A 72,089-nucleotide genomic window follows, 5' to 3' on the forward strand; every position below is an offset into this window, starting at 1 on the left:
TAAATAAATAAAGGACAGTATGTCGGAAAGTAATGAGCGCCGTGGAAATAACGGAAAGCAGAGGAAAGGGGAGCAAGTGAAGGAGGTGGGCGTGGGTGCGTGCAGTTTGATATAGGACTGCCTTGACCACTCTATTGTGAATGATCTCTAAGTTACAGTGTTAAGTGAAAAGAAGGAAGGTGTAGAAGAATGTGACTAGCAGGCTTCCACTTATATTTTTGTTGCTGTTGTTGTTTTTGAGACAGGGTCTTGCTCTGTCACCCAGGCTTGAGTGCAGTGGCACGAATATGGCTCACTGCAGCCTCGACCTCCCAGACTCAAGTGATCCTCCCACCTCATCCTCCTGAGTAACTGGGACTACAGGCTTGTGCCATCACACCTGGCTAGTTTTTGTGTTTTTTGTAGAGACAGGGTCTCACCATGTTGCTCAGGCTTGTCTCGAACTCCTGGGCTAAAGCGATTTGCTCACCTTGGCCTCCCAGAGTGCTAGGATTACAGACATAAGCCACTATGCCTGGCCACCATTTGTAATTTTTAAGAACAAATATATATGCTTTTATATGCATAGTCTGTCTATGAAAGGAGCCCAATAAATCATCAACATGGTTGTCTCCAGACAAGGGAGCTCAATGTCTGCAGAAAACAGCTTTTCAACATACCCCTTTTATATCTTGAATTTTGCATTAATTCTTTAAATATTTTAGTTAATTATTTAAATTACAGTGTTATATAATGTAAAACAATCTACAGTAACTAAATCAATTGTTTAGCAAACACTCTGTGAACATAAATCATCTGTATTTGGTACTACAGAATCATCTATAGTTAATACTACCAGCACAAAAATAATATATGTAACTATCTTTAAAGAAACCCCAAGAAAGAAAATAACATTTAGCAAGTAATTGATCTTTACAGTTAGAAAATGAAAAAAAAATAGCCTCATATTTTCAGTATTCTTGTCCTTTGCTTTTCCTCCTGTGACTGATTTTATACTATTTTCCCTGCTAATTCTATTTGAAAGTGAACAGGACTACATTCACTCCAATATTTTTAAATTTCTTTTTCTCCTCTTTAGCATGTGAAAAATCTAACTAACCTTCCTTTACTGGCACTAGGCACAAATTGCCTGGACTGGAATTGCCGTTGCCAATAATACTTCCAGTACTAACAGTAGCTACCAGCCAACTATTGATTCATAGCTCTGCTAGCAGCTTGATATATCATAGCGTGTACCAGAAGGCTGGGGTGAAAGGAGATGACACATCTTCAGCTTTTGAATTACAGAAAGAACATCTCTATTAATGCCAGCTGCATTTATCAAAAAATTAACTCAAATATTTCTCTGTCTCTTCAAACTATTTTGCACATCTTGTTCTTTGGTAACATCGTACTTAAGTGACCTCTTCTGAGGTCAGCAGGTGTGATCTTGGGCCGCCTCCAGATTCCTATTAGTGATAGTCAGTCCATAGCCCTGCCAGTGCCCTAGAGGCTTCCAAAATTAACACAGACCTTGTGACCCAGGGAATCAGAGACCCAGATAAAGAGGAAAGGGTTTCCTTGCCTGTTTTCAATTCCCAAAAGTAGCTGCAACTGTCTGTCACTTCTAGGCTTTGTCAGTGATGTTTTAAAATATTATTATTCACTTATCCCACATACTCAACTCTTCCTCTTCAAACTTCTCTTGAACCTAAAGTCAAGTTCTTTAGGTCTTATTTTTAAGTTCTTTATTGTCATTCCTGACATTATCTCTAGTCCAGACTCCAATACTGTCAGTGTCTGACGTATTTTCCCATCAGTACTTTTTTTGGGTGCCGGTGGGCAGCAAAATGTTGTTTGGTTTTGCTTCCTGGTCTGTGTTGGCAGGAGTCCTAGAAATTGGTTAAAACAAGGTCAATGGCCTGACTTCTTCACTATACCCTTTGCAGTTTCAGGAAAAAGGAGGAGAAGGATTCTATCTGTCCACCCCCACTAGAATAGGAAAGAAGTAGAAAAAAAGTTTTCTGAGACAGGAAAATAAATTTCTGAATATACCAGGAAGTAGCTGAAAAACTTCAGCCACAGAAATGGATTATTTATCCAAGTCCCAAAGCTACTACAAGAAAACTCAGAAAGGCTTTTGTTTTGCTTTGTTTTTTTAACAACAAATGCCTTCCTCATTCTGACCACATGTTGTGATGAAGCCACCTCAGTAGGCATTACAATCACAGAAGTCTCACTGAGCAGGTGCCTTTCTCATCCTGCCCAATCCCATTTCATACAAATAACAGACATTCAATTATTGACTCATGTCACTAAAAAGCCCAGAGTATACAGCTTTCTTCAGATACGGCACTCTAACAATTGCAGAAATCTGTCTCTTCTCATCTCTTTGCTCTCTTTTCCCCTGAGGTGGCCTCTTTCTCAGGCGGACTTTCTCCTCACAGTGATCCAGGCTTGCTTTTTAGCAGTTCGACAACCCTCTGTAAAGAGTGTGCTGCTTTCAGGTTGTTCCAGGAAAGATTCCTATTGGCCCAACTCAGGTCACATGCCTTCACTGAACCAATCACTGTGGACAAGGCCTTGCGCTTTGAATGGCCAGGCCTAAGTCAGGTGCCTGATCCTGGAACCCCAGTGCCGTGGGTTCAACTTGAACCACGTGGATCAAGATTGTCCAAGGGCGTTTATCAAACGAAAATGAAGATATAATTAGCAAAGAGAAATGGATGCTGCAGGACCAGGACTAGAGCAGGCAAGGAAGTCACCAAAGGAAAAACATTTAAGAAGTCATTTATTTTCAGGTTCTTGCAGACTGGGTTTTGAGAGTGAGCACCTCCACAAATTTGGTGCCCTAGCCTCCTCATTCACCTCACTTAGTCCTGGTCCTGGATGCAAGCAAAAGACAAAATATTCCTTACACCAATATTCAAATATATCCCCCAGAGCGCCTGAAATCCCTGCCATAGAGATTCATTTCTGGGGGTTAGACAGAGACATCTCTAGGAGTCCTTCAAAAAAAAAAATTTTTTTTTCAAAAACAGCTAGAGGGCAAATCTTTAAGTCAATAAGAGATTCGCATACACATGCTAATTATAGACTATCAAGTCAGTCACCTCCTGGTCCAGCACCTGTTGAAAGCTCCACTCCACCCCATAAGAAGGTGTGGAACACTGTAAGGAGAGGACTTGGGGAAGAGGGATAAATGCCCAAGACACAAGATAGCGCAGAGGGGAGCCCCAGAAAAGGAGAAAAATGACATTGAAAGGGAGATACAAAATGTTAAAGGTAATTTTTATTCAATCACTTAATAACATTTATTGAACACTGGCTCTAGGCCTACTTCATCAGTGTGCCTAAATTCTGCCGTTTGGGGCCTTTGACATAGTAGGATGAGGAGAGAGGAAGTAGCAGGAAAGACTCAGGGGCCCAGTAAATGTGGAAATCCCTAAATAAGAATGCTTTGGTGGTGCACAACCTCTGGGAAGGTTTATCTGGAGCTCTGAGTATAAAACTGCAGGAAGAAAGATGAATCCTGCCCACAGGAAGTCCTTGGGTACTCAGGTTGCTGACATCTTTGGGAAGCTTAATTTTCCCCTATGGCAAGGGTTTACAGAAAGACTGGGAGAGTTATGAATTGTGTGTCCCTCCTAGGCCCAAGGGGAAAATCAATCTTTAAACCACAAGATAAATATGTCAAGTGCCTCTTAAGTTTTGCAGTAATAAAGGCATTTTTTTCCATCCTTCATATCCCAGTAATTTAATCTTCCTTTTCTAGGACTCCAGTTGCCTTTGGCAAAGAAAATAACTTACATAACTGAAATATATCTGCTTCTCATAAAAATCACATTTCAAAATTTTTTATCCACCTAATAATAATGTTTATAAAGCAATGATTCTGTTATTACTCAGAGGATGCATCTGAGAATATGGTTGTCCATTATGTCAACTCATAATGGATCCAAACACCACCTAGAAACCAGAGTGACCTGGTCCACAGACCCCAGCTTCTGCTTCTAAATGGCATGCATCGATGTAGCTACTCTCTTAACCAGATGTCAGTAAACCTTGGAATTTTATAACTCACTCCTCTGTTTATCCAGCAGCCTTCTGCATATAAAATAGCTTCCACAGGATATGTCTACATGGAGAGAATGTGATGGCCATAATGTCTGGTGCCCTTAGCAACTGTATTTTTACAGTAACTATTTGCTTTATATTCCATTAACAACTAACAAGTCACCATTTTGGTTGTTTCAGGCTCAGTGTCCTTATCAAGTTTCTGTGCCCATCAAGGCTTAAAACCGAATGGTAGACAAAGGGCAAGTCTCCAAAACTGTGTTGACCATCTATGAAGACTCTTAGGGACACACAGTGGACCTTCTTCCATGGGTGCACACCCCTCTTTTGCCTATTAGTCTGCAAACTGGGAAAATCAGATGCTATAAAATCAATGAATATTTTAAGTTCTTCCCTGGCTAAAGAATACTATCAGATGAATTTTTTGCAAAATATAATAATTAGCAGTAGATTTATTAATTAATTAGTGCAATAAATATTAAGTACCAATTACACTCACGCACCACCTAACAATGTTTCAGTCAATGATGCACTGCATATATAATAACGGTCTCATAAAATTATAATGGAGCTGAAAAATTCCTCTTGCCTAGGGACACTGTAGCTGTTGTAACATCACAGAGCAATACATTACTCGCATTTGTGGTGATGCTGGTGTAAAGAAAACTACTACACTGACGGTCTTATAGAAGTATAGCACATACAATTGTGTACAGTATGTAATACTTGATAATGATAATAAATAGCTACATTACTGGCTTATGTATTTATTATATGTACTTTTATAAAATTATTTTTGAGTGTACTCCTTCTACTTGTTTTTTTTAAAAAAGTTAACTGTAAAACAGCCTCAGGAAGGTCTTTCAGCAGATATTCCAGAAAACGCATTGCTGTCACAGAAGACAGCTCCATGCATGTTACTGCCCCTGAGGAATTTTCGGTAACAAAAGACATACAGGTAGAAGACAGTGATATCACATATCTTGATTCTGTTTAGGTCTATGCTAATAGGTGTGTTTGTGTCTTCGTTTTTAGCAAAAAAATTAAAACTTTTAAAAATGGGACAAAAGCTTATAGAATAAGGATATAAAGACAAAAACTATTTTGTACACACTGTACAATATGTGTTTTAAGCTGTGTTATTACAAAACAGTCAAAAAGTTTTTTAAAACTTAAAAGTTTAAAAAGTAAAAATGTTACAGTAAGCTAAGGGTAATTTACCATTGAAGAAAGAAAAATATTTCTTATAATAGCATAGCCTAAATGTAGTGTTTATAAAGTCTACAGTAGTGTATAGTAATATCCTAGGCCTTCACACTCTCTCACTTAGTCACCCAGAGCAACTTCCAGTCCTGCAAGCTCCATTCATGGTAAGTGTTCCATATAGGTATACCATTTTTTATCTTTTATGCCACATTTTTACTATACCTTTTCTATGCTTAGATACACAAATACCATTGTGTTACAACTGACTACAGTATTCAGTACAGTAGCGTACTGAACAGGTTTGTAGACTAGGAGCAATCGGCTATATACCCTCTAGCCCAGGCCTGTAGTAGATGATACCATCTAGGTTTGTGTAAGAGCACTCTATGATGCTCACACAGTGACGAAATTGCTTGATGAGACATTCCTCAGAATATATTTTATAAATTGCTTAATGAGGCATTCCTCAGAATAAATCCCCATTGTTAAGTAATGCACTTTGCTAGGTGTTGTGGAAAATTCCAGACTGAAAAGACTAGGGTGTCATCTCTCGAAGACTGCAGTCCAGGACAAGACACACACACCTGATAATAACTCTTTTGAAAGGCAAATTGTCTTAATTGCTGTGCTGAAATTATAAACTACTGTATAGAGAAAGAAAATATTAATTGCAACTAATGGCTAAGAAAAGACCTCTTGAAAGACATGGGGTCTGACCAACCCCACGAGAAGCTATGAGGAGAGTTGCAATCCAGACAAAGGGAAGGTTGACTCAACAACCCCTTTCTATGGGAGGAACAGGCCTCCCATGTGACTGGGCCTCTGGAGCTCGGCAAGCGTATGCTGTGGAATTTAAGACCCATGGCTGGGTGGAGATCATTGGGAAGACCCTGGGATTTAGATTGCAGAGTTTGGGAGTGTATGGATGCTTTGCCCCATAGTTTATCAGGATTATTTCAATCTTAAACAACCATGGCTGTGGTTTTTGACCTTCTATGTAGAAAGATGCACCAATCCATTTGCATATATACTATAAGGTATCCCTATCTCTCTTTCATTTATTTCTTTAATCTACCTAAATTAAGACCTGAAAACTCAAGATCTTCGAAGTTATGAGCCCCATAATAACCCATGGCTTCCAGGCAGAGGGGAAAGATACCACCTTTTCTATAAACTGAGACAAGATGGCAAAAGAATTGCCTAGAAGCCTAGTCCAGGTGCTGTTTTCTCAGCTACTCAAAGAGATCCTTCTTGCTCCTTTAGGAAAGGGAGATTCCTAGACCTCTTCAAACCTCAATCACCCTGGGATGCACAGATGCCAAGGGCTCGGGTGAAACCCTTAAAATCCCTGCTTCCCAGGGGTCAGCGGCACCATCAGCAGCACCGCAGTATAGAAGTTCCGGTCCTTCCAGCTGCTGGGATTCTCAGCTTGAACTCTTCCAGGAAACAAGTTTTTCGCTTCTCTTGCGAAATTTAGCGGACTGTCCCGCCCTTCTCTGGCTTCTTATAGCAGCGAGAGCCACAAGCCGCAGCACTGAGCTGCAGGCGCGGCGAAACTTCGCTCTACCCGCCCGGCCCGCGGCGCGCACCGGCTGCGCTGGACGCTTCCTCCTTGGAAGCGCCTCTCCCACAGGTGGGTCACTTTTCGCCACAAGGCTCCCGTCCCTTATCTGCCTCAGCTCATCTCCAGTCCCTGCTGCTAGGACCCCACTCCCCAGCCCACTCGCACTGAGGAACAGGTGCTTGCAAACTCCCCGCCGCGCTCCGGCATCCCTCTAGAGGAAAGTCACCTGAGGCTGCTCCGCGATTCAGCAAGCTTCTAACTTCCTGGAGTTTAAGGCTCATCCCTACCCCAGGGTGCAGAGAAGCCCAAAGGGGGAGAATTAGGAGGTTAGATTCTTCTCTGCATCTTACTTCTGGATTGGCGCACTCTTGGGGCGCCCATCAAAAAGTAGGCTGGAAGAATGTGGCTTTAGCGATCTCCAAGGTCTCAGATCCGAGACTGCTTCTTGACCAGGAACTAAAAATTTGTCCTAATACCTGCAACCACTTCCATTTTTTATCTTGACTTAAATTTCCTCTTGCAATTTAAAGGTTATTTTTCTGGAGGAAGATTGTTCAGAATATAATTTATTGTGAAGAGTAAATTAAGCCTCAGTTCCGTTTGTTTGTCCAGAGACAGAATTTTATTATTCTTTTTCCCACCTCTAAATGGTAATTTAGGAACTTTCTTTAAAAGATTGGTGTGCTGAGGCTGGGTACGGTGGCTCAAGCCTGTAATCCCAACACTTTGGGAGGCCAAGGCCGGTGGATCACTTGAGGTCAGGAGTTCGAGACCAGCCTGGCCAACATAGTGCAACCCAATCTCTACTAAAAATACAAAAATTAGCCAGGTGTGGTGGCAGGTGCCTGTAATCCCACCTACACAGGAAGCTGAGACAGGAAAATCACTTGAACCTGGGAGGTGGAGGTTGCAGTGAGCTGAGAAAGTGAATTGGATAGAGAATGGAGGAGGGGAGGAAGAATACTATTCCTAGTTCTATAATAACTAGAAGCTCAATATCTCAGCCTCAGTTTCCACAGATGTAAAATAAAAGGCTGGCTATTGGGCCAGATGATCCAGAAAGTTCAACTCTAACAAGGTGAAAAGCCATGACTAAAGATGCCTGCAAGTTTGAAATATATAGAAAATCTCCTTAATGCTACAACTATAATTCAGTGGTTACTTTTTTCATAATAATGCACGTTCCATTTTTATAAGGAAACTCTCCAGTTGTGGGGGGAGAGTCTCTTCCCACAGGAGCATCTTAAAGTTCTACCACATTTATCATTCAGAGAATACTCTCAGCTTTCAAAACCATTCTTCAGCCTTGCTATGTGAGAATGTCCTATTCCCTACAAATGGCAGTCATATAAATGTCACTTACATGAGAGAACATTTTCTTTTCTGATACAGTAGGTATAATTTTATAAAATGGCACATTTATTTGAAGCAGTAACTTTTCTGAGATATGGCCTTTTGCAAGGTCCCAAGTTTTTCAGAATGCCGTGATTTAGCACAATATGAGATGTGACCTGCATGTATTCTACCTGCACGGCAAACACTGCCAACCCAGAAAACAGGATGAGACACTTCCTATTTATCAGGCTCCAAGGTTGTAAAGTAAATGGTACATGTGTACAGAGAAATTGGGTCATAGCAGTTTTTCTATTTGGTAGCATTTACGGTTCCACTAAGGTTCACGTTGTTCACATTGTTGAAGTTCACGTTGTTCAGAAACCAGGTGTACAAGGCCTGGCCCCTAGCTGAAGAACAATTTCCAGATTTCTGCCTTACTAAAGCTTGCTAACTGTTGTTTAGAAGGAACTAAATAGACTTTTTAAGCTTGTTAATAAATTAAAAACCCTAGGCCTTGCACTATGTGTGAACAATTTTAAGAAAAATAAGTTCATTTATTATGGAATTTTATATTCAAAGAAACTCAGAGTGGTCACTCTGCATTACTTTGTCTCTTGAAGGATTTCCCCTGAATCACCCTACTATTATTAATACTGTTATTAAAAGGATATAAATTCTCCTTTTAAAGGCTGGGTAGCTGATTCTGTTGTCACTCTCAGGAACACATTCCACTGTTTTAGGATCCTTACCATCTAGTTCTCTTCATAATTAATTTAGACGTGTTTATCAAATGCTACTTAAAAATCTTTTTTTTTTGGAAAATCTTAGGGAAACTGATAAGTTGCTAGCGAACACACACACACACACAAACAGCAGCAACACAGTAGTCCTTCAAAACCTGAAGATTGGGCACTTTGCTAGGGCACTTTGTAGCTAGTTTTCTCTGGGTTGTCCTCTGAGAAGGTCATTTGCTAGTGCCTGCAGCTACATCTACCAAAAATTCTTACTATAACAATGCAGAATAGGATGGGGATAGTGAAGTTTTCTGGGTGGGTTTTTGTTTATTTGTTTGTTGTAAGTTTATGCCAGATAATAATAATGTAAGGTTTACAGAGATAAGACCTCTGAAGTTACCTATTTGTCTCTGTTCTTTACAGATTTAAAGAGAATGGTTTATTGGTTCATTATGAAAACTTCCTGAACAGTTCTATATACTGTGTTAACTCCACTCAAGATATTTCTGATGACTTTTAGGTCATTTCCAAAGTGATTTAAATTAGTATTTGTCCTTCTGTTAAGAAGAAATCAGTTCTGGAAGGAATCAAACTAAATAAATAAATAAAGAATAATTAATGCATAAAACAAAGCATGCTAAGAAAACATACTTGGCCTACATACATTAACAATTTGTTCTTCCCAAGTCATTAAGGAATAGAAAACAATGAATCCTTGTGCTGTTTAAAGATCCTCTTTCAGAAACATATCATTGCAAAAGAACACACTATTCTACTAAAGGAAGTATGTACACTCTAATTAACTAGGCAGGACGTTGACATCCCAATCTAAATTCTTCTCCACAATGTTCTGTAAGAGTTTATTCAGCCATGTGTGGAGAGGTCTTACTGTACTGTAATTTGGCAGTCACATATTTCTGAAAAGCTATTTTGGGAGGACTTTTTTTTTTTTTTTTGAGACTGAGTCTTGCTCTGTCACCCAGGCTGGAGTACCTCACTGCAACCTCCGCTCCTTGGGTTCAAGCAATTCTCCTGCCTCAGCCTCCTGAGTAACTGGGATTATAGGTGTCCATCACCATGCCCAGCTAATTTTTGTATGTTTAGTAGAGACGGGGTTTCGCCGTATTGGCCAGGCTGGTCTTGAACTCCAAACCTCAGGTGATCCATCCGCCTTGGTCTACCAAAGTGCTAGGATTACAGGCATGAGCCACCGCGCCCAGCCGGACTCTTTTTTCTTTTCAATGCAGATTATATGATCGATCCTAACATCAGGATAAAGTTCCCTTTTCATCTTAAAAGGAAGGAAAATGTGTGCAAAAAGTAATTTTGAAAAGTTAGAAACTATAATTCTAAATAAAAAGAAGGCTAAAAGATAATAAAACTATATAGCACAGCTCTTGAAAGGTTATTAGTAGAATACAAGCTAGTCACTTTGGCCTCAGCACCCAATTTTTTTTTTCTTTTTTTTGAGACAGTCTCACTCCTTCACTCAGGCTGGAGTACAGTAGCGCAATGTCAGCTCACTGCAACCTCCATCACCTGGGCTCAAGCAATTCTCCTGCCTCAGCCTCCTGAGTAGGTAGAATTACAGGCATGCACCACCAAGCCCACCTAATTTTTGCGTTTTTAGTAGAGATGGGGTTTCGCCATTTTTGCCAGGCTGGTCTTGAACTCCTGACCTCAAGTGATCTGCCTGTCTTGGCCTCCCGAAGTGCTGGGATTACAGGCGTGAGTGACCACGCCTGGCCAGCACCCAATATTAAAGAAAAAAAAAATGCATTAAGGACAGAGCCAGGGCTCAGAGAGCTGATGGCACCAGCACTGTGGAGCATAGAAATAGGAAGGGATAATTAATGGTCATCGCTGATTGTTCATCTTTCATCTATACCTGCTCTTTTTACAGGGTGTGAAAACAGTTTTGAGCTCAAGTTAAATTGTGGCTGCAAAACTTTTGCACAGACTTTGGAAAACTTACCTGTTCTGCTTCCTGGCAGATTCAAGTCCCTCCTCCCCTGTAGGCTCCCATCCTCTCTACACATTCGTCTGCTCTGGCCCTTACACTATGCATTGCCACAATTTGATTATATGCTTCATCTTTCCCAAGACCAAAGCTCCTTGAGGACAGGGTCCATCTCATTTCTCACTTTATCCCTCTTAGTGTGGCTATTCAATAAATTTCTGTTGAAAACAAGGCATTGCTAATAACATTGATTTTTATTTTTGGAAGATGCTTACCTTATGGACATAGTACATAATGAGTATGGATGCTGCCTGCACAATATTAGTTAACAGGGTCAAAGTGCAGTCACAAAGTCCACATTTTAACTTCCTACCATTCCGGGAGAGGCATGAGGTTGCTTTGAACTGTATAGCACATATAAAGTGAATAGTTGAAATTATTATAACATTTTATTTAAAGTAGAAGAAACTGCAGGAACTTTGGTATTTTCTGATTTAGTGTCCCTATTATGTTGCTATACTGTATTGTAGTTACAAATTTATTTGTAATATTTTGTATTCTAATTCGTTTTAAAGAGTGATATTGGGCCAAACACGGTGGCTCACGCTTGTAATCCCAGCACTGTGGGAGGCTGAGGCGGGTGGATCGCCTGAGCTCAGGAGTTCAAGACCAGCCTGGCCAACATGGTGAAACCCCATCTCTACCAAAAATACAAAAATTAGCTGGGCGTGGTGGTGCATGCCTGTAGTCCCTGCTACCTGGGAGGCTGAGGTGGGAGAATAGTTTGAACCCAGGAGGCAGAGGATGACACCACTGCACTCCAGCTGTCTGGAAAAAAAAAAAAAGTGATATGGGGCCAGGTGCAGTGGCTCACGCCTATAATCCCAGCAGTTTAGGAGGCTGAGGTAGGAGAATCACTTGAAACCAGGAGTTCAAGATGAGCCTGGACAATGGTAAGACCCCATCTCTACAAAAAATAAAAATTAAAACGTTAGCTAGTTGTCGTAGTACATACATGTAGTCTCAGCTACTTGGGAGGTGGAAGTGGGAAGATCTCTTGAGCCTGGGAGGTCAAGGCTGCATGAGCCATGATCATGCCACTACACTCCTGCCTGGGTGACAGAGCAAGACCCTGTCTAAGAATGATATGCTTTTCTCCAGTACCAAAGTACTAACGTGATTTCTTCATCCTATTCAATTCCCTGACATAAGTGGTACAAGAAATGGGAGGAGATTGAGGAGAAAGCAATTATCAGGTTGGTAAATGGTTCATTGCAGTTAATAATGAAAGTGTGCCAGTTGCCTCTGGTTTTCATAGTTGAGATCCTAAACTGCACTTACCCTAGTTCTGAGATGTGTCTGAATAACTTTAAAATATGTGCTGGGGATGGTGGTACACAGATGGGTCCCTGTATCTATCTCCCTTAGGGAACCAAGAGTCTAAAGGTATCAGGTTTATAGCTAAAATTGTGTTGATGCCATGTGTGAGGTAGAGAGGGTCTGGAACCTTTGTTGGGGTAGGGAAACCACATGGATTCTGTTTTCCTAAAGAACTTAGGAGCCTTGTAAGAAGGGGAGGCCCTAAGAAAATAGATTTATGCTCAGATTCAGCCAGGACTGGGAAAATGGTATTATCCCATCAGCCCAATTATTTTCCCATTTTTGTGGTCACATTCCAGAGTCTTGGGGAAAAGGGTAAAAGAGGCAGGGGAAGAGCCAGTGGTATGTTGGTAAATGGCTCTCTAAGGAAAAAAAAAGTCCTGATTTGTAGCACTTGGTGATTGTCATAAGGTAAAAACTCCTACCATGACTGATTTCAAGCTCTCAGCTGGCAAGCTGGCCACAGCCACACCACTGAAAGGCTGAGATTAAAAACCTGAAAACTAGGCCAGGCACAGTGGCTCATACCTGTAATTCTAGCACTTTGGGAGGCTGAAGGTGGGCAAGGTGGCATAGGGGATGTGGAGGGAGGGGCTGATCACTTGAGGCCAGGAGTTTGAAACCAGCCTGGCCAGCATGGTGAAACCCCGTCTCTACTAAAAATACAAAAAAAAAACGAGCTGGACATGGTGGCATGCACCTGTGATCCCAGCTACTCAGGAAGCTGAGGCATGAGAATCGCTTGAACCCGGGAGGCAGAGGTTGCAGTGAGCTAAGATCACACCACTGCACTCCAGCCTCGGCGACAGAGCAAGAGTATGTCTCAAAAACTAAAATAAAATAAAAACCTTGAAACTAAAAAGAAAGAGCTGTTTATTTTAAAATATTTATCAACTAGCAATGCTCTCAAGCTTGTATATCAGAATATTACAAAAGGTTAGAGGAGGGAATTTCAAGAGCACTTTCTCCCCTGAGGTCAGAAATGGAGCAGCTGCAAGGCCAGATTATACCCAGCAGCTCCATCTGATGGGTCTCAGCAAACATCAGAGGCATTGGGGCCATGGGGAGTTCTTGCTTCTGAGAGCCATATTAGAAGTTACCCAAAAGAAGATGAAGTAGGCTATATTCATAAGCATTGCGGACTGCCCCCGGAGATTTCTAAAAATGGTTGGGAGATACCTTAAAGCAGAATGGAGTTCCTCCAACAGCAAGGATTGGGGGTGGGGTCAAGATCCACAACAAAACTGCTCTCTCCAAACTAACTGGCAGTTATTGGTATTTAGATAATTCCTATTGGCCTTAATCTAAAGATAAATGCCCATTCTTAAGAAATTTTATTTGAACAAAGTTAATTCAAAATTGAAATTACAAATTACTTCCCAAATATCTCTGACCACAATAGACCTAGGAAAGCAAAACCCACTAATGAACACTAAATATTAGGGGAGTTGATGCAGATCATCAGACTAAGCAAATGCTTATGTAGTATGTACAAGCCAAATGCCACCAAAGCCATGAGATAGAGCTGTTTTTCTGATAGTGGCAATCCACTGGTCCCGGTCATGACCGGATGCCTAATCTTTTGTGACCCACAGATTTGTAAGAAGTTGTTCAGGATTTAAAATGTAAATGGAAGTTAAGGTAAATTAACCCAGAGACACGACTGAATCCCTGACCTTGTTGTCATGAGTCCTGGGCTTTAATCAGATAAACTAACCAGCTTGGACAGCAGATAATGAAACTACCTGATGAAATTCTTGGCCAGAGAATTATAAAACAATCTTAATTTATCTTGACAGATACTGCTGAGGTCGAAATGTGGCAACATGTATTAATGAGATTTTTAATTGAACTAGAATTTCAACAAAGAACCTAAATTTAAGATAAATAAGTTTATCCTAAAATACAATTAAAATAGTTAACATAGATCTCTATTACCTCACTTTCCTCATAATTTACAGAGTGTTAGTAAAATATTACTAACAATCACTTTAGTTGCCACGTATGACATAGTTAGTTTATAGCTAGTTGTTAGCAATTCATGTAGGATATATCTCCACAGAACATTAATGTAAAGATTGCCTTTAGTTATGCTCTTGTGACTTGATGAAACTGTGCAAGTTAAGATTACTGTGTTTTTGTGTGCCATTCTATTGTCTAGCATAAAAACTAATCAGCAAATTCAGTTGCTATGGGATACAAAACATTTTCTCACAAAACAATTGAAATAATCAGTTTTTTAGCAACCAACCCGAAGTAGTTTCTTTATGTAGAAAAAGAGCTTTAAATGATATATTTATATTAATCTATAGCAATTAGTAACTTAAGTAGTTACTAGAACTTATTTTGGAAATCACAAGTTGATGATTTATCATGCTACAGTATTGCTCTAATTTTTACTTAAACTGATAGTAAGAGAATGGGCAGGAATATGAACTTATGAGAATTGCACATGTCTAAGAAATTAGATGTAGGTTCTGAAAATTAGTTTGGACAAGCTTTTACTCTCTTTAACTCAAGTTCCTCTCCCCCTGGAGTAAAACGTGTGTGTGTGTGTGTGTGTGTGTGTGTGTGTGTGTGTATGTGTGTGTGTTTACAAGAACCAGTTTGATGTAATTAGAATTTAAATTTCCAATCAAATTATATTTTAATATCAGAAGAGTTTATCTTAGTTCTGGTTGATATTCAATTAAAAAGGGATACTAATACACAAGCTTGAAGTTTCTTTCCAGTGGACCCTGTTCCTCTGACCACATTCTCCAATTCTCACTCAGTTAAAAAGAGCTGCAAATATATAAAAGCATTTCATAATCTTTCATTTCATATGACCCAGCTATTAAATTATTTTTAAATGTCAGTAATAGCTTCTTTACTAATCTAATTGCAAATTAGGCTATTTTAAATTGAGTACAGATTGTCCCCAACTTATGTAAGTTAATGGTTCAACTTAAGATGTTTTTACTTGACAATGGCACGATAGCAGTATGCACTCAGGAGAAACCATACTTTGAGTACCCAAGCAACCATTCTGTTTTTCACTTTCAATACAGTATTCAATAAATTACATGAGATAATCAACACTTTCTTATAAAATAGGCTTCATGTTAGATGATTTTGCCCAACTGTAAGCTAATTAAGTATTCTGAACATATTTAAGGTAGGCTTGGCCAAGCTAAAATGTGGGCAGTTTAGGTGTATAAATTGCATTTCTGTCACTATGTTTTCAACTTATTATGAGCTTATTGGGATGTAACCCCATCAAAAATTGAGGAGCATCTATATTTTCGTAAGGGTTGCCCTTTGCTACCACAGTTAGTTTATACATGTGCACTCACTTTCCCCCTTCCCTGGAAAACTCACCTGCGAACTGCTTCTTGTCTGTCAGGTCTCAGCTTGATTTAAGGTTGGCAGATAAAATACATGATGCCCACTCAAACTTGAATTTCATATTAAAACACATTTGTGTTTTTAGTACAAATTTGTCCCAAATATTGCAGGGGATATACTTACACTAGAAAAGTATTCATTGTTTATCTGACATTTGAGTTTAATTGGCATTATGTATTTTTATTTGCTAAATCTGGCAACCCTCACTTGACTGGCACCTCCTTGGAGAGATTTATGCTAAACAGTTCTCAAAACTAGTCTCCCTCTCTGTCTCCTCCCAACATTTTCTATTCCATCACTCTGCTCTGAATTCTTGTGAACACTTACTACCAACTGAAATCATCTTATTTTTATGTGTGTGTTGTCCAACTTTCTTATAATAATATACACACACACTGTTTTTGAAGCACACAAATTCAGAGATCAGGCTTAGCACTTTGTAAGGAGATAACATTTCCAAACTCTATATGAGATCTGTATTCTTCATCTCTTTACCCTCAACCTATAGACTAGCATGTGGTACACAATAGGTGATCAATAATTATCTGATGAAGGAATGTGTTAATGTGTATATTAAAAGAAAGAATTTGAAAATTATACATGAATATCACCAGGAAGAAATTGCCCTGGCAAACAGCACTACTTCTAACTAAAAAACTAAATTTTAAAATATACATTTATATTTTCAAATGACTTATATATGGCTTGAAGATTGAACTGTCCAAAAAATGTTAGAAAAAGCCATTTATTATGGGCATATTTTTTAATAAACTGTTATCAGTGATCTTTTTAAACCAAGGTCTACTGATTTTGCTACAGTAATACATACCTGCCAATAAAAGAATATGTAGTTGAATGTGAATGTTTGTTATCCCTAGAGAGCCTTGATCTCACTAAATACAGAAATAGCTCAGTGAATAAATTGGATACGTTTGTGTTTTCATGGAAGGTTTTTATTTTTTTAAATATTTTTTGCTTTCTAATTGTCCCTGGGATATATTAAAACAAATGCTGTGAATCACAAGAAGACTGATATAGTTGTAGAACCCCCTCCTGCCCTTTTGCCTTGTGATGAAAGGAAACATTTGATTGATGGGTTTTGGCTCATTACAAATATGTTATCAAGTCATCAAGGGCTTTTGGGTTGAAATTCAGAAAGAATAATAAAACAGAAGGAAGGACTTTAAAAAAAGCCCTCCTATTTACAGCTGTTAAATTAAAATAAAAAATCCTGTCACATCTTATACTGTTTGAAGGTGTTATTTGCATTCCAACCCTCTGGAAGGTGCCAAGCCAGATCTCTGATTTGTGTGCTACAGTAGTGGTTGTATGTGTCCAGAGGGGATAATGTCTGAGGAATTCAGATGTTTGGATGAATGATTATTTCAGAATTCAAAACTGAATTCTCAAAAAGAGAAAGAGGCAGAATGATTTTATTAATGGCTTCACCCAACTGATTAGTGACACGTTATCACATTATGCTGTACTATGTGATAGTTGCTATTAGGGGTACAGAGTAGATGTATAAGTAGATCTGATCAAATTATAATTTCATGGCTCTTGGGAGACAACTCTTTAAGGTTTCCTTGAGAGAGTTATGGAACAAACCTTACCTACAGTTTGACAAGTCTTGAATCTGGCACACCTTGAACTCTCTCTTTTCTGAGGCCTGCACACTCAAACATACTCATTTTGCCTCCGGTTCTCAAAAAGAGAGGAATTCTATCTTCTCAGCCAAAGAAGACTTAGAGGAAAAAGTTGTAAGGAAGGTGAAGTTTCTGCAGCTCCTTACAACCTCAACATCCTGTTCTTCCTCTTATCTTTCCTCTACCTACCACACCTCTCCAAAATAAAAAGGAAAAGAAAAAGATAACTTTACCTTTTTCCACCTCCAGTGGTTCTCCAAAACTGGTGCTCTTTAGAATCGCTTAAGTATGTTTTAGTTTGGTTTTTAAAACACAGATGCCTAGGCTCTACCTCAGATCAATTGATTCAGAATCTCAGGAGGTGGTTGCCTAGCATTCTAACGGCTCCCCAGCTGATTCTAATGTGTTACCAGGAAGAAGAACCACTGTAGCAGGCCATTAAGTGAAAGCTAACATAAAAGCTGATAAAAGCTTTAAGGCAATGGTTCTCAAGCTTGGCTGTACATTTGAATCACCTGGGGGAGCTTTAAAAAAAATGCCCAGGCTCTACCCTAGACCAGTTGATTCAGACTCTCCAATAGTCTGGGCCTTCAGGCTCTCTACCTGATTCTCATGTGCCCCAGGGTTGAGAACCACTGGTTTCTAGTGTAACCCTTTGCAGAGGTATTTGCATTTTCATAAGCCTTAGTGTAGCCCTCTGCCGAGGTATTTGTATTTTCATAAGCAACTAAGAAGTTGCTTCAATGATTAAAGACAGGAAAGGGTGCTAGGAAAACATCTGTATGTCTGTACCACCACCATGTCCTCTCTCTTTCTGAACCCTTCCAAACCAAACTTTGTAGACAGGTTCTTCTATGCCTACTTATCTAATAACAGATCCCAGCATACTATTTTCTGTTACTAAAAATTATGTTGTGATGATTGAAACTGATGAAAGACTGTTGTCTTTACAGTTGTTTTTATAATGATTACCTCCAAAATTTTCATATAAAACTTTTTTACATTTTAAATTTGTATATTTTTGTAAAATTAGGTGAGCTAAGAAACAAGTTAGACTCCTAATGGTGTGCATAAACAATGGTTGAGTCTTTACATAAAGAAATCTACCTTCATTTGTATACTTTGTGTGTCTTTTAAAAATAAAAGAAATCAGAGGGATTCATGGAGGCTAATTTTCCCTTTCAGGCCTATCTGTACCAAAGAAAGGGGAAGATTTTCTTGCCTTTTCTTTTTCTACAAATGGCATTATATGCATAGGTATTTATATATTTTTATCTTTATGAAATTTCAGGGGGAAACAATTGGTCCATTTTCCAAGTGTAAGAAAAGAAAGTACCACCATTTAGAAGAGATATGGTTAGGTTGCTGATCTTTGTTCTTATTACTAAAAGAAATGAGAAACAGGATCTATTCCAGGGAATGGGAGGGACAAAGGGACCATTTGGCCCCAGGCTGCTTACACACAAAGACCTTCAAAATTGATTTTTACTTATTATTTAAATAAGATCTATGCGTATAGTCCATCATATGACTTTAAACTTGTGCTCATTTATTAGATACGGGTTGAGTATCCCACAACCGAAATGCTTGGGACCAGAAATGTTTTGGATTTCAGATTTATTTATTTATTTTTTCTGCATTTTAAGATACTTGCATATACGTAATGAGATATCTTGAGAATGAGACCCAAGTCTAAACACAAAATTTATGTTTCATATACACCTCATACACATAACCTAAAGGTAATTTTATACAAACTGTTTAATAAGTTTGTGCATAAAACAAGTTTTGACTGCTTTTGACTGCTTTTTCCTGCAACCAGTCACATAAAGTCAGGTGTGGAATTTTCCAATGGTGGTATCATGTCTGAAAGTTTTGGATTTTGGAGCATTTCTGATTTTATATTTTTGGGTTAGGGATGCTTAACCTGTATCTACACACTCCTAGTATGCTTTTGTATGAATTAATTTTTTAGCACAGTCATCTATATTTTTCTCCTAAAACATGAACTGCTTTGCATTGAAGTTTTGGAATATTTTTAAACATTTTTTTAATTTAAGCATTTAAAGTACATTTTTTAAAATTTATGACAAGATTATTCTAAAATTTATAGGACTGAAAAGGAACTAGAGTAGCTATAATAGTTTTCAAAAAAAACATAGTGGGAAGAATCACTGTACCCAATTTTAAGACTTATTACAAAGCTACAGCCATCAACATTGTTGGTATTGGCAGAGGGATAGACACATAGATCAACGGAACAGAATGGAGAACGCAGAAATAGACCCCCACCTCTATGTATAACTGATATTTGACAAAAATGTGAAAGCAATTCAGCAAAAAATAAGGATAGTCTTTCCAACAAATGGTAGGAGAGTAGTTATGTATTCATAGGTCAAAAAATAAACCTTGTCCTAAACCTTACACTTTGTATGAAAATTACTTAAAATGGATCATAGACTTACAGGTAAAACTTTTAGAAGAAAATATTCAGGACCTAGGGTTTTGTGAAGAGTTTTTGGGTAAGATACTGAAAGCGCAATCCACAAAAGAAAAAAAATTAAATAAATTGGACAACATCAAATTAAAAAATGTTTGTTTTATGACTTCGGATGTGTTAAGACATGAAAAGAAACAAGCTATAGGCTGGCAGAAAATGCTTGCAAATCACATATCTGACAAAAGACTCATATGTAGAATATATAAAGATTGTCAAACTCAACAGTAAATAAACCCGAACAGTCCAATTAGAAAATAAGCAAAATACATGAAGAGACTCCTCTCCAAAGAGGACACGCAGAGAGCAAATAAACACATTAAAAGATACGCAACATCATTAACCATTAGACAAATGCAAATTTAAACCACAGTGAAATATCAGAATGGCTAAAATAAAAAATCACGAATCATAAATACCTGGTAAGAGGTAAATTAGTACACATTTGAAGTCAGTATAGCCAAGTCTTATAATGCTAAACAAACACCATATGACCCAGAATTTGTATCCCGGGGTCTTTATCGCAGAGAAATGAAAACTTATTTTCACACAAAAACCTGTAGGTGAATACTCATAGAAGCTTTATTTGTAATAGCCAAAACTGGAAACAACCAAAATATCCTACTTTAGATGAAGAGTTAAACTTTAGTGTATCTATACTGTGGAATACCACTCAGCAATAAAATGGAAAAATTATTGATGGATCTTAAGGATGTTATGCTGAATGAAAAATGCCAGTCTCAAAAGGCTTATATTACTGTGTGATTTTATTCATTCTCAAGATGACCAAATTGTAGTGATAAAGAACAGATTAATGACCTCCAGGGGTTAGGGTTGGTAGTGAGGAGGGCAGCATGAGGGATGGTCTAGTCTGTAACCTGATTGAAGTGATGGGTACATGAGCATACACATGAGATAAAATGACATGGAAATATACATACATATGGCTCCAATGTCAATGTCCTGGTTTGGAGATTGTACTCTAGTGGCATAAAACTGGAGGAAACTGGGTGAAAGATGCACAGGGACCTCCTGTACTATCTTTACAACTTCCTTGGAATCTATAATTATTTCAAACAAAAGTTTGATTGATTCATTTTTTTAGTAAGCATTGACTTGTTAAGTATAAGAACTTAAAATAGATTATTTTCGTAATTCTCTTTGGACCTTTTTATGTTTCTACTATGCTGGAATCCTCAAAAGCTGGAAGACGCCTGAGCCTCTCAGACCTCTTACCTCTGAGAGGTGAGAAAAGTAAAATTCACCAGCCAGGCTGGCTCTAACATCCTCATGGGAAGCCTAGTTGGAAACATCCCAGAAGAATACTGGCTCGGGTTTCCAAGGCCTGTGGGGTGGGATCTGCAAAGAGAGGGATGATAAGCAGGACTCCTCCTGACCCACACCTGGTCCCTCATATGACACACACACACACACACACACGGTTTCTCAGTCAGCTGCTACCATGGCGTTGGTCGTCATCTTTGCCACCTTTGTATCTGCGTCACTGATTGCTAATTCCTAATCTATGTAAACACCCTTGTGAGATCACTTTACCCATCTTGGCTGTCATCTCTGGGAAATGATTCCATAAGAGGCAAAACCAGTCCTGCGGATTTTCCAAACCCAGAAATATTTCTGTTGTATTTCCTGTTACATAACTGAAGTTTGTGGAGAGCCCATGAGACTGAAGGAAGGAGAGGAAACCCCTATGTTATGTTGTAACTATTTTAACCCACGTTTCCCTTAATAACTCTTCTTCCTGTTTACTACCTTTTTTATTATTTTCTTTATTATTTCTATCCTGGATATAAGAGTAAAGTAGGACTAGAAAACTTTTTTAAGTCTTTGAACAAGGAACCTCCATGGTTGCATATTTACACACAGCTATTTTGAGTTTCAAGATGCCTGAAATGGATGTAGCAGCATTCTTTATATAGTACTTAATGCAAAATGCACCCTCAACTTGATCTCCCTTGTGGTTGAGAGTATGCATATATCATTTCTTTTCTTTTCTTTTTTTTTTTCTTTTTTCTTCTTGAGATGGAGTCTCACTCTGTTGCCCAGGCTGGAGTGCAGCAGTGAGATCTTGGCTCACTACAGCCTCCACCTCCCACGTTCAAGCGATCTTTCCCCTTCAGCCTCTCCAATAGCTGGAATTACAAGCGTGTTCCACCACGCCTGGCTAATTTTTTTTTTGTATTTTTAGTAGAGGCGGGGTGTCACCATGTTGGCCAGGCTGGTCTCGAACTCCTGACCTCAAGTGATCCTCAAAAGCCATTTTATATAGAGTTTTATTTATAAGAAATAAGTGGGACAAGTAGGCGATTCTTAAGAATCGTTGCACTCTAGTTAAGATTTTTTTACATCATATAAGCATAATTAACCCTTAATTTGTAAAGTTTATATAAAGACTACATTAATTAGATACTTGATTCAATAACTAATAGATTACCAATCTATTTAAAATAGCCATTTTCTTAAGCACTTATTAGGTCTCAAGAACTGTTTTGAGATACAGGAATTCATCTAATTTTCACTGCCAGGCGAGGTGTGAGAGCCCCAGCATCTGAAAGTGGTCGACTTGCGGGTTGGTAAGAAGAATTTAATAACAACAGAATAGGTTTGAAAAAGGAAAGTGTTAGTAGAAAGAACGAACACTGCAGAAGAGTGCGGCAGGGTGCCTTAGCAAGATAGAACGGAGCAGGTCATGGTGGATTCTCCTTAGGAGCATTTATGGACCTTAAGACAGAAGCTCGAGGGTAATTTGGACCGTATTAGCCAGACAGGTCATGATAAATGATGACATTTATAGTCATTTTGGTGCCTTTGTGTCAGCAAGGGTTGCACAATGAGTTTCAGCATAGAGTTCTGGAGATGTATAGAAATTTTAGTCCCTTAGAAATTTTTTTGAAAGAGGCCTGGAACCAGATGCCTATTTAGATACTAGAGAACTTTAATTACTTCTAAATTCCCTCAATATGGAGTTTTGCCTCTGATGGCCTATTTGATGGTCACCAGGTGGTCTTTGCTTCCTTCATGATACTTCTAAATTAGTCAGATACAGAGTTTTTCGTCTCCAGTACCTGTTCGTGGTCATTAGCTGATTTTTGCTGTCCTCACTCACAGTATCTCTCAAGTAGGTACTAGCAATCCCTCATTTTACAGATGATGAAACTGAGACACAAAGAGTTTGAGTAACTTGCTCAAGGTGACATTGCTGGTAAGAGGCGAAGCAAAAAATAGGATCATGTAGTTAATATCTTAATTAAAAAAATTTATGAAAGATTAGAATAAATGAATGTAGTGACCAAATAGTCAAAATAGTCTGGAATCACTCTCTCTTTGCAATGATTAAGATAATCCAAATGAGAATATTTCAGTTAACAAAATCCATCTCATTACAGGATACTGGCAACTGCATCAAATCTACATTTTGCTTGCAAATGTTCATCCAGTATGAAAGAGAATAAAAATGTTAGGATAAAGTGATTTTTTTAAGTGAGGAGATAGGCAGTCAGACATTCTTTTGTGACACAAACCAGTTCTACAGTAGAGTAATGAAGGCATTGTTCAGCAGCTTGAAGGTTTGTTTTATAAAACTAGGTGTTAACTGATTGGCAATCAACCAATAGAAGGTAAACTGCTAAACTTTTCTGCATGTGCAGATGCTAGCAAGAAATTTTCAAAGGCACAGCTGCACTTTTATACAAAGGTCCCTGATCATCTACAGGTACTTTCTCACATGTGGTCATGACCTTTGATGACACCCATTCAGGATATCAGTCACCAGTTTGTTTATAAAATGATTCAGATGTTGTACTTAATTAGATTATTCAGAGTTTCTGTGGGAGTGCAGGAGTGTCCTGTATTTCTTGTCCCTTTCTCCCATAACTTCTACCTCCCTACAAAGACCTAAATGCTCTGCTTGTGATAGAGGCATGCAACTTCAGATAAGCTCAGGTAAGAATATAGGTGTTTTTGATAGGCTAAAATGGAAAGCACAAATTTCTGAAACCCCAGGAAAAAGGTGCAAACTCTACATACACTGTGCAATCTGCATGAAATCCACTATAGGAGAATTGAGTAGTGATTATGTCTGGTTTGAAAATTCTGCATCAAATTCACAGAGTTTTACTTTCAACCCATTCAGGTGAAAGAAATAATGTCCTTACGACATCTCTTCCATTTCTTTCCTTCTTTCTTACTCTTCTCCATTAGTTACTCTTTAATCATTGAGCATTTTCCTTTTTATTTATCTCACACTGTGCCTGGGACACAGAATAAACTTTTCTACTTCCAGCCCCTTCATCCCACCCTTTTAATATCGTTCAACGAATATTTATAAATTTTCTAGACTGTGGTAGTTAGTGCTTTTCTGAGCACCGAAGGTACATCGTTGAACAACAAACACACACACACACGCACGCATACACACATGCATGTGCCAAAAAAAAATAAAAGATTAACTGAAAGCTTAAACTAAATATTGGGAAAGAAACATTTTTGAGAAAAATTCAATACTGAAAGAAAAGATATTCTTCAAAAGTATAGAAAGCAACCTAGATTATTGCAGGAGATCATACAAACTGGTTTGTTTTTTATTTAAATTTTACAGTCACATGGTTCATAACAGTATTTCAGTTTAGTTTTAACTTGCATTTTTTTTTTTTTAGTTTTGGGTAATATTAAGAATCTTTTACTGTGTTTTTAAGTCTTTTATATATTTCCTTAGGATAAACTATCAGCTCATATTCTTTGCCCAATTTTCTAATGGGCAATTGTTTTTTTCTCATTGATTTATATGAGTTGAAAAATAATTTTCCAGTTCGTTGATTAGCTTCATTATGACATTGCTTAGTGGTTTTGCATTGCAGAAGTTATTTATTTTTATGCAATCACATTTGTCCAACTATTTGTTAATGGTTTAATGATGTAGGAAAAGGACCTTCCCCTCTAAGATTATAAAAGAATGTTCCGCAGTTTCTTCTAGTTCTGTTCTAGTTTCATTTTTTAAAAAATAAATCTTTAGCCAGGCGCGGTGGCTCATGCCTGTAATCCCAGCACTTTGGGAGGCTGAGGTGGGCAGATCACCTGAGGTCAGGAGTTCGAGACCAGCCTGACCAACATGGAGAAACCCCGTCTGTACTAAAAATACAAAATTAGCCAGACATGGTGGTGCATGCCTATAATCCCAGCTACTCGGGAGGCTGAGGCAGGAGAATTGTTTCAACCCGGGAGGCGGAGGTTGCGGTGAGCCAAGATCAAGCCATTGCACTCCAACCTGGGCAATGAGAATGAAACTCCGTCTCAAAAAAATAAATAAATAAAACAAAATAAATCTTTAATTTATTTTGAATTTACCTTCGGGTGGAGTATAAGGTATAAATTTATTTTTTTCTTTCAGGTAACTGTTGAGTTGCCCCAACATTGAAACCATCTTTGCAAATTTCTAACTGAAGAAATTATGACAGTGAAAGAGATCAGACCTAACTGACTCCATCTTGCTTCTAACCTTTAAGCTGTCGTTGTTCATTCCTGGGTGTAGGCAGAACTAACCTTGGGAAGGAATTTAGTTTATGGTTTGACTCTGAAACAAAATTGATAATGTCCCTTTTCCCAAAAAGACCCACTTCTTGCCTGGGGACCAGTCTGCCTTTGTAGGAGTAACAAATTAACTACAAGATTAGATATTACATATTAGGGGTCATGCAGTCTCTGGCTACAAGAGTCTCACCTTCCCCAAATTGCTCCTGTGGATAGCATTACTATTGTAAAATCTAAGATCAGTGCTTGAGATATTTTGCAGACCCTGCACTGGATGGATCAGCTGACACCACTCAGATTGGTAATCTGGCTCAACCAGTTCTGCAACACCCTCTATGATTCCATCTCCAACCTGACCAATCAGCACTCCCCACTTCTGAGCTCCTGCTTTAATGTAAATTATCTTTAAGAACGCTGAGCTTCGTGCTCCAGGAAACTGATTTGTGTAATAATAACACCCATGTCTCCCATACAGCCAGCTCTGCCTGAATTACTCCTTCTCCATTGCAATCCCCCTGTCATGATAAATTGGCTCTGTCTAGGCAGCAGGCAAGGTGAATCCATTGGGCAGTTACAAATCTGGGGGCTCGACCAGGATTGCCTTTGTTGTTACCTGCTCTGTGGCCCACCTCCGGTGATGGATCCAGAGGCCAGCCCAAGTGGCCGCCTAGTTCTCTTGGACTAGGGGCTGACTTGGGCACTCTCTGTCAGTGGGGTGCTGCTGACCCAATGTGCATGGATTCAATTGCAGTGGAGAAGTAATGCTAGGGAGATATCCCATAACTGTAGCCTCATCACTGGGTGTCTGTAGCTGTAGCCTCAACACAAGGTGTCTGATTTGGTGAGTATTCCAGGCAGCCACCAACAGTCCCTTCCTTCTCCTGATTTATTGGCCTCTCTGGAGGTGCTGCTGTCTCTTAGTAACCTCCCAGGGTGTCTATCTGTAGCCCCATCACAGGGTATCTGCCTGTAGCTCCATTACAAGGTGTCTGTAGTTGTAGCCCCATTACAGAGTGTCTGTCTGTAGCCCCATTAGGGGGTGTCTAATTGGATGAAGAATAAGGAACTTTTTTGGAGGACTACTCTTGGTTTCAGACTGGGTCTGGAATCTGTGTCTTGAAGGCCTTCTGTTCATTTTACATTGTGTGTGTGTGTGTGTGTGTGTGTGTGTGTGTGTATGTGTGTGTGTGTATTTATATGTATGGAGGGCCCTGAAGGAATTGCTCACAGCAATTTTCTGGGGGCAGAGGACAGAGTTTCGCTCTGTCGCCCAGGCTGGAGTGCAGTGGTGTGATCTCAGCTCACTGCAACCTCCACCTCCCAAGTTCAAGTTCAAGCAGTTCTCTTACCTCAGCCTCAGAGTAGCTGGGACTATAGGTGTGCACCACCATGCCCAAACCTAAGTTATCATTTTGAGTAAATGAATGACTTATGGTGACACAGGACTCGATTTTGTGATATCCAGTGTTTTAAATCTTTGATATTTGACAAACCTTCCAAGATCAAATTCTGAGTTTAAAAAAAAATTTGATCTCCTAAAGTTCAAAAAGATATATTGGGCTTATTTAATGTATTAAAATCATGCAGGAAACATTGTCAAATATAAAATGGTGTTTAACTTTCTTTGAGTTATAGTCATATAAATATGTTAGTGTGTGTGATAAAATTGTATAAGATTTCTATAATTCTAATATGCCTCAGTATATGTTATCAGTAATAATTATAATTGTTACGTTGAATTTTTGTGTGCCACAGAGGTAACAAATTTCCTTGTCAATTTCTTTGACTGTGGCTTCCCTAAAACATTTCTGTCATCTGCAGACAATTGTTGTCTTGATTTGGTCCTCTTTAGGAGATTGTTTAATAATCAGCTATAAAACTTTGACAGGTGCTCTTGAATGCAAGTTTCTGATAACCTTGGAGATTATGACATTAAAATAAAGGAAAAAACTTTCGGGACTCTCATAAAGAGCTGAAATGTTCTTTCATATGAATAAATCAGCTCTGTCTCGGTAGCAGGCAAGGCAAACCTGTTGGGTCATTACAACGTTAGCTATTAAATAATCTGTTTTCTCATTGACCTGAGATGCTATTTTTATCATATGTGTTTGGGTCCATTTCTGAATTTTTTTAAAACTTATTCACTAAAATTTGTCTACTTTTCTTTTTTTTTTTTTTTTTTGAGACAAAGTCTCTCTCTGTCGCCCAGGCTGGAGTGCAGTGGCCTCCTGAGTAGCTGGGATTACAGGCATGTGTCAACACACCCAGCTAATTTTTGTATTTTTAGTAGAGATGGGATTTCATTATGTTAGCCAGGCTGGTTTCAAACTCCTGGCCTCAAGTGATCCACCTGCCTTGGCCTCCCAAAGTGCTGGGATTACAGGTATAAGCCACCGTGCCTGGCCAGAACTTTATCTATTTCTTTGATAGTACCACATTATTTAATTATTTTAGCTTTATAAAAATTTTAATATTTAATTTGACTAGCATCCCATTTATTAACCTACTTTTCAGAATTTATAGATTAAATTAGGGAAAACTGACATCGTGTGAGCCTTGCCATCCAAGAACATGCTGTACATTTTCATTTATATAAATTCTCTTCTCCTGATTCTTAAGAGCATTTAAAATATTTTTCATATATATGTTGCATATATCTTGCTATCTTGTTACATAATGTCTTTATTTTGTTGCAGCTATAAGTAGGATCCTTTCATGGATTAAACTTTCTTACTGGCTTCTTTTTTAATATATGAAGAATATTGATTTTAATCGAGTTCTCAGCCTAGATGTTGAATTGTTTTTGTATGTATGATACTTTTTTGGTTGATTTTCATAGTTTTTAAAGTTTGATCTAGTTTGATCATCTGGAATCCCTTTTGAATTTCTGTACCTCTGATTTCTTTCTCTGATCTAGTTATGTTAGTTAGAGCTTTCAGAACAATAACTAAAGTGGTCATAGCAGACATATTTGTCTGGTTCCTGACTTTGTTGGAAATGTTTCTACTAATGTTTTTAGGCATAATGCTGAATTTTAGGTTAAGATCAATAATTTTTATATGTTAAGGAAATATCTATGTATTTCTCTTTCACTATGAATCAAGAACAAATGCTGAATTTTAACAGATGTCCTTTTAACATACACAGATATGACAGACTTTTTCCTTAAATCTTTTAATATAAAATTAAATTTTAATCTTTTAAGTTGTATTAATGAAGTTTCTAAAATTGAATTTATAGAACTAATCTTCACATCTGTAGAATAATCCCCATTTGATCAACATATACCTTCTATTAACAAGCTGCTGGATTCTGTTTGCTAATGTTTTATTTAGTTTTGTTTTTGTATCACTAAACAAGTGAATTTATCTATAATTTATTGGAGCACTTTTTTTGGTCAGATTTTGCCCTGTATCCATTTATCAAACAGAAGCTTTTCACCAGTGATTTTGTTAAATAAGACACATATGAAAATACATATGACGACTTTCACTCCTTCCAAATTTGGGGGTAAATATAGTTAAGATAATTAGATTAGAACACGTCAATTACATTACTTCCTGGATATAGCTCTCTTTAATTTTCGAAGCACAGAGCATTTATGTTTTGTTGGGCATTTTGTTATTATTTTTCAGTTATGGAGAAAACTTGTATAGATGCACTTCCTCTTACTATGAATTCTTCAGAAAAGCAAGAGACTGTATGTATTTTTGGAACTGGTGATTTTGGAAGATCACTGGGATTGAAAATGCTCCAGTGTGGTTATTCTGTTGTTTTTGGAAGTCGAAACCCCCAGAAGACCACCCTGCTGCCCAATGGTGCAGAAGCCTTGAGCTATTCAGAAGCAGCCAAGAAGTCTGACATCATAATCATAGCAATCCACAGAGAGCATTATGATTTTCTCACAGAATTAACTGAGGTTCTCAATGGAAAAATATTGGTAGACATCAGCAACAACCTCAAAATCAATCAATATCCAGAATCTAATGCAGAGTACCTTGCTCAGTTGGTGCCAGGAGCCCACGTGGTGAAAGCATTTAACACCATCTCAGCCTGGGCTCTCCAGTCAGGAGCACTGGATGCAAGTCGGCAGGTAAGATTAAACAAATTTACATTCAATCTTTAAAACATGAATCATTAAATGTGCACTTGCCTCAAAGATTCCAAAATATAATTCCAAGATAAAATGCCCACTAAAAATTACATTTTGCTAATATGTGCTGTGAATAATTTTTTTTTTTTTTTGAGATGGAGTCTCGCTCTGTCACCCAGACTGGAGTGCAGCGGCGCAATCTCGGCTCACTGCAAACTCCGCCTCCCGGGTTCATGCCATTCTCCTGCCTCAGCCTCCCAAGTAGCTGGGACTACAGGCACCCGCCACCACGCCCAGCTAATTTTTTTTGTATTTTTTTAGTAGAGATGGTGTTTCACCGTGTTAGCCAGGATGGTCTCGATCTCCTGACCTCGTGATCCATCTGCCTCGGCCTCCCAAAGTGCTGGGATTACAGGCGTGAGCCACCGTGCCCGGCCTGTGAATAATTTTCTTGAGCTTGACCAAGTAAGGTGGTCAACTGTTATATCTCCTACTGTCTGTACCCTCAGATTTTAGTTTGATGGAATCCCATGGTGTCAGCCTCTGGAGGCTTCTTGTCAGTACTAGAAACTAATACTTGGTGAATATCCTTTTCTGCTTCCATAACCTTGTATGAAACTGGTTCCATTTATGCACCGAGATTAGAAGCATTCATAAGTGATGCGGCACCACAAACACAGAAGAAAGATCAAACTACTCACAGTGTGGAGAACCAGGTCTTATATAAGTGTGATGTGCCTAAAACCATCATCAACTAAAAATCCTGGTACTTACCTATCTAGGACGCCACATACAAGTTTAAAGCATCTTGTTAGATATGTTAATTCTACATCCTTATTTTAAAATCGGTTCACTGTTATATGTCATCATTTGGCATGGTGCTGTTGCATGCAGTCTTTCAAAATAATTATTAAATAAGGAAAAGGAGTAAATACAGCATTAATTAATTGTTTTTAAACCAGGTGTTGGTGTGTGGAAATGACAGCAAAGCCAAGCAAAGAGTGATGGATATTGTTCATAATCTTGGACTTACTCCAATGGATCAAGGATCACTCATGGCAGCCAAAGAAATTGAAAAGTACCCCCTGCAACTATTTCCAATGTGGAGGTTCCCCTTCTATTTGTCTGCTGTGCTGTGTATCTTCTTGTTTTTCTATTGTGTTATAAGAGAATTAATCTACCCTTATGTTTATGAAAAGAAAGATAATACATTTCGTATGGCTATTTCCATTCCAAATCGTATCTTTCCAATAACAGCACTTACACTGCTTGCTTTGGTTTACCTTCCTGGTGTTATTGCTGCCATTCTACAACTGTACCGAGGCACAAAATACCGTCGATTCCCAGACTGGCTTGATCACTGGATGCTTTGCCGAAAGCAGCTTGGCTTGGTAGCTCTGGGATTTGCCTTCCTTCATGTCCTCTACACACTTGTGATTCCTATTCGATATTATGTACGATGGAGATTGGGAAACTTAACCGTTACTCAGGTAAATCTCTTCTTATATATTTTCCTCTACTCCTGAAATCAGAGACTATTGCTACGTCATATTCCATTTCATAATTATAGAAAGTCACTCTTCTAAGCATCTTCTTTTTTAAAGTAACTAGAATTAGAAATGTCATGTCAGTTTAAAATGAATCCAGTTTAGATCTCATACAACTATTAAGGATAAAAGTTTGCCAGGTGCGGTGGCTCACTCCTATAATCCCAGCACTTTGGGATGCCAAGGCAGGTGAATCATGTGGTCAAGAGATCAAGACCATCCTGGCCAACATGGTGAAACCCCATCTTTACTAAAAATACAAAAATTAGCTGGGCATGGTGGTGGGCACCTGTAATCCCAGCTACCCGGGAGGCTGAGGCAGGAGAATTGCTTGAACCTAGGAGGCAGAGGTTGCAGTGAGTGGAGATCGTGCCACTGCACTCCAGCCTGGGTGACAGAGCAAGATTCCATCTCAAAAAAAATAAAATAAAATACAAAAATTAAAAAAAAGAATACAAGTTTACTTTCCAGGTTCACTTGGGTAGAGATATTGGCAAACTGACAGATTTCATGGCTCAAGAAACCTAAAGACACCTACTTGAATTCCTTTGGTTGGCAGTCAAATGTTAACTAATGTGTTTTCAAGTTTCTATTCTTATGCATGTTACTTCCTTTTGGAAGTCAAAACCAACCATCTTATAAGTAAGGGGGCTAACCAAACATGTGCCACACCAAAGCAAACAAATTCACAAAAGAGCGCTTATAATTCCCTTAATGTTTGACTTGGGGGAAGTTGGCCTCAATAACTAGAAAACCAAATAATTCTGAGCAAATATCAAATATTGTCTTACGCACAATCAAAAGATTCAGTGAGAATCAGCTGGAGGTGTTTTAAGACATTCTCAGAGGAAGTGCTGTAAGTCAGTTCTAGTTTAGAAACAGCTAGTTTTGATAGATCTTACTTGTCTCAAAAATTATTAGTTAGTCATTAATGATGCTTCTATGGGTTTCTCTACATTATTTTCCCAACAAATATATGTAAGTCACACTACAACTGTCTGATTCCTCTCAACTTGTGGTGTAAGACTGATGTATTATATTATGACATAATAAACATGAAAGAACCCACTTTGAGAGTGTGAGTAATCCACATATAAAGCAGAAAAACAGAATTCTGGTGTAATTGTTTGAGAACATCAAGTTTTGCTTGGGGAACAAAATGCAGATGCTAATGAAGGTTTAAGTGAGTGTTTACTGTCTTTTAGAATTTACAGGGAAAATCAAAACTTTCTACACAACTCCTAGAATCAAGTCCAAACAGAACCAATTACTTTTTTTGCCAAAAATGGTAATTTCTAAGTGTATTTTTCACTAAAGTTATTTAAAAATAATTTTTAAGAAATGCCATACAATTTGCTTTGAGCAAATAATTTGTGCCCACCTTCAAAGTATGGGCAGTTTGTAAAATGCAGTTTGTAAAAATGTAGTTTTGTAATTGCTTATAATTTTTCTTAGGCAATACTCAAGAAGGAGAATCCATTTAGCACCTCCTCAGCCTGGCTCAGTGATTCATATGTGGCTTTGGGAATACTTGGATTTTTTCTGTTTGTACTCTTGGGAATCACTTCTTTGCCATCTGTTAGCAATGCGGTCAACTGGAGAGAGTTCCGATTTGTCCAGGTAAGAACTTCAAGATCATTCCTAACTTTTCATTTTGCTCCATCACTTCCCTAGCAATCACATTTAAAAATTCAAATTAGAAAATGTTGAACCCAGGTACAAAAGGCAGAATCCATAATGATTTGATTTCTTAACACTCGCCAAGATTCCTGACTGCCTCCATATCTACAGCTAAGACTATAGGGTGAAAAGTACCAAGAACTATTACAATTTATGTGTGGAGATGTACTAGGTACAAGGTGAAAAGAAACCCCAAGACAACATCTCACCATCTAAAAATTAACCTTACAACATGGACATGTAGATATGGAAAACCAGGTGTTGAGATAAAGTTTAAAATCTTCACAGCAAGATTTGATAGATGTCATCACACCGGAAGACTTAATGCTCTTCTGTAAGAGGGAAAATTGTTTTCTTCCACATGTCAAGCACCAACCAACCCCTCTTTAAAGGCAGTTAGTAACTACACATTCTTGTAGACCAGTGGTCCTCCAAGTATGGCACCAGGACCAGCAGCATCTGCATCACCTGGAAACTTGTTAGATACACAAAGCCCCAGGCCATGCCCAGGCCTACTGAATCATAAACTCTGAACCTGTGACCCAGAAATTTAATGAGCCTTCAAGATGATTCTGATGCATGCTTATTATGAGTATAATAGAAAAGAGCATTAGTCTTTAAAATTAGGTTAGAATTTTATAGAACTATTGGAATCTTAAGTCTTGCAATTTCTCCCAGGGACCAAATGCAGTCAACATGTTCTCATTAACACTTTTGTTCAAGGTATTAAGACAGAAATAAACAATAAGCTTTAAAATGTAGGCTGAAACAAGATTGGCTATTGCTCTTTGTTGTGACAGAAATGAGCTAGGATCTAGTTTTAGTCAGAAACGTATACTAAGATGGTGTTTCTTGAGGTCATACTGTGTCATATTCATCTCTGACCTCTAGAAAAGATGATAAATAAAAGAGTTTCACCTTTGGGAACCAAGACAAGCTACATTATTTATTCTAACTTGGAAGAGTTTACTCCTGGGAAACTCTTCCATCCAGCCAGGTTAAGGTGAAGATACTATGTCATTTGTAAGCAATAATCTTGTCTTAAATGAAGTATTTACCATCCTGAAGAAGGGTTAGTGCTTTTTTTGGTACTTGATAAAGTGTCCTAAACCTTATAGGTCTCAAATGTTTATGGTTCTTGACAAATATCTGTCACTGGCTTAGAGTGTTTCACTTTAAGATGTAAATAATGTTAACTTACATATTTTTGTTTCTTGTTTATAGTCCAAACTGGGTTATTTGACCCTGATCTTGTGTACGGCCCACACCCTGGTGTACGGTGGGAAGAGATTCCTCAGCCCTTCAAATCTCAGATGGTATCTTCCTGCAGCCTACGTGTTAGGGCTTATCATTCCTTGCACCGTGCTGGTGATCAAGTTTGTCCTAATCATGCCATGTGTAGACAACACCCTTGCAAGGATCCGCCAGGGCTGGGAAAGGAACTCAAAACGCTAGAAAAAGCATTGAATGGAAAATCAGATATTTAGAACAAAGTTCAATTTAGCTGGAGTTCTGAACTATGGTTTTGAATGTTTAAATAAGAATGATGGGTACAGTTAGGAAAGCTGTTTTCTTACACCGTGACTGAGGGAAACATTGCTTGTCTTTGAGAAATTGACATACTGGAAGAGAACACCATTTTATCTCAGGTTAGTGAAGAATCAGTGCAGGTCCCTGACTCTTATTTTCCCAGAGGCCATGGGGCTGAGATTGAGACTAGCCTTGTGGTTTCACACTAAAGAGTTTCCTTGTTATGGGCAACATGCATGACCTAATATCTTGCACAATCCAATAGAAGTATTGCAACTTCCTTCTCTGGCTCAAGGGCTGAGTTAAGTGAAAGGAAAAACAGCACAATGGTGACCACTGATAAAGGCTTTATTAGGTATATCTGAAGAAGTGGGTCACATGAAATGTAAAAAGGGAATGATTTTGTTGTTTTCTGGAAGTAAAGGCAAACATAAATATTACCATGATGAATTCTAGTGAAATGACCCCTTGACTTTGCTTTTCTCAATACAGATATTTACTGAGAGGAACTATTTTTATAACACAAGAAAAATTTACAATTGATTAAAAGTATCCATGTTTTGGATACATACAAATCTACAGAGCTGGCATATAATTCTTCCTCTATAAAGAATAGGTATAGGAAAGATTGAATAAAAATGGAGGGATATCCCCTTGGATTTCACTTGCATTGTGCAATAAGCAAAGAAGGGTTGATAAAAGTTCTTGATCAAAAAGTTCAAATAAACCAGAATTTTAGACAGCAAGCTAAATAAATATTGTAAAATTGCATTATATTAGGTTAAGTATTATTTAGGTATTATAATATGCTTTGTAAATTTTATATTCCAAATATTGTTCAATATTTGTCATCTACTAAATTAACTTCTAGTATAAATAAGTAGCTTCTATATCTGTCTTAGTCTATTATAATTGTAAGGAGTAAAATTAAATGAATAGTCTGCAGGTATAAATTTGAACAGTGCATAGATGATCGAAAATTACGGAAAGTCATAGGGCAGAGAGGTGGGAAGATTCATCATTATGTGAAATTTGGATCTTTCTCAAATCCTTGCTGAAATTTAGGATGGTTCTCACTGTTTTTCTGTGCTGATAGTACCCTTTCCAAGGTGACCTTCAGGGGAATTAACCTTCCTAGCTCAAGCAAGGAGCTAAAAGAAGCCTTATGCATGATCTTCCCACATGCGAAAATAACTAAAAGGCACTGAGTTTGGCATTTTTCTGCCTGCTCTACTAAGACCTTTTTTTTTTTTACTTTCATTATAACATATTATACATGACGTTATACAAAAATGATTAAAATATATTCAAACAACATCAATAATCCAGGATATTTTTCTATAAAACTTTTTGAAAATAATTGTATCTACATTATATATTCAATTTTACATCCTTTTTTGAAGGCTTTGTTTTTCTAAAGGCTTTGTTTTCCTTTTTTTGTTTTTCTTTTTTATTTTTTTGAGACAGTCTTGCTCTGTCGCTCAGGCTGGAGTGCAATGGCACAATCTCAGCTCACTGCAACCTCCTCCTCCCAGGTTCAGGTGATTCTTGTGCATCAGCCTCCCGAGTAGCTGGGACTACAGGCATGTGCCACTATGCCTAGCTAATTTTTGTAGTTTTAGTAGAGACAGGGTTTTGCCACATTGGTGAGGCTGGTCTTGAACTGCTGGCCTCAAGTGATCTGCCTGCCTCCACCTCACAAAGCACTGGGATTACAGGCATGAGTCTGGCCTTAGTGATATATTTTCTTAATGGCTGCATAATATCACATCAAATAGGCATTTTTCAAACCTCTTTCCTTATTAAACATGTAGACTATATCCATTTTTTACTAAAATAAATAACATTTCAGATAATATCTTTGCACTGATAATGTTGCCAAGTCATTTCTAAAGTGACCTTATCAATTTAATTACCATTGGATGAGGGTGTTGCTTTCATCACACCATTGTAGATTGTCTTTTTTATTTCAGTTTGTGTTTATTTATAATTGGTTGCAAAGGTACACAGAACACATGCTCCTTCAACTTATCTTTGATAAACCCAAACAAAGATACAAAAAGTTGGCCGACATTGAGTAGAGTCATGGTATATGGTGCTGACCCTACGGTATCAGTGGAAAAGATAGGGAAAATGTCACTACTCACCTATGTTATGCAAAACAGTCAGGTGTGCTGGGGATGGATCCGCTCTTTTACTTGAGCATTGATTGATTAAAGTTTAAGTACTATCCAGGCTGGTCTAGATAAGTCTTTGGAGTTAACCATGCTCTCTTTTTGTTAAAGAAAGGAGTAATGTGTTTATCCTGGCTCATAGTCCATCACCGAAAATAGAAAATGCCATACACAGGTAAAATGCTGACCTATAGAAAAAAATGAACTCTACTTTTATAGCCTAGTGAAAATGCTCTACCTGAGTAGTTAAAAGCAGTTCATGAAGCCTGAAGCTAAAGAGCACTCTGGTGGTTTTGGCATAACAGCTGCATTGCCAGACCTGACCTTTGGCCCCAACCACAAGAGCTCCAAGCCCCGCCAGCTGACCAAAGAAAGCCCAAGTTTTCCTTCTGTCCTTCCCACAACCTTCCTCCTCCCAAAACTATGAAATGAATTTGACCGTTATTAACACAGCTGACTTCTCCAGTTTACTTAAGGTAGAAAGAGTGAGTTTACAACAGATGAAAATAGATGCTTTGGGCGAACTGTATTCCTTTTAACAGATCCAAACTATTTTACATTTTAAAAAAAAAGTTAAACTAAACTTCTTTACTGCTGATATGTTTCCTGTATTCTAGAAAAATTTTATACTTTCATATTATTTTTGTACACTTTCCCCATGTTAAGGGATGATGGCTTTTATAAATGTGTATTCATTAAATGTTACTTTAAAAATATTTTCTAGTTTTGTTTAATTCTGGTTTTAACTCATCAGCATTCCAAAGAAAGTTACGAAAAGGTTTTGAATCACAGTAGTTCCAGCATCTAGGACTAAAAATACTTCCCTTCAGGGATAAGGAAAAGAGAAGGCAGTGCATGGGTTTGAAAGTGCATTAACAGATCTGCAGCTTCTTGCAGTGTAAGCTTGAGCTCAGCAGGGTTGCACAGTCCAGTGTGCTGTGTGTGCTTCAGTATTACCCTCAGAGAGGGGAGAGCATCAGATGGCTAAATGGGGAGGACTGCACTATCCCATGCTGGATTCTTGTGAGAATTAGGAAGTAAAAAAGTCTTTTCTTCTCCATGCAGACGCCACAGGGATAAGGCTCATGGCTTAACAAGCAGACTTCAGGTTGGATTCAGACTGCATGACTGGGCATTAAATGCCTTGCACAACTGGACTGCTATAGCTCTGATGGGTGTTATCCTGCTTTCAAAAATAGTATTAAAACTTATAAATAAAGAGACGACTGACAACCTGGAGGAAGCTAGAAGCAAATGGAAAGCCCCTACTGAAAAAGCCGTTTCAATTAGAAATTCATTCAGGAGCTCTTCATGCCTCTATTGTTCAGGGATCACAAAAGAGCCATGATAATGATAAATGTAAATTATGCATTTCACCTCTGAGAGCATAAAAGCTTCTGGAACTCCATTCCAAAATTAAGGTGTAATGGCAGTCAAAGTACTGCACACAGTAGTTGCAATTTTCATTCTCCATCATCACAACCATCATCTTCACTACCACTTCTCCAACACACACACACACACACACACACACACACACACGCCACGAGAGCCCACAGATAGCCTTACAGGATCCTACTTTAATTTTCTATAATGAATTAGGTTTACATTCTAGAAAAATCCTTCACTGTTCTAAAGGTTTGTTCAGTAGAATTTGGGAAAAGAGTATAAGTTACTCTTCAATGTATCAGAAGCATTTGAAGCAGGTGACTCCATCTTTAATAGAGGCTGAGTAAAATAAGGCTGAGACTGGCCGGGCGCAGTGACTCACATCTGTAATCCCAGCACTTTGGGAGGCCAAGGCAGGTGGATCACCTGAGGTCAGGAGTTTGAGACCAGCCTGGCCAACATGGTGAAACCCCATCACTACTAAAAATACAAAAAATTAACCAGCATGGTGGCGAATGCCTCTGATCCCAGCTACTCGGGAGGCTGAGGCAGGAGAAGTGCTTGAACCCAGGAAGCAGAGGTTACAATGAGCCAAGATCGCGCCATTGCACTCCAGCCTGGGTGACAAGAGTGAAACTCCATCTCAAAATAAATAAAAAGACTGAGACCTACTGGGCTGCATTCCCAGGACAGCAGGTGTTCTTAGTCACAGGATGAGACAGGAGTAAGCACAAGGTACAGGTCACAAACACCTTGCTGATAAAACAAAATGCAGTAAAGAAGCCGTCCAAAACCTACCAAAACCAAGATGGCAATGAAAGTGATCTTTGGCTGTCTCAGCTGTTCATTATATGCTAATCATAATGTATTAGTGGCCTAAAACACACTCCCACTAGCACCATGACAGTTTACAAATCCCATGGCCACGTCCAGAAGTTACCCTATATGTTCTAAAAGCAGGAGGAGCCCTCAGTTGTGGGAATCATCTGCCCCTTTCCTGAACATCTCATGAATAATCTATCCCTTGTTTAGCATATAATCAAGAAATAACTATAACTATACTCAGCCAGGCAGCCCATGCCACTGCTCTGCCTATGAAATAGCCCTTTTATTCCTTTATAGTCTTAATAAATTTGCTTTTATTTTATGGATTCACCTCAAATTCTTTCTTATGCAAGATCCAAGAACTCTCTCTTGGGGTCTGGATTGGACCCCCTTTCTGGTAACATATACATTACCTCTCCTCAAGCTCGAGGCAAAGTCCTAAAGTTTTGGATAAGAGCCATATGAGGGAGGTGAAGGATGAAGGGATTGAGAGCAAAGGAATTGAGAAAAGGGGAGTGTGGAAGAGCAAGACAGTGCTCTTGCCATTACCCAGCAAAAGCCAAAAGGATCCAGTACTACTTGCTTTCTGCTGTAAGGGAATTTTGGAAGGCTTTTAATAATATTTATTGCATAATGCCATGAGCAAAGCCTACGCTAACAATTTCACATGCATTATCTTATTTAATCCTCATAACAGTTCACTAAGGTTCTCTTCTTATCCTTATTTATCAGAAGAGGAAACTGAGCTTTGAAATCTCAGTACTTTGACTGAGTTCACACAACTAATAACAGGCAGAGCTGGGATCTAGGCAGTCTGACTCCAGGGCCATCTCCTTTTAACACAACAATATAATAGGGGACACCCATGCTGTCCTCTTAAGTGTCCCTTTGAATCCACAAAATAGACTAAGTGAACCAAACTACTGCAACTCTTCTTAAAAACATTCTTAAAGACAAGAAGCTTATTCGCATTTTAAATATTCCTGATTGCCCAGTTCTCAATACTCCAGGTTTACCTATGTTGATTTCAGTTTGTCCTCTAAGGTTGTAGAAACATAGGATCTGTGGTTCCCGCATTAAGTTCAATTCCATTGCAATTGCCATTTTAATCTTCCCACTCTAGTCTGGCCACAAGCTTTCCTAAACTCTAAAGGGAGCTTTGTTCTGGTGGAAGTAGGTAAAATCCCCAGACCTGAGGACTCAAAGGGGCAGTCAAGGAGAGGATAGCTCTTCTCCAGAGCTTAAAGGCAAATATTTTCTTTTTCCCTGGTTTCACCTTATTGCTTTGTGTACTGAGTGAACTTATTTGTTTTTGAGATCCAGTAACCCATGCAAGAAATTTCATAACACTTCTCATTTAGTACTTTAATAACAGTTGAAGAATCCAGGGTTACACACGCACACACACACACACACACCAGGCTTAGTTCCATTACCTATAGCTGTAAAAATGAGATTTTTTCTCAGTTTTGTAAAAATGAAAGGCTGCTGGACTGGAACTCACAGTATTGTATATCAAAAAGTATCAGATTGTGATAAAATAGAAAACTAGAATTAAACTTGACCTTATGATTTTTAGAAAGTCAACAGATTTTGAAGGAGCCCACCCAGTATATTCATTTCATTTTTACTAATCCTTTCTTTCATGCTAAGATAGAGATAAAAAGAATGACAGAGTTCCTGTTCTCATTTCATTAGAGCAAAAGAAATAAGTTTTAGTGTTCCATAGCTCTGTAGGATGACTATAGTTAACAATAACATATAATTTCAAATAGCCAGGAGGACATTGACTATTCCCAACACAAAGAAATGATAAATGTTTGTGATGATGGATAGGCTAATTACACTGATCCGATCACTATACATTGTACATACATAAACATGACTATGTACCTCATAACTATGTACAACTGTTATTTGTCAGTATTAGAAAATAAAAAAGCAGAAGAGATCTGCTACCAAACGCAGGAATTTTCTATAGAGTCTCTTATAGCTAGCTTTCTACATGCTTAACTCTTCTCATGATGGAGCACTGACCATCACCAAGAGGAAATCTTTCGTTTTAGGCACTCCAGGAAATTATCAGGGAGTTCTCTCTGTAGATAACCAAAGTTTTCCTAGTTGTACTTCTACCCATTTTTGTTAGTGTGATCATTTAAAGCAGTGCCTCACCAACTATCAGAGATGAGGGCCAGTAATTTTTGTTTCATTTTTTTCCAGTTCATTACAAATAAATGCATATGTCCATAAAACACAAAATCACACCCTTAAATATGATGGCAACATCAAATTGCCATAAAAGTGTCTAAACTTCTCACCCCAATTTCTGAATTTATCACAGACTGGTAACAAACAGCTCACAAGCCAGCACCACAGGCAGATCGCACTTTGCACAGTGCTCAAACGTAGGCCTAACAACCTGGCTTGGCTTGGCACTTCTAGAAACCGATCCTGAGGCAAGGCTTCTTGTAAAAGAGTTTATACTGGAAGTTAAAAATCATCAAATTATGAAATACTGGGAATGGAGTAGTAAAGTAGACAGAGCAGGGAAGGAATAGAGTATGAATTTTCAAGCTGGTTACCCATCTGGGCAACTGGAGCTCAATTTTGCTGGGAAAGTCTGGAAGACAGTGTCAGATATAACTAAGAGTTATTCCCATCAAGGGGAAAGGAAACTGTGCTTTTCATCCACCAAATCCTTGCTTAACATTGGAATACAGATGCTTCCAAGACATTAACTTTCTGGCACTTCTGGCTTTTCCTACACACTTATTGTGTATGCCACCATGTCTGGGGGGAAAAAGGCCCATAGGCAAAGAGGTACCAGCATTCATACAACCAGCTTTCAGCTTGTAGAGGTGGCTGCCAAGAGGAGCTTGTAGTTGGCAGTGCCAACTACAACTACTACACCATCCAGTTGGAAACTATACAAAGAGTATGAACAAAGTTCACAGGAGAAACAAGGCTCTGCAACATATGAAAATATATTCTACTTCATTCATAATGAGATGCGTGAAAATTGTAACTGTATCAATACCAGTTCTCACCTAGTAGATGAGCAAAATCCAAAAGTTTGAGCACACATTCTGTGGGTGAGGCTGTGGAAATGTAGGTTCACATACACTGCTCTTGGATATGCAGATTAGGACCACTCCTATGGAGAGCAATTAGGCAATACCTTTCACAATTAAAAATGCAGAGTTAAGTTTTGATCCAGGAGTCTCACTCCTGAGAATTTATGCTATAGATATGCCTACAAGCATTTGCGACGAAAAATAAGCATTGCTATTTGTTTTTCTTGTTTTTCATGAATAACATTGTAAAAGTAGAACATGGTCAGTGACTCAAGCATTCATCTTTGGGACTGGTTAACGAAACTATGATGCTTTCACAGAATGGAATTCTATGCAGCTGTTTAAAACAAACCAAGACACCTTCTTTTACATATATGGAAAGATGTCCAAAATATACTGTTAAGTTTTTAAAAAGGTACAAAATAACATATGTAGTATGATTCCTTTTGCATATGTGTATTTGCTTTTAATTGCCTAAAGAAACTCTCAGAAGGATTCAAAAGATCTATACCAAACAAGACGGGAGAACAGAGGAATAGTGACAGGAGTAGAAGCACTATAGACCTTTTCATATCATTTTGGTTTTTTAATTACATGAGTAGGTTACCTAATTATTAAAATAAATTTAATTTAAAAGGTAATGGGGGACAGGAAGAAATTTGTTAAAAGATACAAAATTACAGCTAGATAGGAAGATTAAGTTGTAGTGTTCTATAGCTCTGTAGAATGACTATAGTTAACAATAATATATATTTTAAATAGCTAGAAGGAGGATATTGAATGTTCTCAACAGAAAGAAATGATAAATTCTTAAGATGATGGAAATGCTAATTACCCTGATCTGATCACTATATATTTTATGTATTGCAATGTCACTATGTACCCCATAAATATGTATAATTATCGTGTGTCAATTAAAAATTTTTAATTAAAAAATTACAAACAAAAAAAATTTTAAGTAATTGATTGCATATCCCTGCTAAATCGTATCTTACGATAAACCTCTCCAGCACATTCATTGTTTTCTCTTATATAAAAATTTCTAAATTTTTCATCTTTCTGGTGCCTCTTGTTCAGATCTACAAACATTTCGATGTTCCTTTTAAAACACAGTTCCCTAAACCAAAAACATGATATTTTTCCCTTCTTTCACATTCTGTAATTAAAATAGTATTTAAATTCCTAGTAGACATTTTAGGAATATTCAACAACAAAAAGTTGTCCATTATTTCATCTGTATTGGCATTTTTCTCCATATGTAAAAGACTTAAAATGCTTTAATATAAAATAAATTTTCAATAAAAATAGTTTTTATAAAACTGGCTAAAAATAGCAAGTAGGCATCAAAAATATAACTCCAGATGAGGTGCAGGTTTAGAGTATAACATGATTGTTGCTTCTGTTATTCTAACTTGTGAGTCTCTATTAATTTAGTGTACACGTTCACTGTAAGTTTTTATAGTCGCAAAATTTCAGGATCATATCAAATAATATGCCTAATTTCTTTTCACATAAAGCATTAATTTCAGTCTCTCCATAGTCCGCCCCTCTAGCCTCATCTCTGCCCCCTTCCACCACCAAACCATCCACCCTACACTGATTACCATTAATATTTTTAAACCTAAGTGCAAAGCAAAAATATCTTGCACTATCTGCACTGTCTTTGCAATAATGCTATAAATCTAAAATTATTTTAAAATACTATGACCCTAAAATTGTTTTAAAATAAAAGATTTGCTTAAAAAAACACTCACAATATTCTTATTAAAGTTTATCTCATAGAAATTAACCTATCCTTCAGCATAGAAAATTGTTTTAAATATTAATTCCATTTTCCAAAATATATGCTCTACACATATTTCCTAAACATGGCCTCCATGTCTTTATTTTAGTTTTGGATAGGAAATACAGAAACTTTATCCATAACCTCCAACTCCAACTATAGTGTTTTTTAGACTACATGAAGCCTAGAGATTATCTAATAGTATAAATTCATTTCACAGATGTGGAAACTGAACCCAAGAGGGTGAAGTAATTTCTGCAAGGTCACATAGCTACATTGCAACAAAGCAGAATTAGACCACAGATGACTGATTTTCAGGCTAGGGTTTTTTCTGATCCTTTTGAAATCAGGTGATTACGTTGAAAACAAGTTGGTTGAAGATCCAAAAAAAAAGGGGGTCAAAAGGACTGATCAGAAACAGTTACAATTTTGGACTTTTCAGTCTGTGATGAGTAGTTTGCCTTTAAAAAACATGACAGAGACTAAAGAAATAGAATTATCTAGTGGTATATTTAGACTGACTGTGATTATTGGAATTCTAAAGAATGATACACAACATTTTCCCTTCTTTCATGTTCTCTCATTAAAATAATATTTAAAGTCTTAGTAAACATTTTAGGAATATTCCACAACAGAAAGTTGTCCATTATTTCATCTCTGTTGGAATTCTTCCCCATATGAAGAAGACTGTTAAAACTGCTTTAATATAAAAATAATTTTACAATAAAAATAGTTTTTATAAAACTGGCTAAAAATAGCAAGTAGACATCAGTGGCAGTCATGGAAGATGACCTACTCAGATGTTCCCTCAAGAGAATCTGCTGCAAGAAATATAACAAATAAACAGCCTTCAACTGGCCCACATTATTGATAAGCACCACGTTACTCACATGATCCACATTGCCCTTGGGCTGCTCCCAGGCAATGACCATGCATAACAGAGATACTTGAACAAAACCATCACTGCCTCAAAAGAGCTTCCTCTAATGGATCATTGCCTCATATGAGCTTCCTCTAATGGATCATTGCCTTATATGAGCTTCCTCTAATGGGCAGCATTTGCTTGGATATTCCCACTGGGCCAACCAAGACTTTTTCACATCTGCACTATGACCTGGATCTCCTCCTATTCAATGTTTCCCTTGCCTTCATCTTTTGCACATGTAAGACCAGCATTGCAATATGAAGGCTCCCTCCTCCTTTATCCTTTAAGTCATTTCCTCCAATAAATCTCCCATCCTATCTTGGTATCTGCTTCTTGGAGAACCTAACTGACAAAGCATCACAGGCAGAAAAGCAGCAAAATAAATAACTTTTGTTAATAACATTAGATAATAATTACGACATTTATTAACCCTTTCACTGAAATATAACCCTCAACAGATAGTTTCGCCAATTGTTATGTCCTAAGATGTTAAGCATAAATAAGTGACAAATGTACATCACAGAGTGTGTTAGGGAAGCATATCTCTTTTTCCAAGTTCCAGTCCCCTACCTATGAAAGAGAAGAAAATAGGTGATTCTTAAGGTCTAAAAATACATATGAAAGAAAAACACGTATTTCTGTTTCACTGAACGTTATGAAGCTGCTAGTCTCAGAGAAGGGTTAAACGTGGTAAAGAGATAGTGAAGAAAAGATGCTTGGGGAGCAAAAGTTGAAAATGGCTGAATCTGAGAAAAAGGTATGGATTTAATCCCTCCACCACCCTGAATCTGAGGCAGAGGAACGAGGATTGCAGAATGAAGTATCCCAAATGCTGAGAGATGACTCACTACTTTAGTAAGACACAAAGCTTTTAGTAAGAATCTTCAGTCAATACAGTAAAGTTCTCTGAGAAACACTTCAAAGGCCACGCAAAGCAAAGGACTAAATTGACCCAACTCTTAACAGCAGTATCATGTGGCCAGAAGAGCCAGAATAAAGATGTCAACCATCACAGGCACAGACCAGACCCCTCCCCCACCTTCTAGCCCTAATCAATTTCTGGACCCTGATTTGAGAGAAGGATGAGAGAAAAAAATACACAAAAATTAACTTAAATTGAATGTGATATTGGCTAGGTGCACAGTAGCTCCACAAAAAGTTATTCTGACGTACAGAATTACAAAATTGTAGCATTCCTTATACCTAGGAGTTGTGCCACAAGTTTATAGAAGAAAAGAAAATAAGAATTAACAGATGCCAAGAAAGAATTAGGAGAGTCAAAAGCAAACAATGAGAAATAAGAACTATACTTAAAGAAACACACAAATAGATGCCACAAGTGCAGAGTAAGGAAAATGGCGAATGGAAGATGGAGAATAGTAAGTAATGGAAAATGGAGAATAGTAAGGAAAATGGAGAATGGAAGATGGAGAATAGTAAGCAATGGAAAATGGAGAATATTAAGGAAAATGGAGAAGGGAAGAAAAAGGGTACATGAAAAGTAGAATGGATATCAGATATTAGCTTCCCACCTATATCTTTTAAGATACTTGATGGAAAAAAAAATGTGAGCTAAGGATATCACTTGAAGCTGATAAACCAAATAGTATTTTGAGTATACTTAAGAGTACAAAGATTAAAATGAAGGCAAAACTGTCAGAATTGTTCGAACCAGAGCAACTTCATCTTCATTAGGGGCTGGATAAAATAAGGCTAAGACATGTGGGCTGAATTCCCAGACAGTTAAGGCATTCTAAGTCACAGAATGAGATAGGAGGTTGGCACAAGATACACGTCATGAAGACCTTGATGATAAACAGGCAGTAAAGAAGCCAGCTAAAACCCTCCAAAACCAAGATGGCCACGAGAATGATTTCTGGTCGTTCTCACTGCTACACTCCCACCAGCGCCATGACAGTTTACTAATCCCATGGCAACATCAGGAAGTTACCCTATATGGTCTAAAAAGGGGAAGCATGAATAACCCACCCCTTGTTTAGCATATCATCAAGAAATAACCATAAAAAAGGGCAACCAGCAACCCTCCAGGGCTACTCTGTCTATGAAGTAGCCACTCTTTTATTCCTTTACTTTCCTAATAAACTTGCCCTGAATTCTTTCTTGCGCGAGATCCAAGAACCCTCTCTTGGGGTCTGAATAGGGACCCCTTTCCTGTAACGAAACTACTGAATAAAATTGAGTGGTAGGGGAAAAAGAGAAAGCAGTAGGTAGCTATTTTAAGCATTGATTCTCATAGGAAATCAACAGACAATAAAAAACGAGAAGATTAAGAGCATTATTACAATTCTTTTTTTTTTTTTTTTTTGAGACAGGGTCTCTCCCTGTCGCCCAGGCTGGAGTGCAGTGGCACAATCTTGGCTCACTGCAACCTCCACCTCCCGGGCTCAAGCGATTCTCCTACCTCAGCCTCCTGAGTAGCTGGAATTACAGGGGTGCACCACCATGCCCAGCTAATTTTTGCATATTTTGTAGAGATGGGGTTTAGCCATGCTGGCCAGGCTGGTCTCAAACTCCTGAGCTCAACTGATCCACCTACCTCAGCCTCCCAAAGTGCTTGGATTACAGGCGTGAGCCACAGCACCAGACCAAAAGGAACAATTAGAATAAAAATGGGCTGGATGTGAAGGCTTAGTCTTTGACTCAGCGAAGTCAAAAGACGAATGATAAACTGAGAAAATATATTTGCAATTAAATGGCTAATATCCTTAATATATCAAGATTTCTTACAAATTGAGAAAAAACTAAAATCTGATAGAAAAGTGGCAAAATATATACGCAGACATTTCAAAGAAGAAATGGCACTAAATGCATGAAATAATGCTCAACCTTACTCTCACTAAGGGAAATGCAAGTAAAAAGTGCAACAAGCTACAATTTCTCATTTATCAGATTGGCAAACATCCAAAAGTCTGACAACGTACTCTATCAGCAAGGTTGTAGAAGACAGCTGATGGGAATATAAAGTGGTACAACTGTTAGGCAAAGAAATTTGATAATGTCTAGGGGAAAAAATGTACAAGCAATCTGTATAGCAATCTCACTTCTAGGAATCTACTCCAAAGTATTCTGGTTAAAAGTACAAAATGATTTATACAAAATATATTTTTTTCCGATGGCAAGATGCAAGATATTCCAAGATGCAACATGCAAGATTTTCCAATCAGCAAGATGCAGAGCAGTATACATAGCATGATACCACTTAGATAAGAAAAGTGATTGTTAATATATACATGAATGTGTTTTATGTGTAAAAAGAAAAATAAAAAATGGATTACCAGATCAGTGGTTCTCAAACTTTAGTGTACATAAAAATTATCTTTAGAGCCTGATTCTCAAAGTTTCTGACCTAGAAGAAAATCGAGAACCTGAGAATTTATATTTTTAACAAGTTTTCAGGTGATACCGAAGCAATTCTTTTGGAGATCACACTTTGCTAAACTAAAAACAAATGAAAACAGTTGAACCTATTAATATATCAAATTAATTATATACAGATAATAGATTTGTTTTAAATGTCTTTTGAGTATTTCGAGTGTACATCTTAAATAGAAAGAGTTCCCATTGTAAACAGAGCTTAAGATGAATCTTAAACTTAATTGAGAAACTACTACTAATATTGACATTATTAATTTGAAACTAGTTTGTATGCAAACAAATACATACATACATTTGTGCATGAAGATAAATCAAATAGGTTATATTGTCAATGTTGTTAAGAACCAAAATTGTCAGTATAAGAGAAAAGAGTTTCAAGTTAAGTTAAATAAAAATTCTATAATGTCAAATTTTGATCGGAAATATCCGTATTATTTCAAGATTTTGCTTTTCTTTCAACATTACGTTCCTTAGCACTATAATTGCAAAAATATGGAGGACAATGACCACCCAAAAACAAGATTGCTCCTATTGCCCACATTTTGCTCTCTGATTAGGATTTCCCACAAAAAGCAACCAGAGTTCTGTGGCAGAGTTCTGATTCCAGATTTGGGGCAGAAAATACATGAAATGGGTCTGTGACGAATTGTTGTGCCAGAAAGCAAGGAGGGTAATTAACTAATGGGAGGCAGAGTACGGTGGCTCACGCCTGTAATTTTAATGCTTTGGGAGGCTGGGGCAGGAGGATTGCTTGAGGCCAGAAGTTCGAAACCAGACTGAGCAACATAGTGAAACCATGTCTCTACAAAAATTAAAATAGTCATGCATGGTGGCATGTGCCTACAGTTGTAGCTGCTCAGGAGGCTGAGGTGGGAGGATTGCTTGAGCTCAAGAGTTCGAGGTTACAGTGGCTATGATTACACCAATGCGCTCCAGCCTGGGCAACAGCACAAAACTCCATTCTTAAAAAAAATAAAATAAAAAACTAACAGGACATGTCCAAAGGCCATAGGAGCAAATAAATATGCAGGAGGAATCCATTGGCCAAATATGAGAATAATTAAAAGAATAATGGCTGCAATTAATTTGTTATAATCCATCAGTTCATTTCATCACTAAAAAGCAAAACACACACCCACAAATTTAGTTGGTCACCATTGTAAGTATTTAAACATTTCCTTACTTTACACATTGGCAGTAGAAAGAAAAGAATTAAGCATTCATCCTACATTTTCTGTACTGCAGAGTGACTAAACAGTCCTAGTTGACAGTGAAAAGTTCTCTACAGAAAAATTCCAGTTAATAAAAGTGAAAAGAAAGTGAAAATTAGAAAATTGTCACTTTGCATTTTGTAACAAAATTATACAGGCAGCTTTTATCAGTAGATGAAACTACTACATGAAAAGCTGTTAGGAAATTGTATCCTGTTAGCATCACAAAAGTAGAATGACTGGACAGTAACACTATGTACATTTAATGAAGCACACAGCACCACAAGTGTGTGCCAATAAATTTGAACCTGAATCTCATCTAACCTTGAATGCTAACTCCAATTATCAGGGATAATTGGGGATATAAGGGATAGAGTAACAAGTTAAATGTAACCAAGAGGAAACATATAGATTGATCCAGAGTTTGTGACATTCTACAGAATAAGTAAACCAATTTTTTTCATTAAGTCAACAACATTGATATAGAACAGCTCTAGATTAAAAGAGATTTAACAAAATGCAGTATGTGGACCTTGTGTGAGTTCCTTAATTGAACAAACCAAAAGTAAAGTTATTTCTGAGACATTCAAGAAAGTATAAGCATTGAATGCATTAGATTATAGCAAGGAATTGCTCATTTTATTAGGGGTGATGATAGTTTCATAATTTTATTTTTTTTTTTTTTTGAGACAGAGTCTTGCTCTGTCACCCAGGCTAGAGTGCAGTGGTGCAATCTCAGCTCACTGCAAACTCTGCCTCCCGGGTTCATGCGATTCTCCAGCTTCAGCCTCCCAAGTAGGTAGAACTACAGGCGCCCACCACCATGCCGGCTTATTTTTGTATTTTTAGTAGAGACTGGGTTTCACCGTGCTAGCCAGAATGGTCTCAATCTCCTGACCTCGTGATCCGCCCGCCCCAGCCTCCCAAAGTGCTGGGATGGTTTCACAATTTTTTGAGTCTACTTTATAGCTTACTGAACTATGTCACTGGAGAATAACACAATGTTTTGGATTTAAAATATTTTAGCAAAAAATGAAGAAGAAAGGAATAGAGTAGATAACAAGTGAGATAAAATGATGATTATTGAATCTGTCATATGAGCATTTATTATACTATCCTTTCTATTTTATGTATATTTAAAATTCAAAACATATTTAAAAGGTAGAAGTTGGCTCAAAGAAAAACTCTGTCAAATCTTTTTAAAAGTATTTCATGTTACTTTTCAAGAAATAGAATGGAAGATTCCAGATTACTGGTAGTTATATTTTTCAATAATTTGAGACTTTAATCTAAACCCCAGAGTAATAGAAAGTGTCCTAGAATACAAATCCAGTAGGAAATCTGGGGCCAGGCCAGGTTTTGGACAAAACCTTTTGAATTTGGGCAAATCATTTAATCTTTTCATATCTCATCATCTGTAAATTAGGGACTTAGTCCAGATGACTTTATGTCTTATCTTCACCTCTAATCACTAGAAAGTAATACGAATGCACTCTTGCTGGTAAGCAAAGGGCACAGAATTGAGTAACAACAACAACAAAAAGCATGAAAGAGCAGTTTAATCGGAATAACTTCCTTGAGGTTACTCACATATGTGAAATATGTGGATTAGATTAACTTATCTTTAAGATGTTCCCTATCCCTAAAATTCTATGAAATGTAATAGCTGTAGTCATGGGCCAGACAAATAATTGTTTTACATCAAATTCTGATTGTGATGTTATCTCTCAGTTTCTGCAAGGCTATTGTATCTGTACTCTAGAAAGACAACATACTTATTAAACAATAAGATAGAAAAACATAGGTAGACCAGGTGTTCTCCAACCTTCTTATCCCTGGATATAATCTATGACCTGTATTAAGAAGGAGCCTATTAGTAATGGAGAGGGAGCAAGTTAAGTTTTTTTCAGTGTTGTATTGCAATATCTCAAGAGACACTTAATACTGTAACCCCAGATGAGTGTCCTTTAGTATAAGCTCTCAGGAAAAAAAAGTTATGATTAAGACAGTAATTGATATTGAGCTGGAGAGTGTAGAGTGTCTACAATTTAAAAGGAAGACAAGGATTTAAAGCAACCTTGGTAAATGACCTTAAAATATTATATTTGATTAGTTGTCACAGTAGGTGGAGGGAAGTAAGGGGAAGCAGTTGACTAGGATCAACAGGTAAAAGTTATAGTGAACCATTTTTCATCAAACATGGACTCCTATGAAACGTACTTCATAATGGCTACTGCAGTCTGAAGAAGGGATAGAATAAATCATTTTGAGAGTGAGGTCACTACACTGGAGATTATTGTGTATTTTTTAAAGGGCTTTCAAGCCTCAGGCATGACATAATTTACACAATTTTAAAATTATAGAATAATGGAAGTGGGACTCAAATAAGCCACTCCATCAATTTCTTAAATGTATGTTATGATACTGTCACAAAAGTATGATGAAGAGCTCTAGATTACTAGTAATTACTGTTTTCTATTTATCTGAGAAAATTTCAACTCCCAAGTAATGGAATTTATAACTGGAAATTCAAGTTTGGCTATTCTGTATACGAAATAAGGAAAATGGTTATAAATATTTGTTAAATGAACAAGTACATAAGAACTCACAATTGTGAAAGTTAGGAAGAAAATGCAATTCATTCATTCGTTCACCAAATAGATTTTGAAAGTCATCTCTGTGCCAGAAGTTGGCAAAATTCCTGCATTCGTGGTGCTTTTATTCTAGCTGGAGGAGACGGATAATAAACAATAAAAAATAAATAAACGTCAGGTGGTAAGCTTTATGAAGTAAATAGTAAAGCAAATTAAGTGAACAGAATGGAGAAGCTACTGTTTAGACTGGGTTTCCAGGAAAGTATCTCTAATATGATAACATTCGAGCAAAGAGGCTTGAAAGAATTAAGAAAGTGGCCAGGCACAGTGGCTCACGCCTGTAATCCCAGCACTTTGGGAGGCCAAGGCAAGTGGATCACCTGAGGTCAGGAGTTCTAGACCAGCCTGGCCAACATGGTGAAACCCTGTCTCAACTAAAAATACAAAAAAATTAGCTGGGTGTGGTGGCGGGCACCTGTAATCCCAGCTACTTCACAGGCTGAGACAGGAGAATCACTTGAACCCATGATGCAGAGGTTGCTGTGAGCCGAGATCACACCACTGTACTCCAGCCTAGGTGACAAGAGCGAAACTCCATCTAAAAAATAAAAATAAAAAAGAATTAAGAAAGTGAACCATATGGATACCTGATGGAAGAGCAAGTGCAAGGACCTCCAAGGCAGGATAGAGTCTGGTGCTCAAAATAGAGCCAAGAGGCAAGTATGGCAGGAGTAGAATGAGCATGAAGAAAAACAGGTAGTGACAGATTAGGTAGGTAGCAGGGCCACTCAGCCTTTGAGCCCCATTAGACTAGGGTAAGGACTTGAGCTTTTTTGTCTCTACAAAGGCAAGTCATTGTAAGATTTTAAATGGAGGAGTAACATGTTTCGTTTCACTTCTTTTCTTTTTTCTTTTCTTTTTTTTTTTGTTTTGACAAGATCTCACTCTGTCGCCCAAACTGGATGGAGTACAGTGACACAATCTCGGCTCACTGCAACCTCTGCCTCACCAGTTCAAACAATCCTCACACCTCAGCCTTCCTGGTAGCTGGTACTGCAGGCACGTGCCACCACACCCAGCTAATTTTGTGTGTGTGTGTGTGTGTTTGACAGAGTCTCGCTCTGTCTGCCAGGCTGGAGTGTAGTGGCAAGATCTAGGCTCACTGCAACCTCTGCCTCCTGGGCTCAAGCAATTCTCCTGCCTCAGCCTCCCGAGTAGCTGGGATTACAGGCGTGTGCCACCACGCTTGGCTAATTTTTGTATTTTTAGTAAAGACAAGGTTTCACCATGTTGGCCAGGCTGGAAGTGACATGTTTCAAAAGGATTGCTCACTTTGCTGAATATAGAATAGACTGTGTAGGGGCAAGAGGAGAAAGAATGGGGAAATTAGAAGACAATGATCCAGGAATGAAAATGTAGTACTTTGGATTGGTGTTGTAGCAGTATAAATTGTAAAACATGATCCCAGGTTTTGAGGAAACAGTTTTGAGGTGAGAAAATTTCATTTTGGACAGGTCAACTGTAAGAAGTCTATTAGACATATGGGTGGAAATGTCAAGTACATAGGCAGATATATATGCATGAGAACCAGGCTGGAGATGTAAATTTGGGAGTCCTCAATACACAGATCTGTATTTGAAGCCATGAGATTGAACAAATCATCTGAGACATGAGTATAGATAGAGAATAAATCAGATCTAATGACTGAGACACAGAGCAGCCTAACCTTAAAGAGTAGAAAGATGAGGAAGATCTAGCAAAGGAGATGAGAAGAAGTGACCAGCAAGGAAGTAAGGGAATCTGGAAAGAGTGGTGACCTACAGGTCATATGAAGACAGTCAAGCAGGAAGGAATGAGGGCTTCCAATATGCCCAGTAAGATAAAGGCTGAAAGTTGACCACTGAATTTGGCAACATGGAACACACAGGTGATTCTAATAACACCTCTTTCAGCGGAATAGTGGGGATGAAAGCTTTATTGCTGTAGGTTCAAGACAGAATGAGAGGAGAGAAAATGGTGAGAGTGAGTATGAACAAATTTAAGAAAACTTTTTATGGAGAGCAAACAGCTGAGTAGTACCTGGCAGTGGGGATGTAGATGATTGAAAGACAAGGGGAGGCAGATATTATGCCTAAGCTAAAGCCTAGGAGTGTTAGGAATGATGAAAGCAAATGGTCTAGAAGTGATAATGTGGACTGAAGAGGACACCTATCCAACCTCCAGGTTTAGACATGTGGAATATTTCAGAAAAAACAGCCGCCATCCAAAAGTACGGCAGACAAAGCTGTGGTCTTAGATGACCATCAAGATAAAGGGAGAGTACAGAGAACAAATTGCATAGGAGGGGTATAAGATGTAAGTTCTTGAAGGCACAGTGGAAAAGTGGAGTAGAGACAGGTATGAGATAGAATTAGTTTCAGCAAAATGCACAACCTCATGAAAGATTCTCTTCAGGATCCTGGGATTTCATTGTGAAGTAGTCAAGTAGGATGAATGGTGATTCCTTAAAAGAAAGCCTCAGGGGGAATGTTTAATAAATGGAAATTATATAGACATTCTATAGACCAGTCTTTTAGTGATTAAAGTGATTAAAAGAAGGAGCAGAGAGCACAGGAAAAAATGTTTGTGAAGAAACAAACTTTGCAAACCTAATAGGAGAAAATCACCTCTTGTAAATATCTAAACATAAAATGAGGCTGAGTCATGCCTAGTTGGGGATACTTTTGAGAGGTAGAGAAGTTAGGCAACAAGTAGACCAGTGAACAGAGATTCTCTTCACTAGATGTGGACACACTGGAACTCTCATACATTGCTGGAACATAAAATGGTGCAGCTCCTTTGGAAAATAGTTTGGCAGTTCCTCAAATGGTTAAATATAGAGTTTCCATATAATCCAGCAATTCTACTCCTACAGTTGAAAACATATGTCTACACAAAACCTCTTAAATGAATATACATAGCAGCATTATTTATGATAATCAAAAGGTGAAAACAGCCCAAATGTCTACCTATTGATAAATGGATAAACAAAATGTAGTATATCCACAAAATGGAATATTTTTCTTCCATTAAAAGAAAGAAGTACTGATATAGGATACGACATGGTTGAACCTTGAAAACATTATGCTAAGTTAAAGAAGCCAGAAGTGAAAAGCCACATATTGTACCATCCCATTTACATGAAATTTCCAGAATAAGCAAATCTATATAGGGATAGAAAGTGGATTAGTGGTTGCCAGGGACAGAGGTGGGGGGGAAATGGAGAGTGACTGTAATGGGTTTGGTTTCTTTTTTGAGATGATGAAAATGTTTTTAAATCAAGTAGCAGAAATGTTGCACAGATCTGTAAATATGCTAGAAATCAATTAATTGTATACTTTAAGAGGATGAATCTCATGGTCTATGAATTATATCTCAGTAAAGCTGTTACCAAAAAGAAAAATGCAAGAAAAAGAAGATATATTCTAGGTGTTTAATTACTGAAATAATTAACTTTGTTTTCAATCCAAAAATCAAAAAAAGAAAGCACCAGTAGGCAGAGCAGGATAGCTGACTAGAGGAGCATAATGCTGGTACACCCTACAAGACAGGATCAAAGCAATGAATGAAAATTACATTGGACTGGGGTGTTTGAGGGAGAACACCGCAGTACAGCAGGGAAGAGAGAAAACCTGTGGAGCAAGGAGACCTTTAGGGAGGGCCACATACAGAAGAGATAGAAACACCCTGCCTCCACCACGTGATCTTCTCAGCTGGAATTATCTAGGAACAAGAAGGCACTTGTTGGACAAAGGTATGTAGGAGGCCCGCAGCACCCCCCATTAATGTGATGAACGCCTGCAGTCTTTGCTTCCAGAGAAATCTTCAGTCCTCACAGTCCTTGAGCCCAGTTTGGGGAGGGGCCTGGTATCCATATAGCTGCACTGCCCCCAGAAAAGAAGCCCACACTGTGTGCCCTCTGACCCTCACAACCCCATCTGCAGCTATATAGGACCCATCTTGAAACCAGAACAACAGATAGAGTGCACCTTGCTCCAGGAACTGCATCTTTTCATCTCTGAGGCTAAAATGCCATTATACCACCTTTACACAAAGAAGTGCACCATTCCATCACCAAATTGCTACAGATCCCCACATCCTGGGAACAAGTTGCCTAGGAGGCAATCTCTGCCTTTCACATCTTAGTGACTATAGCACCCTGACCCCAGCCTCTTGGAACCTAGGTCCAGCAACCTGGCCCCAGAGCCCATGCAGCTTACTGCCCCCAAAGTAATAGATAATTCTGCCCAGCAGAAAAACCTAGTCTGGGTCAGCCATATGCACAGTCAACACAATCACCAGCCAGGCATATTACTTCCAAGAGAGCCCTGCCTCGAGCCAATGGACTAGTCCTTGCATATCCCAATGCACTCACCAGCCAGATACACCAATTCCAGGGGTGTCCTGCCACAAGCCAGTGAACCAGGCCCCCACAGACCATTTGCACACTCACCAGCCAAGCATGCTGCCTCGAGGGAGGCCCACCCTGAGCTGGCAAATCAGTCCCCGTGCACCAGTAGAGTGCTCACCAGAAAAGTGCACTGCTTATAGGGAGGCCCTCCTCTGAGTCAGCAAAGTGTGGTCCCCATGTACCCTGGCATGATCACCAGCTGGGCATGCTGCTTCCATAGAAACCCTGTCCAGAGCTGATAAGATGGCCTCTGTGTGTCACTGGCAAGCTCACAAGCTAGGCATGTTGATTCCAAATGGGCCCTGCCTCAAGCTGCGAGTCAGGCCCACAATCACCCCCCAGGTACTCCACTTCTAAGGGAGAGCCACTATAAGTCAGCAAACCTATCCACACATACTGCCAGCACACTCATCAGGCAGGCATGCTGTTCCTAAGGAAGCTCCACCCCAAACCAGAAGATTGCCCCTCGCATGCCACCAGTCCACTTACCAGCCAACTACTGTTCTCCCAGAAAGACTCCACCCTGAGTTGATGGACCAAGCCCTTCACTCACCAGGCAGGCATGTTGCTCCCAGAGGAGACACCCCATTCTGGCAGCCTAGCCACACAAACTCCTGCAGCCTATGCCACCAAGGCACTCAGGCATTACAAAAGTTGACTACAGCTGAAGAAACTGCATGGAGACCCCTACTGTGCCCACCCAGAACCAAAGCCAATACACATCCTACCCAACTGACACCCTCAGACACATCTGTAGGTGAAAGTCTGTCTGTAAAATACAAATGTCACTACATAAAATTGGAAGAGGCAACTATTTGACCAGATGCACATATAACAACACAGGAGCACAAGAAACATGAAAAAGCAAGGAAACTTAACATCACCAAAGGAGCACAATAATACTCTAGTAACTGACCCTAAAGAAATGGAAACATATAGGTTGCCTAAAAAGGAATTCAAATAACAATTCTAAGGAAACTTAGTGAGATGCAAGGGAATACAGGTAGACAATTCAATGAAATCAGAAAAACAATTCATGGCCTGAATGAGAAATTCAACAAGGACACAAATATAAAAAGAACCAAACAGCAATCTTAGAACTGAAGAACTCAATGAATTAGATAAAAGTATAACAGGGAGCTTCAACCTCAGACTAGATCAAACAGAAGAACATTTCTGAACTTGAAGACATCTCTTTTGAAATAACAGAGGAAAAATGGGGAAAGAAGAATGGAAAAGAACCAAGAAGGCCTAGAGGATTTATGGGACACAATTAAATAAACAAATATTTACAATAAGAGAGTTAAAGACAGGGAAGAGATGAAGTCACAGAAAAAAATTTTAAACAAAATAATAGCTGAAAACCTCTCAAATATTGGGAGAGTTGTGGACATCCAGTTCCATTAAACTCAGAGAAACTCATATAGATTCAACCCAAAGGGGTCTTCTCTGAGGCACATTATAATCTAATGGTCAAAAGTCAAAGACAAAGAGAGATCTCTAAAAGCAGCAAGAGAAAAATGTCAACATATAAGGGAAGCCCCATTAGACTATCAGCAGATTTCTTAGCAGAAACTGCAGGCTAGGAGAGAGTGTAATGTATGTAATATTATATTCAAAGTCATAAAAGAAAAAATACTTTCACCAGGAATACTACACCCAGCAAACCATCCTTTCAAAATGAAGAAGAAATAAATTCTTTCTCAGACAAGCAAAAGCTGAGGGAATTTGTCACCACAAGACCGACCTTACAAAAAATGCTTAAAGGAGTGCTTCAAGCAGAAGTGAAAAGATAATAACTAATAACATGAAAACATATGAAAAAAGTATAAACTTCATTGGAAGAAGTAAATTCATAATAAGTTCAGAATATTACATTACTGTGCTGGTACTATATAATTTTCAAATCTTCAGTATGAAGGTTAAAAGTCAAAATGGCCAATAATAATTATATCTATAAAGAGTTGTTAAGAAAGTTACAATACAAAGATATCTAAATTAAGGCAACAAAAATATAAATTATGGGGAGAGGAAAAGTTGGAGTATTTGTATCCAACCAAAGTTAAGCTGTGGCTCAGATCTGTAATCTCAGCACTTTGGAAGACCGACGCGGGTGGATCCCTTGAGCTCAGGGGTTTGAGACCAGCCTGGGCAACATGGCAAAACACTGTCTCTAAAAATAATACAAAAATTAGCCGGTTACAGTGGTGCACACCTGTAGTCCCAGCTACTCAGGAGGCTGAGGCAGGAGAATTGCTTGAGCTCAGGAGGCAGAAGTTATAGTGAGCTGAGATCATGCCATTGCCCTCCAGCCTGGGCAACAGAGACCCGATCTCAAAAATAAATATATAAATAATAATTTTTAAAAAGGATCTAGAAAACAACAAAATGGCAAGAGTAAGTTGTTATAGATCAATAATCATCTTGAGCAGGCATGGTGGCTCATGCCTGTAATGCCAAAAGTTTGGGAGGTCAAAGCAGGAGGATTGCTTGAGCCCAGGAGTTTGAGACCAGCCTGGGCAACATAGAAAGACCCTGCCTCTACAAAAAAATTTAAAAAATTACCCAGGCCTGATGGTGTGTACCTGTAGTCCCAGCTACTTGGGAGGCTGTCATAGGAAGATCACTTGAGCCTGAAAGATCAAGACTGTAGTGAGCCAGGATTACACCACTATACTGCAGTCTGGGTGACAGAATGAGACCCTGTCTCTTAAGTAAATAAATAAATAATAAAAGTTAAAAAATAATAACATTAAATGAGATGGATTAAATTCTTCATTTAAAACATATACAGTGACACTTTTCAACACAGTACTGGAAGCCCCAGCTAGAACAATTGGGCAAGAGAAAGAAATAAAAAGCATCCAAATTGGAAAGGAAAAAGTCAAATTATACTTGTTTGCAGATGATATAATCTTATATTCAGAAAAACATAAAGACTCTACCTTTGTTTATAAGCTCTAATACCAAAAAACTATTAGATTGTATTAGAACTTTTAAATAAATTCAGTACATTGCAAGATACAAAATCAATACATAAAAATCTGTAGCATTCTATATGCAAACAGTGAAAAATCTGAAAAAGAAATAAAAACGTAACCCCATTTACAATAGCCACAAATAAAATTAAATACCTAGGAATTAACAACCAAAGAAGTGAACAATCTCTACAATGAAAATGATATAATATTGATTAAAGAAATTGAAGAGGACACCACCAAAAAATCCAAACATATTCCATGTTCATGGATTAGAAAAATCAATATTGTTAAAATGTTCATACTACCCAAAGCAATCTACACATCCAATACAATCCTTATCAAAATACCAGACATTATTTACAGAAATAGAAAAATTATTCTAAAATTTATATGGAAATATAAAAGACACGGAATAGTCAAAGCTGTCCCAAGCAAAAAGAACAAAACTGGAGGAATCATATTACCTGACTTCAGATTATGCCTCAGAGCTACAGTAACCAAAACAGCATAGTACTGGCATGAAAATACACACATAGGCCAATGGAACAGAATAGAGAATCCAGAAGCAAATTCATACACCTACAGTAAACATACTTTCAACAAAGGTGCCAAGAACATAAATTGGAGAAAAGATAGCCTCTTCAATAAATGGTGCTAGGAAAACTGGATATTCATATGCAGAAGAATGAAACTAGACCCCTATCTCTTGCCATATACAAAAATCAAATCAAACTGGATTAAAGACTTAAATCTAAGACTTCAATCTATTAAACTATTACAAGCAAACACTGGGGGAACTCTCCAGGACATTGGTCTAGGAAAAAATTTCTTGAGTAATACCCCACAAACACAAGCAGAAATGGATAAATGGGATGATACCAAGTTAAAAAATACTTCTGCACAGCAACAGAAACCATCAGCAAAGGGAAGACACAACCCACAGAATAGGAGAAAGCATTTGCAAACTGCCCATCTGATAAGGCATTAGTAACCAGAATACATAAACAGCTCTAACTCCATAGAAAAGACTCTAATAATGTGATTTAAGAATGGGCAAAAGACTTGAATAGTTATTTCTCAAAATAAGACATGCAAATGGCAAACAGACATATGAAAAGGTGCTCAACATCACTGGTCATCAGAGAAATGTGAATGAAAGCCACAATGAGGTATCATCTCACCCCAGTTAAAATGTCTTTTATCCAAAAGACAGGCAGTAACAAATGCTGGCAAGGATGTAGTGAAAAGGAAACCCCTGTACACTGTTGGTGGAAATATAAATTAGTACAACCACTATGGAGAATCATTTGGAGATTCCTCAAAAAACTAAAAATAGAGCTACCATATGATCCAATAATCTCACTGCTGGGTAGACACCCCCAAAAAGGGAAATCAGTATATTGAAGAGATCAGTATATTGAAGAGATATCTGTACTCCTATGTTTGCTGCAACAATGTTCACAATAACCAAGATGTGGAAGTGACCTCAGTGTCCATCTAAAGATGAATGGATGAATGGATAAGGAAAAGAAAATGTGGTACTTTTATGTAATGGGGGACTATGTAGCCATAAAAATGAATGAGATCCTGTCTTTTGTTTGTTTGTTTGTTTGTTTGCTTGTTTGAGACAGGGTCTTGTGCTGTCACCCAGCCTGGAGTGCAGTGGCATGCTCATGGCTCTCTGCATCCTCCACCTCCTGGGCCCAAGGGATCCTCCCACCTCAGTCTCCCTTGTTGCTGGGGCTGCAGTCATGCACCACCACATCCAGATTTTTGAGGGGGAATGGGGAGATGGCGTCTCGCTCTGTCACCAGGCTGGAGTGCAGTGGCGCAATCTCAGCTCACTGCAATCTCCACCTTCCGGATTTAAGAGATTCTCCTGCCTCAGCCTCCTGAGTAGCCGGGACTACAGGTGCATGCCACCTCGTCCAGCTAATTTTTGTACTTTTAGTAGAGACGGCATTTCACCATGTTGATCAGGCTGTTCTCGATCTCTTGACCTCATGATCTGCCTGCCTCAGCCTCCCAAAGTGCTGGGATTACAGGTGTGAGCCACTGTGCCTGGCCAATTTTTGTATTTTTTATAGAGACAAGGCTTTACCATGTTGCTCAGGCTGGTCTAGAACTCTTGGGCTCTAGCAATGTGCCTACCTCGGCCTCCCAAAGTGCTGGGATTTTAGGCATAAGCTGTGCCCAGCCTAATCCTGTCATTTTAAACAACATGGATGGAACTAGAGGTCATTATGTTAAGTGAAATAAGCCAGGCACCAAAAGACAAACATCATTTGTTCCACTTATTTGTGTGAGATAAAAATTAAAGCAATTGGACTCGTGGAGATAGAGAGTAGAAGGATGGTTACCAGAAGCTGAGAAGAATAGTGGAGGTTGGGGGTTAGAAGAGTAGGGATGGTTAATGGGTTCAAAAAGTACTTAGAAAGAATGAATAAGACCTAGTATTTCATAGCACAACAAGGTACCCATAGTCGATAACAATTTAATTGTACATTTTAAAATAATTAAAATAGTATAATTGGATTATTTGTAACACAATGGATAAATTCTTGAGGTGATGGATACCCCATTTACCATGATGTGATTATGGTACCAGGCATCAGGGATGTTTTCAACAGAGGAAAAATCATGAGAGGACACAGTAAGAAGGCAACCATCCGCAAACCAAGGAGAGAGGCTTCAGAATGAAGGCAATCCCAAAGATACCCTGATCTTTGATTTCTAGACTTCAGAATTGTGAGAAAATAAATTTATATTATTTAATCCCCTTTTTCTATCCACACCACAAAGTAAATTAATAAATAACAAGACCCAACTTTACACAGCCTACAGAGAACCCACTTTACCTACAAGGATACACATAGACTGAAAGTGAAGGAATGGAAAATGATATTCCATGCAAATGGAAACAAAAGAGAGCAAGAGTAGTTATGCTCATATTAGATAAAATAGACTTTAAGTCAAAACTGCAAAAAGAGACAAAGATGGTCTTTATATAATGATAAAGATGTCAATTTAACAAGAGTGAATAATAATTGTAGATATATATATGCATATAACAGTGGAACACCCAAATATATAAAGCAATTGTTTTTTAGATCTCAATGGAGAGATAGACTGCAATGCAATAATAGTAGGAACCTTCAACAGCCCACTCTCACTAATGGACAGATTATCCAGACAAAAAATAAACAAAGAAACATCAGATCTAAATCTCATTTTAGACCAAATGGGCCTAATAGAGATTCACAGAACATTACCCCCAACAGCTGTGGAATACACATTTTTCCCAATAGCATGTGGAGCGTTCTCCAGAATAGATCATGCATTAGGCCACAAAACAACCCTTAGTAAATTTAAGAAGTAAATTTAAGAAGATCACAATAATTTCAAGTATGTTTTCTGACCACAATGTTATAAAACCAAAAATCAACAACAGGAGCAAATTCAGAAAATTCACAAGTGAATGAAAATTAAATAACATGCTTGTGAACAATGTTTTAATGGAAAAATTAAAATTTTAAAATTTCTTGAGACAGGGCAGGGCATGGTGGCTCACACCTGTGATATCACTATTTTAGAAGCCTAAATGAGAGAATTTCTCAAGGCCAAGAATTCAAGACCAGCCTGGGCAACATACTGAAACCCCATCTCAACAAAATAAAAAATAATAAATAGATAAATAATTTTTGATACAAACAGAAATGAAAACAACATATCAGAACCTTTGAGATACAGCAAAAGAAGTTGTAAGTGGGAAGTTTATACCAATAAATTCCTATATCAAAAAAGAAGAAAGATCACAAACAACCTAATGACGTACCTTAAGGAACTAAAAAAAAAAAAAAACAAGAACAAAATAAACCCCAAATTCATAGAAGAAAGGAAATAATAGACCAGAGCAGAAATTAATGAACTAGAGACTTAAAAATACAAAAGATCAATGGAACCAAGAGTTGGTTTTATAGAAAGATAAAATATACAAACCTTGAGCTAGACAAAGAAAAAAATAGAGAAGACTCAAATAAATAAATTCAAAATGGGGCATAACAACTGATACCACAGAAACACAAAAGATCAATTGCTGGTGAACAATTATACAACAACAAATTATAGAACATAGATAAATAACTAGATAAGTTTCTGGACACATAGAACCTACCAAGATTGAATAATGAAGAAATAGAAAATCTGAGCAGAATAATAAAAAATGAGGAAATTGAATAAGTTGTAAAACGTCTCCCATCAAAGAAAAACCCATGAGCTGGATAGCTTTTTTTGTTGCTGAAATCTACCAATCATTTAAGGAGGAACTAATATCAAATTATCGTCAGACTACTCAAGAAAATTGAAGGAGATGACTTAATTCCTCATTCATTCTACAAGGCCAGAATTACCCTGATACCAAAATCAGAGCAAAACACAACACAAAAAGAACACTATATCTCTGATGAATATAGATGCAAAACTCCTCAACAAAATACTTGCAAACTGAATTTAACAGCACATTAAAAAGATTATCTACGATGATCAAGTGGGATTTATCCCAGTGACGCAAAGATGGTTCAATATATGCAAGTCAATAAATGTGATATATATCACATCAACAGAATGAAAGACCAAAACCATATGATCATTTTAATAAATGCAGAAAAAGCATTAAATGAAATTAAACATCACTTCTTGATTAAAAAATCAACAATTTAGGATTAGAAGGTACATACTACACAAGGACCATGTATGGTAAACCCACAGTTAACATGATACTAAATGAGAAAAAGTTGAAAGTTTTTTCTCTAAGTTCTAGAAGAAGACAGGGATGCTGATTTTCACCACTTCTATTCAACATAGTATTGGAAGTCTTAGCCATAGCAATTAGTCAAGAGAAGCAAATAAAGGGTATCCAAATTGGAAAATAAGAATTCAAACTGTCCTCATTTGCAGATGACATGACTGTATATGTAGACAACCCTAAAAACTCCACCAGAAACCATTAGCACTCTTAAACAAATTCAGTGAAGTTGTAGGATACAAAATCAACATACCCAAATTAGTAGCATTTCTATATACCAATAATAAACTATCTTAAAAAGAAATCAAGAAAACGATACCATTCATGTAACTATTAATACAAAAAAGTACCTAGAAATAAATTTTAAAAGAAGGTGAAAGATCTCTACATCAAAAACTATAAAACATAAGTAAAAGAAGTTTAACAGAACACAAATAAATGGAAAGATATCCCATGTTCATGGATTGGAGTAGTTAATATTATTAAAATGTCCATACTGCCCAAAGGGATCTACAGAGTCAATGTAACTCCTATCAAAATATCAACGACATTCTTCACAGAAATAGAAAAAAAACTTACAATGTGTATGGAACAACAAAATACACCAAATTTTTCTTTAGCAAAAAAAACAAAACAAAAAAAAACGAACTGGTGGCAAGCTGGTGGCATCACAACAAAACAGTATGGCATAGGGATCACCCTATCACAACCAAAACACAGCACAACCAAAACAGGATGATATAAGGATTAAAAACAGACATACAGACAACATGAAAGAGATTGTGTTACTTGAAATAAACCAGACACTGAAAGACAAATGATCTCACTTATAAGTAGAATCTAAAAAGGTCATCTCATAAAAGGAGTGAATAGACCAGTGGTTATCAGCAAGTGGGGAAGGGAGAAAGTGGAGGGGAAATAGGGAGGATTGGTCAATGCGTATAAAGTTACAATTAGATAGGAAGAATGAGTTCTGTTGTCTTATTGCACAGTAGAGTGAATATAGTTAATAATAATGTATTGAATATTTCAAAATAGCTAGAAAGAACATTTTGAATGTTCTTACTACAAAAAAAGATAAATATTTGAGATGATGGATATGCTAATTACCCTGATTTGATCATCACACAATGTATATGTGTATCAAAACATCGCATTGTACCAAATATGTGCACATATTTATGTACATATTTGTATCTTATGTACACAAATATGTACAATTATTTTGTGTCAATTGTTTTTTTAAAAAGCACCAAATGTATATCAATTACATTACTAATGATAGGATGTCTTCATGACAGGAATAGAGAAACAAACTACACATGTATGTATAATAGATGGAAATATTTAGAGCTATAAAGGGGCCTAAAGAGTTAAAAGGATACCTAAAAATATATGGAAGAATATACAAAATAAATGAAGGTACACAGTGAATAATAACTTTGTCTTGTCTATCCTATGCCCTCCCTGTACCTCTAAGACTATTCTACACATAGTCCGTGCTTGTAAATATTTGTTGAATAAAGAAATAAATGTAGATATATGCGTGTGTGTATATACAAGGGTATACACACATACACAAACACACATATAACATAATTCTGAAGTCTTTTAGAATTCAGTCATTGATCTGCTTTGAAATACAGGATAAAATAAGTTGTTTCTCTGATTTAGAAGAACAAAGGTACAAACAAAATAAAATCTATACTAACAGGTTGCCCAAATGTTAGAAATATACAAATGAAATTCTTCATATATGATTTAAAATAATTTTTAGTGCTAACTATGTTTATGTAGTTGAATAATTTTTTCCATTAGAAAATAAAAATAAAAAGTCATAAATAGCCTGCGGGAGGAAATTGCATATATGACTAACATAAAAGCATTAGCTTCTGAGAGACAGCTACAGAAAGGCTTTGCCGCTTCCAGGATGTCTAATCAATCAGATATCTCAGGATCGACTTTCCAAGTACCTGCCTGGAAATTTGATTATTTTTTCTGATCTGTTCCTGTGGTTTTAATTAAGCTAAAGATCACATCAATGTTTATACTTGACATAAATGATTCCATTTCCAACTGCTTTCCAGATTTCTAAGTAGCATGTGCATCAAGGATAGAAGACACTAAAGGTTACACATCATTTCACACAGAGACTATCCTTTCCCCATTATCCTTTCTTGGCATCTTTGTTGAAAATCAACTAACTATAAATGCGTGGATTTAATTCTAGGTTCTCTATCTTGTTCCATTGGTTTGTATGTCTTTTTATGCCTGCATTATGCTATTTTGATAAATCAAATCTATTTTAACTGGAAAGTTCAATCCATTTAAATTGATTGTGATTACTAATATATTTGGATTTATTTCACATATCTCATTTTATTCATTTTATGTTGCTTTACAATAATAATTTCCCCTTTCTTGCCTTTTCTTGGATTAATAGACTATTTCCCCTCATCCCATTTTTTTTTTTTTTTTCCTGTTTCTGCTTTGAAAGTTTATTTTGGTCTTTATAGTAGGTACCCTAGAGATTGTAATATGCATATTTAACTTTTTTGAATTTTAAAGAGAATCAACATTTTTACTCTCCTTCTAAATAATACAAGGATTCCAACCACCACCCCCTTCTACTTACATGGGGTATTGTTGCTTGACATATTTCTGCTGCCTACCAGACTTACTATCTCTCAGCTCCAATCCTACTCTGTTCTACTCTGCTCTGTGCTGGGACTCTATGGAATATCTTTCCCAGACTCCCTTGCCCACTAACTGCCTATTGTGTTTTGTTACTAGGGTTACAAAATGGGAGTGAAAGGTGAGAAAAGAGGAAAACAACATTCCTTCCAATTGTTCCAGTTCTGGTCAGTGTTGCCCGTCAGCAGCTTCATTGGTCCAGCCTTCAGCTTTTTCAAAACTCCACTAGCTGGCCGGGCGCGGTGGCTCACGCCTGTAATCCCAGCACTTTGGGAGGCCGAGGCGGGTGGATCACGAGGTCAGGAGATCGAGACCACGGTGAAACCCCGTCTCTACTAAAAATACAAAAAATTAGCCGGGCGCGGTGGTGGGCGCCTGTAGTCCCAGCTACTCCAGAGGCTGAGGCAGGAGAATGGCGTGAACCCGGGAGGCGGAGCTTGCAGTGAGCCGAGATCGCGCCACTGCACTCCAGCCTGGGCGACAGAGCGAGACTCCATCTCAAAAAAAAAAAACAAAACAAAACTCCACTAGCCTTAACAATTTCCCTCAGAGCAACTAGCATCCTCCAGTGGCACCCACTGTGAAATGTCCAAGTTGAAGCTTACTGTAAATGGGAAAATGAATGAGTGAAAAATGCAAGGAAGGTTTCAAACCAAATATAATGTTATAATGACACCTTGTGGATATTAGCAGTATACCACTGACCAAGCTTCAGTGAAATGCAACATTAGCTGTAAAATTACCAAAACATAAAATACTACACATTTTGAAACTAAAAAAAAATTTTAAAAAGCTACTTAACGTAGAAAAAAATGAATAACAAATAAACATAGAGTAATAGAAACTACAAGTTGGTGATCTCTTTTCCATATTCCTGTGAGACACGCACTAGATCACTTAAAGACTTGTTTTCTTCCATTCAATTTACTGCCATTTTAATTTTCCCGAGTTTAAGGCCTCCTTTTTCTTTTCTTATAAATCAGTGTTTTTCATCCTTTTCTGAGAATTAAATTTTTTAATGTTCATTATATATTTTTTTCTAGTAGTGTCTTGCAGAAGTCTACATTAAAAATTTCAATTTGTCAAAAAAAAAAACAAAAAAAACCTGAGGTTTTAGCAACCTATCTTTGTAAATTAACTGTTTTTGTGTGAGGTAATGAAATTAGCCCTGATATAATCACAGTGTATTCATGACTTTTTCTGATTTTTCTAATGTTTGCCTTTTGCTAATAACTTGTTTTTTAATAACAACCTATTACTTGTTATGATGTTTGCGTCAGTTACCACTTAAGCAGAATCTAATCGCTTTCGTGTTTTATATTTAAATTAATGTGGAAATTTAGTACGCTATATAATATTATTAGAAAACAAGAGATTTGGTTTGAGAAGACCTAAATTCAAATCTAACTTGGGTATTTATTAGTGAAACCAGGGGCAAGTTACTTTCACTTAAATTAACGTGATTATAATCATCTGCAAAACAAAGATTATAAACATGACTAACAAATTTTAAAATATCCAGCAGTAAAATGTATATAAAACATTTATATACTGTAAAGCATTACACAGATACAAGTAGTTAAAATAGCATGTATGCATTACATTCAATATTTTATTCATAAGAGTCTACTTTAGAATTTTATGTGAAATTTAAAGTAGCTCATTCCATGCATCTGGCAAACAAAATCATTCCATAATTTCTGAGGATCTGTTTTTTACAAGATACTGTAAGATACATAGAGGCAAATATTACCAGTGACTGCCCTGAAAGTTTTATAATTTTATTGAGGATTCATGTATACTTGATAAGTTGTTGCAAAAAGAGATTTAATTCATCAAGACGTGATAAGAGCTGTAGTCTTGGGTGACATCATGGAAGAAGTATTCAGCTGGGTATGGAGTAGAACACAGATGAGGAAGGACATTTAATGAAGAAAATACAGCATGAACAAAGGAATTCTTTGGTTTTTCCTTTTCTTAGCACTGCTATAGTATTTCCTGTTAATACAACTCACTTTGTCTCCTAACTATGACTTGTGTTGATAGTATTATTATATGTGTATTACATGTGTAGATTTCATGTTTCTCTGTATAAACTATATGTTTACAAAGTATACAGATGTCTAACATAAGTCACTTATTTTACCAGGTGCTGGAGATTTACCATATATGGGTGATTAACCCATTAACAGTGTATGAAAAAGCTGTACCAGAGCATGTACAAAGTATTTCAGGGTCCCAGAGGAGAGGTGATTAATTCTAAGCTTCAGAACAGCTCAAACTAACTTTTGCATTTTGTTCATATCACCCCAGAGCACCAAGCTTTATATTAGCTTTATAATAGGTACTCAAAACGTTAATAAACAGATGAATTAATGAACAAACAAAAAATGCAGACAAGAACAGGCTGACAATCTCATGGGAATTACCCAGACTTGTTGGAAGGAAAAAAGTGGGTAAGTAAATTGGTGCCCAATTTTTGGAGACATGGAATCTTGGATGAAAAAGATTAGACTTGGGCCAGGCACAGTGGGTCACGCCTGTAATCCCAGCATTTTGGGAGGCCCACGAGGGCAGATCACTTGAGGCTAGGAGTTCAAGGCCAGCCTGGACAACATGGCGAAACCCCATCCGTACTAAAAATACAAAAAAAAAAAAATGAGCCGCACATGGTGGCATATGCCTGTAATCCCAGCTACTCAGGAAGCTGAAGCATGAGAATTGCTTGAACCCAGGAGGCAGAGGTTGCAGTGAGCCAAGATCACGCCGCTGCACTCCAGCCTGGGCAACAGAGCAGAATCCATCTCAAAAAAAAAAAAAAAAAAAACAACCAGAAAGAAAAAAAAGGATTAGACTTGAAGTTCTTCAAAGTGTATGGTAAACACAACTCACTTTTATGTACTTCAGGGTAAACAAGAAGTGAAAACTGTACATGATTCCAAAGAACTATCCCTTGTGGAATTTAACTTTTTAACAGCCCAGCACTCTGTACCTGACATGGAAAAGACAGCCAGTGTGTATTTGTTTTAACTAATTAGTGCATAGATGGATAGATGGATGAACGAATGGATGAATGGATGGGAGTAGTTTAGGCAACTAATAATACCAGTTAATAGGTCACTCAACAGAACTTTCACTTTTGAAAGGAAGACTTCAATTTACCAGGGATGTTGTCACCTGTTTTTTTTTTTTTACATTGGTAACAACTGCTTCATTTTGTAAAAGATCTGAGCATTTGATTCCATGGAGCAATGTTATTTAAGATTAAATGACTGTACTCTTGAAGAAAGGTAACATTCATATAACCAAGACTAAGTGCAATTTACGTCCTTTTGTTTGTTTTGTTTTGTTTTGACAGGAAGTCTCGCTCTGTCGCCCAGGCTGGAGTGCAATGAGTCAATCTCAGCTCATCGGCTCACTGCAGCTCCATCTCCCAGGTTCAAGAGATTCTCCTGCCTCAGCCTCCCAAGTAGCTGGAATTACAGGTGCCCACCACCACACTCGACTAATTTTTCTTGTGTTTTTAGTAAAGAAAGGGTTCTATGTGATGTATTTTTTTCTTTTGGCTGCTATTAGTGATACCTTAGGCTCTAATAATGTGTGTACAGTTTGAAGTGGACTAAGTTGTATTCAGTAGAATTAGAATATAAAGTACATTACAATTTCATAGATATTGTTAACCAAAATAGGTAGAACATCTTATTTTTTGAAATTTCCTGATAATATTATAACTGTTAGAGATGGGGTGCAATTTGTGGTTCATATCTTATGTATTATCTTGACTTCTCTCTTAATAAATGTAAGTTTAGTATTTTTTCACCTGTAAAAATTAATTGTAAGTAGTTTTTCTCCCTACAATTCTTGTAAGGTTTATGGATCTTCTATTCACATCTCTATAGATTTTTTAAATTATTTTTTGAAATGCAAGCTAATACTGCTACATTATAGTTTATTTAGGAAGTAAAAACAAAAAAAAACACTCTTAATTGCATGAACTTCACTCAATCATTACCTTTTTGACATATTTCTTTTCAATCTTTTTTCTGCCTATGCATGCATTTTTCACACAAGTGTAATCATAGTATGAATATTATTTTGTATACTCCTTTTTTTGCTTTCAAGTATTGTAACAAGTTCTTATGGTGCTACCTAGGTTTCATAACCATGTACTAGTGGTTGCCTAATATTCCACTAAATAAATGTACAGTGCATTTAATACCATTTATTTAATCATACTCTTAATAGTTAGCATTAGATTGTTTTCGATTTTTGCTTATATAAACAATACTTATGAACGTCTTCCTCTGTGGCTTCTAGGTATGTATGTGATCACCAAACAAGACGTGGGGCCTTCCACAAAGTGGACCAGCTAAAAAATATTCTTATGGGATTTATAGTTCTATGACACATAATTGAGGCCCAGTTTTCCTTCAAGACCTCGGGGCCCCACTAATTATCTTTTCTTCCTCCACCTCCCAGTATAACTTATACTTATCCCCAGTATAAACTTATAGACAAACCACTACTTCATAAAGTATATTCATTTTCAGCTTTACCAAATATGGGCAAATTGCTTTACAAAGAGGTTGTAACAAACTATAATCTCACCAGCGTCAAATGGAAGTTGTAGGCCAAGCCCAGTGGCTCACGCCTATAATTCCAGCACTTTAGGAGGCGAGGCAGGCAGATCACCCGAGGCCAGGATTTCTAGGCCAGCCTGGTCAACATGGCGAAAGCACATCTCTACCAAAAATACAAAAATTAGCTGGGTGTGATGGCGGGCGCCTGTAATCCCAGCTACTCGGGAGGCTGAAGCGGGAGAATCACTTGAACCAGGGAGGCGGAGGTTGCAGTGAGTCAAGATTATGCTACTGCACTCCAGCCTGGGTGACAGAGCGAGACTCCGTCTCAAAAAAAAAAAAAAATTGTTTCCCCACATCTCTCCAACACTTGGTATTACCCAATTTATTATTTTTGACCAATCTGATGGCATAAAATAACTATTTTTTTGAATTAGTGTTTCTTTGATTTCTAATAAGATTAAATATTTTGTATTATTGTCCATTTGTAGTCCCTCTACTGTGAAAATCCCTATTTAGACGTTGTACACATTTTATTAGGTTAGTTTCTTCTCTGTCAATGGTTTACACAAGTTTTAAAAAATATATTCTAGACACTATTATATATGTTGAAAATATTTTTCACAGTTTGGCATTTTTGTTTAATTTTGTTCATGGTATCATCTACCAGAGAAAAGTGCCATCCTTGCACTTGTCATGGTCGTTCTTTCAGTTCACTGCTGGATTTGATTTGCTACTATTTAGGATTTCTGGGTGTAGGTACGTTAAGCTTGATCAATGATTTTCTTTTCTCTTTCTGTTCCAGTCTGGTATTGCTACCAATGTTATGCTACCTTTTTAAAAAAATGAATTGGATCATTTCTCACCATTTTTCCTGTTCTGTAATAGTTTATATAGGACAAGAATAATCTGTCTTTTCGAAGACATGTAGAACATGTCATTTGGTGGTGGTAGAACTTGGTATTAATTTTTCTTTTGTGTTAATTTCTTTGTTCAGATTTTCTATTTCTTCTTGGGACTATTTTGCCAAAATATTTTTCTAGAAAAATT

General features: G+C 37.6%; 1 protein-coding gene across 4 annotated transcripts; it reads left to right on the forward strand.

Moving 5' to 3' along the window:
• Positions 1-6,754: 6,754 nt before the first annotated feature.
• STEAP4 (STEAP4 metalloreductase) lies at positions 6,755-42,571 on the forward strand. 4 transcript variants are annotated; one of them, XM_032761159.2, is made up of 6 exons: positions 6,755-6,895; positions 22,258-22,356; positions 28,945-29,402; positions 30,365-30,892; positions 32,405-32,569; positions 33,854-42,571. In XM_032761159.2, the coding sequence occupies exons 3-6, from the start codon at positions 28,947-28,949 to the stop codon at positions 34,082-34,084; spliced, it is 1,380 nt and encodes a 459-aa protein (XP_032617050.1). In that variant the 5' UTR covers positions 6,755-6,895; positions 22,258-22,356; positions 28,945-28,946; the 3' UTR covers positions 34,085-42,571. The 4 variants fall into 4 exon arrangements, with proteins under 4 accessions (XP_032617050.1, XP_032617049.1, XP_032617052.1 ...); XM_032761158.2 differs by lacking the exon at positions 22,258-22,356; XM_032761161.2 differs by lacking the exons at positions 22,258-22,356; positions 30,365-30,892.
• Positions 42,572-72,089: the final 29,518 nt, after the last annotated feature.

This window comes from Hylobates moloch, unplaced genomic scaffold, assembly GCF_009828535.3.
Source record: "Hylobates moloch isolate HMO894 unplaced genomic scaffold, HMol_V3 SCAFFOLD_1, whole genome shotgun sequence".
In the NCBI taxonomy this organism is placed as follows: domain Eukaryota; kingdom Metazoa; phylum Chordata; class Mammalia; order Primates; family Hylobatidae; genus Hylobates; species Hylobates moloch.

Coding starts and splice junctions, on each gene's coding strand:
- STEAP4 (XM_032761157.2), top strand. CDS start 28,911: ATGTTTTGTTGGGCATTTTGTTATTATTTTTCAGTTATGGAGAAAACT. Junction 29,403..30,364: donor CACTGGATGCAAGTCGGCAG/GTAAGATTAAAC, acceptor TTTTTAAACCAG/GTGTTGGTGTGTGGAAATGA. Junction 32,570..33,853: donor GAGAGTTCCGATTTGTCCAG/GTAAGAACTTCA, acceptor TCTTGTTTATAG/TCCAAACTGGGTTATTTGAC.